The 67,153-nt window shown below is 40.1% G+C and overlaps 2 protein-coding genes, 1 long non-coding RNA gene and 2 pseudogenes across 5 annotated transcripts in view; all 5 read right to left on the bottom strand.

The window, feature by feature from the left end:
* Window positions 1-9,792: 9,792 nt before the first annotated feature.
* LOC112191861 (GABA transporter 1) lies at window positions 9,793-13,638 on the bottom strand. The gene is made up of 7 exons (XM_024331311.2): window positions 13,324-13,638; window positions 12,239-12,469; window positions 12,045-12,142; window positions 11,303-11,489; window positions 10,940-11,070; window positions 10,394-10,630; window positions 9,793-10,222 (listed from the first exon to the last, which is right to left on the bottom strand). The coding sequence occupies exons 1-7, from the start codon at window positions 13,454-13,456 to the stop codon at window positions 9,842-9,844; spliced, it is 1,398 nt and encodes a 465-aa protein (XP_024187079.1). The 5' UTR covers window positions 13,457-13,638; the 3' UTR covers window positions 9,793-9,841.
* A 1,578-nt stretch (window positions 13,639-15,216) lies between these two features.
* On the bottom strand, window positions 15,217-17,474 carry LOC112191862 (GABA transporter 1). Its single transcript, XM_024331327.2, has 7 exons — window positions 17,261-17,474; window positions 16,953-17,183; window positions 16,763-16,860; window positions 16,371-16,560; window positions 16,150-16,280; window positions 15,796-16,029; window positions 15,217-15,681 (listed from the first exon to the last, which is right to left on the bottom strand). The coding sequence occupies exons 1-7, from the start codon at window positions 17,349-17,351 to the stop codon at window positions 15,301-15,303; spliced, it is 1,356 nt and encodes a 451-aa protein (XP_024187095.1). The 5' UTR covers window positions 17,352-17,474; the 3' UTR covers window positions 15,217-15,300.
* A 10,175-nt stretch (window positions 17,475-27,649) lies between these two features.
* On the bottom strand, window positions 27,650-30,182 carry LOC112163986 (annotated as a pseudogene).
* A 32,731-nt stretch (window positions 30,183-62,913) lies between these two features.
* The window catches only part of LOC112191924, a 10,106-nt pseudogene continuing 5,866 nt past the window's right edge, over window positions 62,914-67,153 (bottom strand).
* LOC112191914 overlaps window positions 66,014-67,153 on the bottom strand; it is a 2,896-nt gene continuing 1,756 nt past the window's right edge. For all 3 annotated transcript variants that reach the window (XR_002933236.2, XR_002933233.2, XR_002933235.2), the window contains exons 6-8: window positions 66,922-67,048; window positions 66,535-66,846; window positions 66,014-66,262 (exon numbers count right to left, since the gene is read on the bottom strand). This is a non-coding gene — a long non-coding RNA (uncharacterized LOC112191914). The remainder of the gene's footprint in view (window positions 66,263-66,534; window positions 66,847-66,921; window positions 67,049-67,153) is intronic.

The raw sequence follows: 67,153 nt of genomic DNA, 5'->3' as shown, positions 1-67,153 counted from the left end.
GAAAAACGAGTGATGTGCCTTTGAAATAGTCAATGAGGCATAATGGGAGGTAGTGCTTCTGGTACTTCAGAAAGCAATGACTGCATTTGAGCAGTACTAGGACCGACACCCTGCAGTGTGACGGATTTTTCTCCCACTTTATTTTTCACTCGAAAGAAGGGATGTCCATATGAGTTCTTTAAAACACGGATCATCATGTCACGACCTCGGTGCCATAGGCGGTCATGCCAAAGCCTGTATGAGTCAGTGTCCCACATTTCATTGTTGGTGACAGTATAGGATTCAATGATCCGAACCGTAGTGAGGTACAGTCCACTAGATTAACTCATGAGTTTATCTAAAATGCGCTTCCTTCCACATTCAGTAGAGGTAATATAAAAGTATTCAGTTCCATTCTCACAGTGTGTGTTTTTACATGATAACCGTTGGCAAGAATATCTTTGATACTTAACAAGGTTCGATTAGCTCTTGGTGCATACAGAGCGTATCTCTTATTCTTTAGAGTATTTGTATTTATGTAGAATGATAATCTTTTCTCCAAATAATTTTTTCTTTTTCTAGATGTATTGCTTTACATCTTTATAGTGCAATTTCGAACTATGTAAATATGTGTAGTAAATAAATTTGAATAAATTCAGTGCTTCAGAATAAAATTCAAAAATTTATTAATAAGCCAACGATAATCAAATCAAGGTCTTTGTGCATAAATCTAATTCATCAAACCATTATTGAAATAAACTTTAAGACCAAGTAATAGTCTAATTAAAAATGAGGCATTATGCCTTCACATCTGTCTTTGGAAAATAAATAGATAAAGCAGGTCAGTCAAAATTTAGTGCATCCATTGACTGGGCAAGTTCCTTATTGCCATTGAGGTCTGCAATTGTGAGGTTGACATCTGGGTCATGGCCTCCTTCTTCCATATAGTGAGTTTCTGGTTCTTTAGACTCCCTATATCTCTTGTAAGTGGCTGCAACTATGTTGCTTGCTTGACAGTTCTTGTACCAATGCCCAATGATTCCACACCTATAACATGGTTCATTGCCAACTCTATCCTGTTTGACTGAAGGGTTCTTAGGTGCCTTTTGCACCTTGTTTCCATCACCTCCACGTCCCTTTCCACATGGTGCATTGTTGCCACGTGGGTAGGGATCAGCACGTCTAAACCCCCTTGCATTGGAATTATTTCCACCTTTCATTTTTCCATAATTAGCCTAGGGAATTTTCTTTGTCCCAGTGGGCCTGGCATTGTTGTTCAAGAGAACCTCATTATGTCTTTCAGCCACTTGCAGTAGGCTTATTAACTTATTGAAAGTTGTGATTCTTTTGTTATCATACTCCAACTTATACTGGTTCGCTAGTATAAATGCTGAAGTAGGAAAGATGGAAAGAGTCATCTGGATCATATCATTTTCTGTGAGTTTCCTTCCACAGAAATTGAGACGTGCCTTGAGGCGCAACATGTCTTTGTTGAAGTCATTTACCCTTTTTTAGTCAAGTAAGCGGATTTCATTCCACTGAACGGTCAGTTCTGGGAGTAAAGTTTCATGAATATTCCCAAAACATCCCTTCAGGGTATTCCACAGTTCTTTGGGTGTCTTCAGCTGTAGGAATTCCCAGCGTAGGCTAGTATCAATATGCCACCTCAGAAATATTAAGGCATTTGCATGCTTTCACCTTATTAGATGGTTCATCATCTTTGTGGTCGGTAATGGTAGCAGTGTAGTCTTTTGCCACAAAGGCAGTTTCTACATCGGAAACCCAACGGTGGTACTCAAGTCCGTCTGAGTCCAAAATGTCAAATTCAGGTCGAGTTGGATCAGCCATCTACATAAACAAGAGAGAAGAAATAAATTACGCAGTCATAAAGACATCCACGTGAATTATTTTCCAAACGTATGAATTGGATTTCAAGACCAAGATTCATAATGGTCACACATTTTTTTCTTTCGATGCTATGTGAAAATGCTTAATCACAGTAAGTGTGTATGTATAATGCGCATGAATTTTCATTATCATGGCAAAACGCAATTTTTGTATATTGCATTCTAAAAATAGCCATAGCATATTTAATAATAAATCATAGTAAATAAAGGCATGCATAGGAAAATTATATAAGCGTAAATATAATAAAACATGCTAAAAATTGCATAAATAACAAAATATATATGGCATGCTAAAAAATATATAATCATGCTTAAAGATAATCATATAAAACATAAATGACAAAGCATGCTTAAAATGATTAATATAATCTAACTAAACATGCTCGAAAATTTTATAATAAAAGCATAAACAATAAAATATAAAGCATGCTCAAGAAAATAAATAATTAAATATACCATAGTATGAATAAAGGCAAACCAAGCTATGTGAATAAGAACCAATATCCTCCTTCAGAAAATAAGCAACAATATATTTGTTGTTATGTTTGTGGCAAAAGTGGGCATATTGTTCGAAATTGCAATTATCGAAAACGTGAGGCTATTCCTCAAGCTCACGTCACTGAAGAACCGTATGTGGCAATGATAACTGATGTAAATATGGTTCAAAGTGTTGAAGGATGGTGGGCAAATTGAGGTGCTAATAGGTACATCTGTTATGATAAAGATTGGTTCAAGAAATACACTCCTTATAAGGAGCCCAAAACAGTTATGCTTGGAGATTCACATACTACTCATGTACTTGGAACTGGTAAGGTAGAACTCAAATTTACTTCTGGTAGGGTGCTAACTTTGAATGATGTTTTGCATACACCTCCATGAGGAAAAATTTGATGTCTAGTTATCTTCTTAATAAGGCTGGTTTTAAACAAACTATGGAATCTGACCAATATGTGATCACCAAAAAATGTGTATTTGTGGGTAAAGGTTATGCTTGTGATGGCATGTTCAAATTGAATGTTGAGAATAATAATAAAGCATCTACTTCAGTTTATATGCTCTCTTCTTTGAATTTTTGGCATGCACGTTTATGCCATATAAATAGTAGATATGTGGGAATCATGAGTAGCTTGGGTTTAATTCCTTTAGTGCAAAAAGATTTTGAAAAATGTGAGGCTTGCAGTAAAGCAAAAAATTACTAGAAGGTCTCACAAAAATGTTGGAAGACAAACCGAGCTATTGGAATTAATTCATACAGACTTGTGTGAATTTGAGGGAATTTTAACTCGTGGAGGTAACATGTATTTTATCACTTTTATTGATGACTGTTCTAAATATACTTATGTCTATTTGTTGAAAAATAAAAGTGATGCTTTTGCTAAATTCAAAGAGTTCGTCCTTGAGGTTGAAAATCAATTTGGTAGAAAAATTAAAAGGCTCCGAAGTGATAGAGGGAGAGAATATGATTCTTCTGAATTCAATTCTTTTGTTCAATCTTTAGGAATGATTCATGAAGTTACTCCACCTTATTCACCTGCATCTAATGGTGTGGCAGAAAGAAAAAATAGAACTTTGATTGAGTTAACAAATGCCATGTTGATTGATTCAGGTGCTTCCTCTAATCTTTGGGGTGAAGTAGTTTTAACTGCTTGTTATGTGTTGAATAGAGTGCCACATAAAAATACAAAAATTACACCTTTTGAGGTGTGGAAGGGCCATAAACCAAATTTGGGTTATCTTAGAGTTTGGGGTTGTCTAGCCTTTGTGAGGTTAACTGACCCTAAAAGACCAAAATTGGGTGCTAGAGCTACTACTTGTGTTTTCGTTGGATATGCTTTAAAATGTACAGCCTATAGATTTCTTGATGTTGAAAATCATGTTGTGATTGAATCTGGTGATGCAATTTTTCATGAAGAAAAGTTTCCTTTTAAATCGAAAAATAGTGGGGGTCAAGAATCTAGAGAAAATATTTTTACCCAACCTAGTTCTTCTTCTTCTAATTTACATATGCAAGAAACTTATGAAAATGAACCTAGAAGAAGTAAGAGAGCTAGAGTTGAAAAAAGATTTTGACCCTGACTATTATGTTTAAAATGTTGAGAAAAATCATATTTCTTTACATGAAGCTTTATCATCACCAGATGTAAATTTCTAGAAAGAAGCTTTGAATGATGAAATGGAGTCTCTATTTCCAATAATACTTGAAAATTAGTAGATTTACCAACAGGTTTTAAAACCATTGGGTGTGAATGGGTCCTTAGAAAAAAGCTCAAACCGGATGGAAGTATAGACAAATATAAAGCTAGACTTGTTGCTAAAGGCTTTAAGCAAAAAGTTGATTTAGACTTTTTTGATACTTTTTCTCCGGTTACAAGGATTTCATCTATTAGATTATTGATTGCTATTGCTACAATTCATGATTTGATTATTCATAAAATGGATGTGAAAACATCTTTTCTAAATGGTGATTTAGATGAAGAGATCTATATGGACCAACCGGAAGGTTTTATAGAACCTGGTCAAGAGCACAAGGTATGTAAGTTATCTAAATCCCTTTATGGTTTAAAGCAGGCTCCTAAACAGTGGCATGCAAAATTTGATTCCTGCATGATTGAAAATGGTTATAAATCAAATGAATGTGACAAGTGCATATATTATAAATCTTGGAAAAATTCACATGTTATTATTAGCCTCTATGTGGATGATCTGTTAATTTTTAGCTCAAATTTGCATGTAATTGATGAGACAAAAGCTATGCTTAAGAGCAATTTTGATATGAAAGATCTTGGTGAGGCTAATGTTATTTTAGGCATGAAAATAACAAAAACATGTGATGGTATTTTTCTTGATCAGTCACATTATATTGAGAAAATTTTGAAGAAATATGATTATGTTGGCCACAAGCATGTGTCTACTCCTTTTGATTCTAGTGTTCACTTATTTCCTGTTGAAAGTGAAAATGATGTGAGTAATTAAAAGAAATATGCTAGCATAATTGGCCGTTTGCGCTATGCAACTGATTGCACTAGACCTGACATTGCATATGCAGTTGGGGTACTTAGCAGATTTACAAGTAAACCGGGTAAAAAACATTGGCATGCAATTGAACGTGTTATGAAATATTTGCTTGGTACTAAAAATTATGGATTATTTTATAAAAAAATATCCTGCTATACTTGAAGGCTTTTGTGATGCCGATTGGAATACTCTATCAGGTGATTCTCTCTTTACCACTGGTTATATTTTTACATTAGGTGGATGTGCTATTTGTTGGAAATTAAAGAAGCAAACAATAATCTCTAATTCAACCATGGAAGCTGAACTTATTGCTCTAGTTTCAGCAAGTGAAGAAGCAAATTGGTTGAGAGATTTATTGCATGAAATTCTCTTGTGGGAAAAACCTATACCACCTATATTGATTCATTGTGATAGCACTGCAGCTATTGGTAGAGTAAACAACCATTATTAGGTAGAGTAAACAACCGTTATTATAACGTAAATTCAGACCTATAAGAAGAAAGCACAGTACTGTGAGATCATATTTGAGTGATGGAATTATTAATGTGAATTATGTTAAATCATGTGATAATCTTGCAAATCCTTTAACTAAGGGCTTGGCAAGAGAAAGGTCTGGAGAACATCGAGGGGGATGGGATTGAAGCCCTATCGTCATGAGCCATATATGAGGACACCCAATGCGGTGATTACAGATCCTAAAAACTGGGTTCAATGGGAAAAATGGATCATAAGGTGGCTGTAAGAAAAATATACTATATTTTCTTACTCATCCCTATGATGTAGATGCATTAATCTTGTAACGTATATGAAGGTTAAGTTCACTTAAAATTCTTAATAAAATTTGTAGCTCATATGAGTGGGACCTGGGGCTGAGCCCGGGCGGAGCAGTTGTCGGTGCAGATCTTGGTGGTAGTAGCAAATATTCAAATGAGAACTTTGAAGGCCCAAGAGGGGAAAGGTTCCATGTGAATGGCACTTGCACATGGGTTAGTTGATCCTAAGAGACTGGCTAACCCTGTCTGATAGCGCGTCTCACGCGAACTTCGACAGGGAATCGGGTTAAAATTCCTAAACCAGGACATGGTTTAGGAATTTTATTCCTGAACTGGGATGTCATAGTTACAAGAGCATTCTTGACGGATTTTACCTATATGAGTATGAGAGTGGGGCCGCTCTCTATGAGAATTGAGCTTATTCTTGAAATGCACTCATGAAAACCGGGATAAGCACAAGGCACGTGCTGGCTAATAAAGCTCATATTAACACCTGAATTATTATGTGTGAGCAGTAATTCTTATTTTCTCTTAAGCAGTTGTAGTTCACGTCTGAGACCACTATCAACTCTGGAGTAGGGATTGCTGTTTCACTAAGTGAAGGTTCAATGCAGAGCACACCTTCATGACGCATAATGGTTTGTCTTTGACCGGCAACTTTGGTTTATATTTGTTTTTAAAATATTAAAATGAGTGGGGGAATGTTGGAACATTTTAATATTTTATTTATTATTGAAATTAAATTTGGGTGAATTTATTTCGTGTTTAAATTCAGAATTTATTTTGAATTTTATTTTGTAACTCATGGTGTTTTATTTTGATTTATTTTGAGTTTTAATTCTTGTAACCTATGGCTTTTGGTTACTACCCTATTAATTGTAGGGAATGTCCTAAGAGCCTATAAATAGCATCATTTGTTGCATGCTAAAATATGTCCTTACTATTCACCCATCAACTTTCTTTCCAAAATCTCCCAAAGTGTCTTGTGTGTTTTTTGGCCAAAGAAATGTGCTCTTTTGGTGGAGCTTTGGATTCCTCCAATTTGTGCAGATTGGTGTGAGCCGTACAACTTGTTGTTGGGCTGTTGTATCCTAGAGGAGACAAGTCAAGAGATTTCTGGTGCACCAGCATTGTACGCAGAGGGCTTGAATCTCCTTAAAGAGAGCGAGATACCAGCTCCTCAGCCTATTGTCAACGAGTTTCTCAAGAGAAATTAAATTATTATTGTAATTTCACCAACAGTATATATGTCCAGAGGAGTTCACGGCTGAAAATAAAGGTCGTAGATGGGAGTAGCTTAGCTGTGGCTGTCATCCTTAACAGCATTCCGAAAGGGACAACCCAGGTTCTCCTTACAGGCAACCTCACAAAGGTTACTTAAAGCAACTCCACCGGTTGCTTCTTGACCGGTCACCAGCTAGGAAAAGCTGAGGTGGTGACCATGGAGGAGAAAAACGCAGCTCCACCGGTAGCTTCTTGACCGGGCAAAATCCTCACTTTCTTGACCGAAGCCAAGAAAAAAGCCAAGGGCTTGACATATTTCTTGACTCTTCTTCCCCAGTTGCCAGCTCGGCCCAGTCCCTGTTATGGGTGATGTCAGCAGGCTGGGTGAAGAGAGACGTGCATGCAGCTAAAAGAGTGAGTTGTTGGGGAGCACGTGGCTCATTGCTACTGGCTTCTTCTTTGAAATCAATGTTGGGCCGTTGGTTTTAATTAAAGTCTTCATCCAATGGCATTCACTTAAGAACAATTCTTAGGTTCACCCCTAGGGTGAATGAGCATATTCACCCCTATTGTCGATTAATATACTTTTATTTAATAAATTTATAATCCAACGGTCTATATCTTAAATTAGCCTTTAAAGATCATCTCTATAAAAAATCAATCGAATCAGAAATCGTTTAATTATCTAATTGAATCAAACAAATGGATGGTTCTAACAACACTTACTACTATTATGATGAACCGTCCATGTATTTCATAGAAATGAATAACTGAAAGGTCTTCAATTTAATTGATTTTTTACAAAGCTAATCTTTGTATTACATTATACAACATGAATGGTTGGATTAGAAAACTATAAAGTTATTATGCTTTAATTGACAATGGGGTGAATATGCTCATTCACCCTAGGGGTAAACCTAAGAATTTTTCTTCACTTAATATGTTTGCATATGTAATTAAAACAAATGGGCTTTTTTTCTTAGGAGAAAACCTAGCTATAAATGGTAAGAAAAGTTAATTTAAAAAAATCTAAAAATTGTAATAAATTCTCTGTTTTATTTTTAATTCAAATATATTTCAAAAAATTCTTTAATTCTAAATCTTTTTAATAAGTTCTTAATTCAAATATATTTCAATTTTACAATATAAAAAAAATCAATGAACAGTAACTGACCAGTCAAGAAACAGAATGGGTGGAAACCCATATCCAGTGACAGTGAACAGTTTCTTCACTGGTCGACTCCTTGACTTTTCGTCCTTGACATTTCTTGACTACGGGTGGAGTTGCCTTTTCTTTGTGCCAGAGGGATATTCTGGTATATGTCAATTACTTATTCATATATGACTTCATATTTCTATTCCTGTATGTTTTCTGACCTGATGAGATCGATATTGGATAAATTTGTTCCAGGTGGTTACGTTACAGCATGCTGAGTATTGGAAGCTCACCAAATCATTAAATGCTACAGGGGGTAAGGGCCGTAAGGTGGTTCATGACAGAAGCTAATCAAGCTATATATGGTCAAAAGGTAAGGAAAGCTTTGCTTTCTAAAGAAAAAACTGTTCTCTACGTAGGAAACAAATTGTTCTCTTCAAATTACATTTTTTGATACTTAATTTGTAGTGGAATTGCAATTAGTATACCATATTAATTTTTAATGCAGATTTGGTTGGTGGGAGATGGATTGAGTAAAAAAGAGTTGCGCAGAGACTGCTTCTACCGAGCAATGAAGATCCCCAAGTCTCTTGAGAATGTTTACTCTTGTGAGGTGGGTAATTGGTAACCTGGTAATGGTAATCAGTAACCAAAAATGAATTTTATATAATGTTTCTTCATCCGTTATTAGTTTGTCATTTAATTAGTAGGTAATTGGTTAACTAAAGCTTATACATTGTGACCAGTGGCGGATCCAAGATTTGAGACTTGTCTAGGCTAATTAGAACAACCACTATTTTTTTTTTTTTGTATAAACCCAGACACTATCACCAAAACTCTAAAAAAATTCTCTAATCTGCAACACAAAATGCACATCTTTAAATAAAAAATAACCACAACATAATCAAGAGAACAGAGATGTATCAAAAATTCAAAACAGGAGAGATCGATAGAGTTTCATACCTTGTTTACGAGAAGGCGAAAGAAAGATTGTTGCTTTGGAGATTCCTTGGTCTGCGTCGCAGACTGAGGCTACTGGACAACAAGGGGTGAGATTTTCCACAAGAAGAGAATTTGGGTGTGGATTGCTTGAGGCATTTCGCTTTCGAAGATAAGTAGTGTAAGGCTGTTGTTGCTTTGGAAATTCCTCGGTCTGCGTCGCAGACTGAGGCTACTGGACAACAAGGGGTGAGATTTTCCACAAGAAGGGAATTTGAGTGTGGATTGTTTTAGGCATTTCGCTTTAGAAGATAAGTAGTGTGAGGCTCTTGTTGCTTTGGAAATTCCTCGGTCTGCGTCGCAGACTGAGGCTACTGGACAACAAGGGGTGAGATTTTCCACAAGAAGGGAATTTGGGTGTGGATTGCTTTAGGCATTTCGCTTTCGAAGATAAGTAGTGTGAGGCTCCATCGAAACGCTCAAATCTGACCTACTGAGTAGTGTGCGGCTGTGAGCTGTTGTGGGAGACTGGGAATACACGCAACTTTTACAGATATTTTTTTTTCTTTGAGCTAGTATGGGCTAATGATGGATATATATACTTAAGGGTTTTTGGCCTAAAATATTGTCTAGGCTTGAGCCCATATAGCCTTCTACTTCCTTCCGCCCCTGATTGTGACAATCAGAACTGGTTGCCGAGGGGGATGAGAGTGCGTTGCGTGTAGCAGGAACAATGCATTTTTTGTCTACAATACGTATAATTGTGTACTTGTCTAGTGTACGTAATAGAGTAACAGCATATTGGCAAACATATTCTTTCAATAATATGGAGATATTTGAGTGTTCTTTCACATGTTAGCAAATAGGTGATATGTTTTAGCATCAAGAATAATCTGTCTAACAGATGCTACAGCCCCTACCCCAACCAACAAGAACGATACTCCTGCTATCAATGTGTTAACCCAAAATATGAGGCTTTGCTTTGAGGGCTTGAAAGCCACATTGTAGAATATCATTGGCAAAATGAAATCTAGAGGAATGCATCCAAATGCCCCAAACAATGCCATGATATCTCCGAAGAAAGGTAACAGCGCAGCAAAAAATGTAGCTACCACGACGGTGATCGACCGGAGAATCAATCGCGGCACAACATTACGGATGGAAAATTGATCCATTTTTGGGTCTGCAAATTTCTTCTCAAACACTTCATTTGTTGGTTGCAAGTAAACCTGTGAATACTCACGTATGCGAATTAGTTAGTCCGGTAAAATAAGTTGCATTTGAAGTTCACCTCACCAAGGTAAAAAAGTTTTGAACTTTCAAAATTTACACGTGAATTAACAAATTAAATAGTTAAAATGCAAAGAAATTAGGCACTAATTAAGCTAGGTTTGGCTTACCACTGTGACAGCCAAGACTTGCACAAGAGTGAAGACATTGGTCATGAGTAAAAACCAGGTAGGGAGTAAAAGCTTCCCATCAACACCCATAAAATTGGAAAGAACTGTTCCCATAGCTTGGTTGCCAAACGCCCAATACCCAGACATTGCGACAGTGAAATAGGTTGTCACTATCACACTATAGCACACACATAGCCCTTTGAACATCTTGCCTTTTATTGGAGGTGCCAAAGTTGCCTGCAAGTACTCATATATTGATATTTATAAATGTTATGATTTTAATTTATAGTCTCGGTGAACAGGCAAAAATGTGATGTTTTAACACTGACAACAAACATAACATATAAAAACTTTGACGAGAGAAATTAAGCTACTTCTATATTAAAGAATGCTCATGTCTTCCTCATTTCATAGATCGAAACTTAAAAGATACAATTTTTGACCCAAAAACAACATACTATCCGCAGTGAATTTGTAGAATTCTACTAGATCAGTAAAACTCAAATCCATAGCCATGTTATATAAGAACGTACTTAACTGCAATACCTGTATCTCCGGAATTATTCCACTTGCGTATGTGGTAGCGATGATTGAGATGCCATTAAAGATACCAAAATACCGAGCTTTTGTACTTCCTTTTATGGAATAGTCCTTTACAGGAGCATTGTTCGTATGCCCTGGGAAACAAAGGTGGTCTATATGAGTACTGTTCTAGACTTCTAGTCGAAAAAATATATGTGCGGTTACCTATATATAAGTTTTATATCAAAGGTTGACATCACACCAATTAAGAGTCATTTAACCTTAACATTTGATATCAAAACTATGAATATGAGTGATGGTAATTTCTTCTTCACCATGTGATCATATATATACATGCCAATAAGTATGCTAGTCAATGATAATTACCAACGTATATGCAGCCAGCAGTGACGCAGGCGCTATATGCAAGACAAAGGATTAGAGAAACGAGGTTAATATGCCTTAAGGAGTGGAAGGATGGCATTTGAGCCAAAAAGAGTGTGACGCCTCCGAACATAATAATAAACTGGTACAGCTTCATTGTTCCATCTGGATTAGAGAGCAAGTAAATAAACTGCCAACAAACATAAGATGATAAGAAGATCTAATATATAAGAGGCTTCATGTACCTATATAAGTCTACTCTTCAAGCTAGTTTTTGACTACTATTGGAGCATAGGCCATAAGAATATGAGTGCATTTGGGGTGTAGGGGATCTAGGGTTGTTAATTATCAATATGCATGATAAGAATAAGTAATATACATATTTTTAGACAACCTTTAACACTTCACTTTCACGTATTCCATTATCAATTACTGAAACTAGAATGCAAGTCCTGACTTTAATGTTGATCGAAAGATATTTCTACGACACATTAACAATAGATGTACATACATGTGCCGTCTACGGCAATAAATTGACTTTATATAGTTGTAAACTAGCTTCATAACCAGCCGAGTTAGTGTATATGCATGACTGCATATAATCAATCTACCACCATACTAGCTAGTATCCTTGATATATGAACAGTCGAATGAACCCTAAAAATGTGTTTTAGTATTATTTGGTGATTGGATATAGAATACTTTCATGATCAATTTGTGATAATAAACAGGTTCTTGCAAAGACCTTAAGGCTCTGCCCTCCAAGTAATGTGCAAGCGATGACTGCACCATAGCATATCCCAAATTGCAAAGGACCCACAAAATATTTGCCCCATGCAGGACCTATAAACAAACACATGCAATCACTAACATATGTAAAAGAGAACAAGAGTGTATGTAGAATAACAAACCAAGAGTAAGAATAACATATATACGAACCTAAAATGTCTTTGGCCATGTCTCGAAAGCGAAGTTGACGATGCCCAAGCTTTTCTTGGTGCTCAAGAACTAAAGAGAGAAGATTGTAGGAGTAGAAGGTGACCAAACCTGCCAAGGCCACACAAATGACTCCCCCAACCCAGCCGAGCAAGGCCATCGCAAACGGAAGACTTAGAAGCACCGGAGCCACTATAGATGTGGTCAAGTGGTACCCAACATGTAACCACGACCCTACGTACGTACCACGCCAAAATTCATTTACGCAAAAATTAAACAGAGGTTAAAAAGTAATTAACCATCTAAGGTTTAGAATACCAAAAGTTGCCACTAGCTAGCTGGTACCTAGATTTTTTTTATTTTTTTATTTTGGTCAAGTGGTGATTAACTGGTAAAATTGATTTTTTTTGTTGTTTTTAAAATCTTTTTCCGGTCAATTATCACTTTAGTGTAGAAAAATTTAATTTATGCGTTTTTTTTTTTATAGAATTTTACGTGTTTATTTTCAACGAAAATATCTGAATAGAATGATCGGATGATCCATAGCATTCTTTACAGATGCTCTTTTAAAATTAAAAGAATAAATGAAATAAGACAATTATTGCAGAGAAAAAATTATGGGAGAGAAAAGTGGGAGTTGTGAGATAATTTCTTTTTAACTTTTTAATAAAAATATATTTTGTAGTTGTCATATTCATCCTTATGATTTAATTCATTAAGTTTTTTAATTTGTCGGGTTAAATCTGTTAAAATTTAACTAACAAAAAATTTTCTATTATTTAACAAAATTTTTTCTCTTAATAATAATATAGATTAACACGATAAATAATAAAGTTCATAGTATACTGACACGGAAGAAGTAACTGCAGTGTTGGGAGCAGATCGAGGACGAACATAGCTAATAACAGTTTCCCTTTGTATTATTATAGGTATGAGATGTATAAACGATGCTAATTCATTGATTAAATGTCTATCTAAAGCTTCATACAGTCGTGAAGAAATAAATGGTATTGTCGGTCATGCATGATGAATTAATTAAACATCATATACATAGCTAGCCAGTGATCGAGTTCCGGCAGGCCACTAACCTTGCGATTTGAGAACGAAGAGAGCTCCGGCGTCAAGCTCTTTCGGAGGGCCGCCGGGCGCCTCGGCACCATTTTGCTTCTGATCACCCTCAGATGCTAATTCCATCATGTATGGAGCAGCAACAGTTCCCATCTCTCTCTCTCTCTCTCTCTCTCTCTCTCTCTCTAGTTGTGTTCTTGGAAGATCAACAATAGAGTGCAGAAAGTGCAACACTGTCGACAGATTTATAAGGACAAGGTAGTAAGAAAGAGATCGATCGATAGCTGCTATCAAGTCAACAACACTATACTTTGGACCGACTAGCTTCTGCTGCTAAATACGTTTAACATGCAAACAAAATTTTTTGAAAAGCTCAGAGAATGGTTACATACTTAATTAGTTAATTTGGTTGAATACTGTTTTGGACTACTCACAGAAAGAGGTCCAGTGGTCCACCCCCATTTATTGCCACATATATACGCCTGAATTATATATACCACGCCAGAGTCCAGACTTCACACTCAAATCACTCATGTATTATAGATGAAAGGTTCATGCACATTTCACATGCGAACAGAAAAATGGGTCTCTAGAAGCAGTCGAGTCTGACCGAGTCATAGTTCTACTGCGCCGGCCCTTTACTTAATTAGAGGCCAAGGCTGTCATGCATGATGCATCACTTCAATTTCCCCACTATTTTTCTGCTTCCATCACTTCATGCCCAGTCATTTCAACTAATACGGTGAATCAAATTTTTCTTCAACATATTTAGTGAGAATGTGGAGTGTTGTCGAGCTTTTTTTTTCTTCCTCTTTTTTTTTTTTTTTTCGAAGTTCAAAATTCTCTGATTATGTTTCCAATAATCTGTCATTTGTACGTTAGTCCCAGATGGTGGGAGGCTTGCGTGTGCGTGAGGAGTATGAACAAGTACTGAACAGATAGTGATAGGACCACAAATTAATCTTCCAAAGAAGTGAAAGAAGATTTGTTTCATCAGCGGCTAGCTGACTGTTTAGGTTGCTGCAGCCTGCAGGCATGCTTTGTTTTTGAATCATCCATTCATTAATTTCAAGTCTATCGACCTACACATTAAACAACGACTTTACTAACAACTAGCTAGTTTGCTATTTGAAATTCAAATGTATGCAGTCTCTTCAATTCAACGATGTCGTTTTGTCCTAAAGTCCTTTAGCAAAGCTAGCTAAAGGTTAAAATATTTCCAAATACATATATTAAGGGCAAATTTCATTTTACCTCCCTGATGTTTAGACCTTAAATCATATGTGCCCCTGAGCTTTTAATTTCATCACGGGTACCCTTGTACTTACCAATTTCAATCAATCTTGTCTAACCCTTGACTTTCTTGCCAACTATTATGTGATGTATTTTGAAATTATAGTCACATACAAAATAATTTTGCGTGCCCCATTAGTGAATTTTCATCATACATGGGAGCCCATTAAACCCACATTTTCAATTTATAAAATACTTAACAAAAAAATTAATGATTTGACATGAATGATTAAATTGGAGAGCACATGGGTATATGTGATGAAATTTAAAGTGCAGCACCATAACTGATTTAACGTTTAAAGGTTAGGGAGGTAAAATCAAACTAATTAGCCTTTTTCAATTTTAACTCATTAAGTGTCCCTAAATCTGCCTCATATAACACAGAAATAGACATGTTTATAGAGAGTCTAAGCGTCCAACCTGCAGATGCCCTGCCCTGATCATGGAGCCACCTATTTTGAGCATTCTCATGCTCTGAGGTCCTCTTAGACGATATGTGCAGGGTTTCAATATTTATAACCATTCTAATAGCCTTTATATATGAGTTAATTTCTTGCTTTCTTTTGCTTTTGGCCCCCAGTTATCCAACAAAATTATATAAACATAAACAGTTCTAATGATTTAGGAATGTTCAACAACAGTTTGCAGTTGGTGTCCCCTATATCAGAAAAGCACGAGTCTCACGCCCTTGCTGGTGTCTTACATTATACGTTAGCAAACAAACTGTACGTGTTGGCATCAAGAATTATTTGACGGATTGAAGATATTGCCCCCAACACTCCTAATGCTGAAAAGGTGGAAGCAATTATTGTGTTTCCCCAGAAAAGAAGGCTGTACTTGGATGGCTTGAATACAACATTGTAGAACACCATTGGCAAAATGAAGTCGAGAGGAATGCAACCAAAAGCTCCGATTAGAGCATTGATGTCTCCAAAGAAAGGAAACATAGCTGCAACTGTTGTGGCTATCACGACAGACAATGATCGATAAACCAACCTTGGCACTACATTTCGAACAGAGAACTGATCAATCTTGGCATTGACAAACTTGCGTTCGAGCACTTCATTTGTTGGTTGTAAGTAAACCTGTGTAGATCGACTATAAAGTTTAGTGATACATAAACATGTGGTTTTATGCTATTAATGTCCTTAAGTTGCAGTTACCTCAAATCAAAATATACGTTCAGTTAGCCTACATACCACACTAACAGCTGCTACTTGCAAGAAGGTGAAGACATTAGTCATCAAGAGAATCCAAGTCGGCAACAGAGGCTTCTCATCAACTAGAAAGTTGAGTAAAATTGTACCTTTGGCCTGATTACCAAATGCCCAATATCCCGATATAGCAACGCTGAAAAATGTTGAAAGTACAACAGCATAACATACACATAATCCCTTGAACATTTTTCCTTTGACGGGCGGTGCTATAGTAGCCTGCAAACATAAATGGAAATATGCATTTAGTTTGTAATATCCAAGTTGAATCCAGTAATCCACCAAGCAAACATAACATTTTTCGTCTCCAATTTCCATCTAGTAAGGAATTTCAAAAACCTGTATTTCAGGAATAATGCCATTTCCGTACGTGGTAGCAATGATTGAAATAGCATTGAAGGATCCAAAAATGCGATTCTGTTTGCTTCCATTTAAGGAATAGTCCTTCCTAGGAGCATTCATGGAATTTCCTGCAATCATATATAGATAGTAATTCGATCCGGAGTTCCGGACTAGTGGTGACAATATGGATATGCCTAAACTGTTCTTCTATATCCTACCAATGTATATGGAACCGGCTGTGGCACAGGCGCTATAGGCAAGAGAAAGGACCAGAGAGACAAGGTTGAGATGCCTTAAGGAGTGGAATGATGGAATTTGTGCCAACACTAGCATTAGGACACCAAATATAATAACAAATTGGTAGAGTTTCATGGTCTCCGGCCTTGAACTAGAGAGCAGAAATATGTACTTTCACAAGAGGAATCAGGACGGACAGAAAACAAAAGAAAACAGTTAGGAAACTTCAGATTCTGACATAACATTTGAGGGATCTTTTCTTTTTTTGGAGACATAATTTTAACATATATAGTCTCCAAGTTTGCACTGCTTCACAATCCAAAGCTAGAGAAGCGCAGGTTACAGAAAAGCTTAATGGAAATAGTAAACTGACCTTAAGGCTCTGTCCTCCTAAAAGAATGCAAGCTATAACTACACCATAGCATAGGCCAAATTGAATTGGACCTACAAAATATCTTCCCCATCTTGGTCCTGTAAAATTGACCATAAATCATCTTATATATCTGCCTTAATCTATGAAATCAACAGGGAAGTCTCAAGCAATCACAAGTGAAAATACTCACCCAAAATATCCCTGGCCATGTCACGGAAGCGAAGCTGGCGCTGACCAAGGTGAGCATGGTGCTCTAAAACCAAGGACAGAAGGTTGTAGGAATAGAAAGTTACCAGAGCTGAAACAGTCAGGCATATAACGCCGGCAAACCAACCCATCAGGGAAAGTGCATAGGGAAGACTCAAGAGTGCAGGAGCTACAATTGAAGTTGTCAAGTGATATCCACAGTGAAACCATGACCCTACACCGCCATATCAGTGTTAATCAAATCTTCTCATAAACATATTGATCGATGGATGCCACAAATTTAAATCCTACCTCTGGATTTGAGCACAAATAGAGCTCCAGCATCAAGTTTCTTTGGAATGTTGGCTTCATCTTCCTCTGTTGCCACTACTACTGGCTCCATAATTCTATATGGATAGTTTTGCTTAATTGCCTAGGCAATTTTGATCGACAGTTCTGTTATGACTAGCAACACGTTGACAACCACAGATTCCTACCCAGCAACAAGGAGAGTTTCTTAATGTCAAAAGTATTTATGTTCTTTTGTGAAGATATAGACAAAGCAAGAAACATTTACATCGACTGGTTATAAGTGAGGAAAGCAACATGAGATGCACACGAATTAATTACTTTTTTTTATTGCATCGCTCAGTTAGTCAATTATATAAAGTAAAAGTTGTTTTTGACATTAAGAAACTCTCCTTCCTGAAAGTTGCTCCAGTGAGGACTGAGAAGGGATTGAGAATTGATATAGAATTAGGTTAAATCTGTTGAAGGAATATCGATTTAGTGTGCCTTATCAAACTAGGAGTAGCAATAGGAGAGAAGGTTCTAGATTTCCCAATCCTACACGGATTGGTATTCCTTGTAACATTAGAACTAGCACTTTGTAATCCCTATATATAGGGCTCCTATTCTCAATAATAAGAACACATCTCTCTTATCAATCTCTCTCAAATACATTATACTTAAACACGTTATCAGCACGACTCTAACCACAAAACAGAAAACCAAAACTCATTCACAAATCAGCCCCTAGCCCGAGCTAGCCGAGCCTTCGCTGCAGCCCGAGCGCCCGTGCGCTTGCAACCTTGCACAGCAGCCCCTGCTGCCCCCTCCCTGCAGCCCTGCGTTCCAGCCTGCTGCCACCGAAGCATCCCTGCTGCGCAAACAAGCCAACGCACACCCACTGCATCTTTTTCCCGTTCCTGTGCACATCCGTCTTCTTGCAAGCCTTGAAACGTCTAGTTCGGAAGCTCAGATCGAAAAACTTTCTTCATCAAAGTTGTTCGTCTCTGTCTCTTCCATCTAACCTCCGAATTTCAACCTTATCGGAGTCATATTGAGATCTGTACACCAATCGAGGTACAAGCTGTTCAGAACAGAATCTACTCGGATTGCTTCGCTCCATCACGCCTGCATCGACACGCGCGTGATCCAAATACAAGTAAGTATTCAAAAGAGTAAGTTTTGAAGTTCCTATAATTTCAGAATTTATATTTCTTCTTCTTTTCTCGGGGACTTGAAAACCTCCCTTCTTCTACATCCCACCTTTCTTATAACGTGGGTTCGATTTTTGAGAAAAGCGGAATCGTGGGGATTCACGCAATTAACGAACTAAGAGCGTTCGTAAGACTTCGGACTAAGAGCGTCCGTAAGCATCGATTTAACGAACTAAGAGCGTTCGTAAGCTACGGACTAAGAGCGTTCGTGAGCATAGATTTTGACCATTTAAACATCATTGTTTCGGTCTAATCCAATTATTCTTGGAAATCGATTTCTTGGTAGCATAGCTCGGAAATCTTATTTAGTTTTCGTGGAAGCATTGACTCCGAAACTAACTTGTTTTTGTTTCATCTTTCAGGATGTCAAACACAAACAAACTCGATTTTGTTCCATTGGATTATGCAGGCAAAAGGTACTTAATTTGGGTCACTGATGTCGAGATCCACCTCATTGCCCATGATTTATTGCATACAATCCAAGAGCTTTGTCTTATAGAAACAGCTCCAGACCCTCAAACTGAGAAAGATAATTCCAAGGCACTTGCCTTTATGAAACGTCACATGGATAGTGACCTCCAGTTTGAGTTCATAAATGAGGATAGCGCCATAAAGCTTTGGCATGCGCTTCGCGAACGATATGGCAATGTTCGTGACTCCATTCTTCCGAATACAGAAGCAGAATGGAACGATCTTCGCTTCTATGAATTTGACACTGTCATGCAATTTTATTTGGAAGCTCTCAGCATCAAAGCAATGATGCGTCTCTGTGGAAAAACAATCACAGAAGACCAATTGATTGAGAAAACCCTCAATACCTTCCCCGTCTATGCTATGAGGTCCTCTGACTTATTCCGGACTCATGTAAATGCAAGGCGAATCACAAGTTTTCAACAGCTTATTGAAGCTATGGTCACTACTGAAAGACATGGCAATGAACTTGTGAAAAGAAGATTTGATAGGCTTCAAGATAGCTATCAAGAGCATCGTCCTATGGCTAGAGAAAGTCGCCATCGACGTCATGATCCATACGATCGAAATGCTCAAGAAGGTAATCGCTCAAGGCGACAATCCCACGACCGTAGGAGGCGTGATTTTGAGGGAAATAGGGTTGGAAACCATGGAGCCAACGTTGGCCATGGGCACCACTTTCCAACGCCACCAGTCCTAGGGACTATGCATATTGCGCCAATGCGCCTCAATCAAGGGAGAATCCTCTTTATGGTGTCTATTTCTGATATGGAACGTCTGATCAATGGACCTGAATTTGCAATGTACCTACGAAGGTAGTCGCATCATGGTGATCAAGACTTCGAGTTCACAAAGACTTTAAATCTGGCGATGAAGACAAAATACCGCAGATTTTTATTTATAGTCTTTTATTTTTCCAAGAATTATGTCATGGCAATTATGCCTTATATCAATAAAATGACTTATTGTATTAACTCTTTCCCTCTAAGCGTACTCAAGAGTACTTGTGATGTCTAGGTAAGGTTTGATCTGAGAGAACGGTTTTAAAAGTGAGCAACGCTCCACCAAAATCTCGCCTTACCTTACCTGGTCACAACTAAATTGAAATTGCCGAACGGATAGAGTGACTACGATTTGTCTACGATTTGATTTTTATATTGGATTAGATTATGGTCACGAAACTTTGGTGTCATCATTGGATATTATTAATAAAGTATCGATTTATTTTATCTCATGTCGTAGACATGTTTTTTGAACTTTATTATTTCAAAGATATAAGAGCCAATGGTTTTCATGTGGAAATACATTGTGAGAATGGACAAGAGTTCCTTTGCATCACCTCTAATGACTACGGACATAAACGAGTATTAGAGAAACTTATGTGTCGCTCTAGTGGGTTGTATGCAACCACTATTCGAGTAATTGAATCCAACCATGTCATGAGAGATGATTTATGGGATTCCGACACGTATAGGCTTTGGCACGACCGTTTGGGACACCCAGGTCGTGACATGATGATCCGTATATTAAAGACTTCACACGGACATCCTTTTTTCAGAACGAAAGGAAGTAAAACTCGAAATTTGGATCAAGGAGGAGCACCTGCGCCTCACGGCGCCTTCCCCCCCTCAAGTCCGGCCATCCCCGGTCGGCGCCGCCATCCCCCTGCGGCCCAAGGGTGGCTTTGACGCCACCCCTGCTTCCTTGACTCCCATTTTTACTTCTAAGGTCCATTGTGACTTCATGGCTCAACCAAAATCCTCATTGGTTGTTTCCAAAGCCCATCATTCGTTCTGCAAAGCCTGCTCTTTAGCAAAGTTAGGATCGAGACCATCCTATGCAAAGGACACCAAAGAAAATATACCATTCTTGCAAAGAATCCAAGGTGATATTTGTGGACCCATTCAACCACCATGCGGACCATTTAGATATTTTATGGTGTTGGTTGATGCATCGACACGCTGGTCACATGTCATGCTATTGTCCACAAGGAACGCTGCATTTGCTAAACTCCTAGCACAAATAATTAAGTTACGGGCTCACCACCCTGATCATCCCATTAAGTCTATAAGATTAGACAATGCTGGGGAGTTTACATCAAAGACTTTTGATGATTATTGCATGTCCATTGGGATTGATGTTGAACATCCTGTTCCTCATGTTCATACCCAAAATGGTCTCGCAGAAGCCACCATTAAACGACTACAAATGGTTGCTCGAGCATTGGTGATGCGCACCAATCTCCCTATTTCTGCTTGGGGCTATGCAATATTGCATGCAGCTGTGCTTATTCGTCTGAGGCCCACTGCCACTCAACCCTTCTCTGCGTCCCAGATGGTTACTGGGTATGAGCCTGATGTCTCACACTTACGCATATTTGGGTGTGCAGTCTATGTGCCTATTGCGCCGCCACAGCGCACCAAAATGGGTCCTCAAAGACGATTAGGCCTTTATGTTGGATATGATTCTCCAACGATTATCCGCTACATAGAACCCTTGACAGGCGATCTCTTTACCGCTAGATTTGCGGATTGTCACTTCAATGAGACAGTCTTCCCGTTGTTAGGGGGAGATAAGAACATCAATGTTCAACAGGAACGACAGGAATTGTCGTGGTCTGTCCCCACTCTGTCTCATCTTGATCCCCGAACCGCACAGTCAGAAATTGAAGTGCGGAGAATTCTCGATCTTCAGAACGTAGCAGATTCGATGCCTGATGCGTTTTCTGATATCGCTAAAGTGACGAGATCACACATACCTGCTGCAAACGTGCCTGCAAGGATTGATGTCCCTAAAAGTAGAGGACATGACGCCAACTCAAGAATGCATGAGCATGGCGCCAACGTCCCATCTCTCAATGATGGTGACGTTGTGGCTAGGCCCACGGCTCCCGCCAAGAAGCGCGGGAGGCCCATAGGTTCGATGGATTCTCGCCCAAGAAAGAAAGCGAGTTCGGCACAAAATAATCCATTAATCATCGATGTAAATAATCCATCTCATGAGAATATTCCGGATTATGGTTATGTCCAAGAGACATCATTGGGGGACGCTCCAATGTCAGAACCAACTCCAGAGAATAGAGAGATCTCCATAAATTACACTAGTGTACATGAGATGATGGATAGAAATTCTATGGCGATTGATGATGCATTTGCATATCATATTGCAAAAGGAATTATAGAATATGATGATATCGAACCTCGCTCTGTTGAAGAATGTCAACAAAGAGCGGATTGGCCTAAATGGAAAGATGCAATCCAGGTTGAATTGGATTCACTAACAAAGAGACAGGTATTTGGGCCTGTAACGCAGACACCCCCAAGTGTAAAGCCTGTTGGCCATAAATGGGTCTTTGTTAGAAAGCGTAATGAGAAAAACGAGGTTGTTAGATACAAAGCCCGCCTTGTGGCGCAAGGTTTCTCACAACGCCCTGGAATTGACTACGAGGAGACATATTCTCTCGTAATGGACGTCATAACGTTCCGCTACCTTGTCAGTTTGGTAGTTTCCGAAAAACTTGACATGCAGCTTATGGATGTGGTTACAGCATATCTCTATGGGGATCTAGATTCAGAGATATATATGAAGGTTCCAGATGGACTTCAATTACCCAAATCAAGTGGCTCTAAACCACGGAGCGCGTTTTCAATAAGATTAAAACGCTCACTATATGGATTAAAACAATCCGGACGGATGTGGTATAACCGTCTAAGTGACTACTTGATTGGGAAGGGATATATTAACAATGAAATATGCCCATGCGTGTTCATTAAAAGAACAAGTTCCGGATTTGCAATCGTAGCAGTTTATGTCGATGACATGAACCTAATTGGAACTCTAGATGAGTTGAAGGTAACTGCTAAATACTTGAAATCCGAATTTGAGATGAAAGATCTTGGGAAAACACGGTTTTGTCTCGGTTGAGAACTCGAGCACCGTAGTGATGGAATCTTGATCCATCAGTCTGCATATACTCAGAAAATCCTAAGGCGCTTTAATGAAGATAAAGCAAAGCCTACGAGTACTCCCATGATCGGCCGTAGTCTTGAGCCCGGAAAAGATCCGTTTCGTCCAAGGGATGAGGACGAAGAACCATTAGAGGCCGAGGTGCCCTATTTGAGTGCAATAGGCGCATTATTGTACTTAGCTCAATGCACAAGACCGGATATCTCATTCGCAGTGAACTTGTTAGCTCGACATAGCTCTGCGCCAACACGCCGCCATTGGATTGGTATAAAGACAATCTTTCGATACCTAAGAGGTACGATTGATATGGGCCTATTCTATCCCTACAGAGAGAAAAGGAATGACGGAAAATTGGGATTGGACCCCAAGAGGCAAAACGCCCCCGTCCATGGAATGGCCGCCGGCCATGTTGCCGTCGCCGGCGCCGCCACCGCTCATGGTGGCCGGCATTCTCCTATCTCCCTCCATCAAAACGACAATGATGTCTTGATGGGTTTTGCTGATGCAGGGTACCTCTCTGACCCTCACAAAGGTCGCTCCCAAACTGGTTATGTCTTTACCATGGGAAGCACTGCGATATCTTGGAGGTCTACAAAACAGACCCTTGTTGCTACTTCCTCAAATCATGCAGAGATTATTGCTCTACATGAAGCTGTACGTGAATGTATATGGCTAAGGTCCGTAATTCGACACATTCAAGGAAGTTGTGGTTTGAAGTCTACCACAAATGAACCTACATGCATTTATGAGGATAATGCAGCTTGTATTGAACAAATGAAGTTAGGTTTCATCAAGGGCGACAACACCAAGCATATATCGCCTAAGTTCTTTTATAATCAGCAACAACAATCACTCCTAAAGATTGAAGTGAATCAAATCCGATCAGAGGATAATGTAGCGGACTTATTCACTAAGTCGTTACCTAAATCCACCTTCGAGAAACATGTGAAGAGCATCGGATTGAGAAAGTTATCCGAACTCCCACGATTATAGCAATCAGGGGGAGATATCGACATCAGGGGGAGTTATGATGTCTACATGTTCGATCTCGAAGAGTGAAGGACGTGTTGTGCTCTTTTTGTCCTTCGACCAGGGTTATTTTTATCCCACAGGGTTTTTGTTACCTGGCAAGGTTTTTAACGAGGCAACGGATGAAGCGTCACCACCAAGTTTGAAGCGGCACAAGGGGGAGTGTTGAAGGAATATCGATTTAGTGTGCCTTATCAAACTAGGAGTAGCAATAGGAGAGAAGGTTCTAGATTTCCTAATCCTACACGGATTGGTATTCCTTGTAACATTAGAACTAGCACTTTGTAATCCCTATATATAGGGCTCCTATTCTCAATAATAAGAACACATCTCTCTCATCAATCTCTCTCAAATACATTATACTTAAACAAAATCAGAGGTTGGATTCCCCTCTAATGATCTAAGTCAATAGGTATCAACTGAAAGTCCGAAACTCGACCGGATCATAGGAGTAGTTTATTTAATCCATATGATTTTTTTTTTTTTTTTTTTTGAGAAAATAGATAATTTCATTGTTTATCCATTGCCAGAAGGCACGTATATCAGATGCTGTCTCATACCAAAAAATCTAAATGATACAAGCCACCAAGCAAAAGACAAGGGACCCTCACTGTTAACACATACACTCACTTATTGAGCCTAAACAACAAGAAATCAAGTCCTCACTACTAACCTCTCTTTGAAAAGTAAACATGGTCACCTAGAGACCTCAATTAGTGTACATCTAGAGAAAACTAAGAAGAAAGTAATAGAAGACCCAATTTCAAGTAGTAGGCAAGAGACCAGGAAAGCCTAAAGCTTTCCTTTGCCCTTATCTCTAGGGCTAGAAACCTAAGCTCCAATTGCAGGATCACCATTCTTCTTACTGGGACATTGGCTTTTGTTCTTACTTCCAAGCGGTCTACCCGTCTTCTTCTTCAGAGTGACAAGAAGCACATCATTGTCATCTTCGATCAAAGGTTTGCCAAGCAGAAAACATTGGGAGGACCTGCGCACAAGACCACCGCCAATCTTTCTTAGATCCGAGGCGCTACCACCCGCTGCAAGAGCAAGAGAAGCAGCAAAGCTTGCTGTTGTTTGGCTCCAAAACCAGTATGGGTGGGGTGAAAACTGTCTCTTTTGAGCGTGTGAGCAGGCGTGCCAGCACCGTGGGGTGCAGTCGTCAGAGAATCCCTTGACCTGACTTCTTGATCAAACGATGTGGACGAGGAGAGCACCAACCTCGTCACAAGGTTCTTTTCTCTGCTTTCCGGAAAATGACTTCTTGCCTTACGGATAAAGGCTTTGGTTGTGACCTCTTGCATTCATCCAATCGATACTTAGTGTTGTAGACTAAGCAGAGCAATCACTAGGAAGTTGGGAGAAAGCACAGGGTTTGCTAAAGTGTGACCTTGGCTTAGCTGGGTTGTGAGGGCGTTACCCTTGTTTTGCTGGTTTGCAACTAGGTTGCAGGTAAGTTTGCTCCGGAAAAGCTTTGATAATCGTTGAGATTAATTGATTGAAGAGTTGTCCCTGTTGTATCGCTTTAGCCTCTATATATAGGCTACTACAGATTCACTTTCCAAATAGGAATGCAATACTATATTTTAGGCCATAGTTATTGGCCTTTGAATCAAATCAAAACACTTAATAGTTTTGATAACTATCGTAGGCAATAAAAGATTAACTCTGTCGTAGCAATCTTCTAGAGAATGTTAATTACCTTTTAGAGTCCTGGATGTAATCTTCTTGGATGCACGGCTTCGCGGGGACTCATATGCATTGCATGCATATACACACACACACACACACACACACACACACACACACACACACACACACACACACATATATATATATATATATATATATATGTAGCCCACGTACCCTTGATTCATGCAGCTTGTATGTATATCTTCCTTAGTTGGCCCACCACTTAGCAATCATATATACTCTTTGATTATTGCAATTAAGGTGATTGATTCCTTCCCCAACTGTTCACGTCCATTGCATGAGAATCTTGTGCATTGTTTGCATATATAGGACAATTGAATCCTTCCTGAATTGGTTCATGTCCACCATACTAATTGCCACATGAGTGCAGCTTGCACGTCTCTCTTCTTGCACAATCTTTAAGCAAACAATTATCCAATATTTGATAATAAATCAAGGAATATCACGATATGCTCTAAGATTGATTGGCCTCTAAAGAATATTTTCCGAACTTGTCGAAAATATATAACTTGGGCCATGGATATTGGCCTGATTTCTTCGAGTCCCCCTTGTCGGGAAAAAAATGTTAATTTTGGGTTCAAACATTGCCCCCCAGACCTCGAAGTCAAAGTTCCCCGTCTTGACTGAAGAGGTCTTGAGTCAGCATTCGTTCTTGTGATAACGTCGCTCTAAAGCCACTTGCATTGACTTCATTGATATCACTGGACTGATCCTAGATAGGCCCCTAATTAGGCCATGAAGTATGAATGTCACCAAGTTACCTTGGCATGCAATGACATAGCTAATAATCAAAGTGGCGCATTAACTAATTGATAATTATGTGATGAACATAAATACTTGATACTTTGATCGCAGATGATAAAAATGTTGCTTGGCCGTAATAAATGGCCGCATATATTGGCTTTGGAACATTGATGCCCAACCCATTGTTTTTTGGATAAGTCAGCTTGATCATAATGAGTCAAAACCACATTTGGTTCTGACAGTTCTTAGCTAGCCTATTTGTCATGAAGTGACGCCTTCTTTGATAATTTTGTTGCCGCCCCCCCCCCCCCCCCCCCAAAGCATGAACCAGGAAAAACAAGAGGTCCTAGCAACTTATGGCAACAGAATTTGGCCAAGAAAAGACGGTAGTAGTTGGTGTTCTTTTCATGTAGCATATGATCTCATGATTATGCTCTTAAGCTCACCCTATGCATGCGAAAGATATAAATTCTAGCAGATTTTCCTTCTTCTACGCATACCACAGTTTGGCAATAATAGTTTTCAGTCAAGCATACACCTCTCTTTGCTCCCCCTGCAATATTTTGTTTAATTACATTGTTTAATAACAAAGAGCATGATAATCTGGATTGGAGCTTTTAGCCACTAGCTTGGCTAGCTAACCCCTAACCACCAGGTGTGCCACATATTGAGCATATAAAGCGAAAAATCACTTCTTCACCACCTCATCACCTGCACATTCTTTTAAGGACTAAATATTGTTTAGTTCTTAAACTTTTGACCATAAAACACTTCAGTCCCTGACCTTCTAATTTCACACGTTTAGTCCCTGTACTTCAAAATTTCAGACCAATAGGTCCTTGCAATCTAAAAGTCGATTTCAGACCAATAGGTCCTTGCAATCTAAAAGTCGCAGCGAAATATCTATTATGCCCTCAGTTCTTTTTTTTTTTTAATTAATTTATTTCTTTCTCTTTTTTTTATTTATTCTTTTTTTTTCAAACAGAAAGAAAGAAAGGGAAAAAATAAAAAAAATAAACAGAAAGAAAGAAAGGAAAAAAAAAATCCTTTTCCAAAAAAAATAAAATAAAATAATTAATTAATTAAAAAAACTGAGGGCATAATAGACATTTCGCCGCGACTTTTAGATGGCAATGACCTATTGGTCTGAAATTTTGAAGTACATGGACTAAACGTGTGAAATTAGAAGGTCAGGGACTGAAGTGTTTTATGGTCAAAAACTCAAGGACTAAACACTGTTTAGTCCTTCTTTTAACAAAGAAGAAATAACAATCAATCAAGAATGCTTTCCTCCCCTGCAACTTGTTTCCTCCAAGGTACTGTAGTAATTGGCAAAAAAACCACCATTTTGTATAAACCTTGCTATTGAAAATGCCAAATCCTGTCCAGATTTCGTAGGAACTGCCCCACCAATTTCTGTATACCAGCCAGTCCAGATTTCCGTCCAAATTTTGGGCTTATAGTTCTTGTTGGGAGTGAAGTTTTCATAGTAGAAGCCATTGCGAGTATTGATGATTGGATCAGGGACATCTTCTTGCTTGCACATAATCCATGGAACCCCAGTGTTGAGAGCCACAGCCATTTTCGCTACCTACTGAGTATAAGATTTACCAAGTGCACTAATTTCCCACTCTTCTGGTCCAAATTCATTTTCAATTTGAGACAGAAGTATAGGACCTCCCTGAGTTTGGAACAACCTTCCTGCCTTCATCATAGACAAAATCTTCTGTGTAAATTTTTCCATTGCTGCCATGAAAGGACGATTGTCCGTTCTGAAAGTAATTCCGGGAACATATTTCAGCAAAACAGGGAATCCTCCAAAGTTTCATTCAGCACAAATATAAGGACCAATCCGAAGATGAACATATAGGCCATGTTGTTGAGCCAGCTTGATGAAGTTGACCAAATCATATCTATCCTAAAAATAATATTTTCCTGGGCTAGGTTCATGCCCATTCCAGAACACATAAGTCTGTATCACATCCAAGCCTCCATCTTAGGCCTTCTGAATAAAATCCGGCCACATCTCAAGTATGCTTTTGGGGTAGTGAATAAACCCTGAAATGAGAATCCTTCTCTTTCCATCGACTATAATAGCTCCAATGCATTTCCAGCTAGGCACTGCACCACATACCCAGCAACAATAGAAGCCCATGAAACTAAATTTCTCTCAGGCATTCCATCAAACACCCTGTGTGTATATTTCATATTCTCATATTTTTTATGAAAGCTCAACAGAATAGCCCACAGAAGACCAATTTATCAACAAACAGGGTACCGTCAATAGCTATTCCCTGGGGATTGGGCTCAATTCTTCGCGGCAGCAGTGGGAGATGACTATGTAGCCTCCAGCAATTCGATTTTTCCTCTTCCGACGGAAGAACTTGTTCCCTAATCCGCTATGGGCATGTGGCAGCGAAAAACCTCCGTCTTGGCTCTGCCTCGACGTCAGCCACTGTGGTTAGCATACTCTCCATTAAAGACCACTCAATGGCCCTTAGATTTACTTCGCCTCAGTTGAATCTTGTTGGCGAGGTTTAGGCAAAGTATATCCCTGAACTCCGCTTACCTGTATTTCTTTGGAAGACCTTGGCAAAGTATATTAAGCGAACATTCGCTTCACGCAATCATCTCTTGCCAGAAGCCTTGGCGAAGGGTCCCTGGTGAACATTCACTAATATCCTGCCTCCTTCGTGAATACTCGCTTGGCGGCCAGTCGCTTTGGGTAGGTCGCTGGGCTTCGCGACCAAACAGAAGTCTCCAAAAGGAGCTCATTCTTCCTCAAAAAACCTAGTTCGTTTTCTTTTACTTCGCGGGCGCCAAACTACCTCGCATGTGCACATGCCTTGACACGAACATATATATATGAACAGTGAACATACATATGCTAATCACCCGTTTTCCTTCGCGAACCGTTTCTTCGCGCGACCATGTAATTAAAGCCATTTCACTAGCTAACAATTCGCAGCCCTCCATTTTCACCACAAATTACTGGCAAAAGTATTGTTGATACCATAGAAGGCATATTAAATGCCTCTAATATATGTGCCCAAGCCAACACTAATGGCCTCTAAGTATATCAGAAAGTTCAAGCCACTATTAGGCAAGAACACAATTTTTTGCATCCTCCGCGATGCACAAACTTGAAACTCGTTTTGTATTTTTTTTTTTAATAACGAAAAGAAAGATGCAATCTAAACAATTGACAGAAAATTAGAAGCAAAGAAAGAAACTAGCAGCATCATGTTTGGCTAACCTCTAAAAGGACACGGGGGAGGCCATCTATGCTTCACTCCAAGCTCTGATGTATCAAAATTTATAGCATAAAAATCCCGCTTATGAGATCTTGTACGAAAACAACAAAGATACTTCGCGTTGAAAACTTGGAAGAAATTTGGCTCGTATGAGGAGTAATATTGCCCCCCAAGTATCTTTGTTGGTTGGCAAAGCATGATCTTCAATTGCAATTTTGGAGATGACGATGTCCCAAGATCGGCTTTGTCACCAACTACCATGTCATAGAACATGGCGTCTTCAGAATAAGCCACAGATTGGCTATTATAGACGACCACTTGCTGGTCAAAGTTCTCCATATCAAGAGCTTTAAAGGACTTGAACTCCTGCATATGACTTTTGGAACCAATAAGCAAATTGTAATTATCATCATATTCATCATAGATTGGCTCCGCATCGAGATCAAACTTAGAGTCACCAAAGAGTGGTGAATTGATCTCTTCTTCAAAGATAGGCATATCAGATATTTGTTTGCCTCTATATTTTTTCCAGGTATCATATTGAGACGCCTCCATGGACTGTATAGTATCATAGACAAATTCCTTTTGCAAGAAATTTAAATAACTGTAAACAAGAGTTAACTTGTATTGATGATACTCAAATTTAAAGTCGCGAAGGACAAACTGGCCACTAAAATTGTTCTGGCCATTCTTACAATGTGGGTTGCAGATGTATCCTCCACATATATCTAGACCTGTAAATGGACCAGATTTTGATCCGGACCCGCTCCAGATCCGTAGCTATTAAACGGGTTTGGATTGAACATTTTGATCCGTTGATCCGTTAATGATCCGAATCTGTTAACCCGTTTAATAAATGGATCTGATTTGGATTTAGGTCGATCCGATCCGTTAATGATCCGACCCGTTTTAGTTAATAAAAAATATTATTTTTTATTAATATATTATTATTTTTTAAAAATATAAAATATAAAATATTAAAGATTTCTAATATTATTTTTTGCAGAAATCTAAGAGGCAGTCTTCGTAATTTTATTTTTGATAATGTAATTTTATTTTTGGTGATACTCTTCATGTAGATCATGTTATTTTAATATTTTATTAATATCTTATGAGATATTATGATATAAATTTAATATTATTATTTAAAATTTAAAAATATTTGAAATTATAAACGGATCGGATTAGCGGATCGGGTATCCGTTAATCCGACGGATACGGATTTGGATCGAGGTATCAATGATCTGCCGGGTTAACGGAGCGGGTTTGGATCGAATTTTTTTTTTTAGTAAACGGATTTAGATTTAGGTCGATCCGATCCGAACCCGGTCCATTTACAGGCCTACATATATCAAACCACCGCTTGGCCGTGAAGCACTGATGAAGAAATTGAAGTAGAATTGATTAATAAAGCCACAGATTGGCTTTTCAAGACCACAACTTCATTGATAATTAAGTTGGCCATGATTTGATCACCTTCACCATGACGTCCAGTAGCATGGCCAAGGTTAAATTGATGACAATAAGGTGGGCCATGCCTTTGACCATGCTTTTGATTATGATGAAACCCAGTAGGCAGATAGCATCTTAATTGACAATTAAGTTGATCATGGTTTTGATTACCTCCTTAGTCATGACTTCGTCCAGTAGCAAGGCCACATCTTTCTTGACAAGTTTCTTCTGGAGGCTTTTCTTCCTGGTAAACGACAATTTGGTCGCCTAGATCATATTTAATCACCGCTTGGCTATTAGAATCCTTAAGAACTTGCCTTTGGTGATCACCAGCATGAACATGGGCTACGTCTTGCCCCCTAGGCATCTGATCAGTAGCCACATTTGGCTTGATCATTGGAGAAGTCATGTACATGTTCAGAGACAACTTTCTTGTCAGAAGAACACTCTTGTTGACTATCTTCTCCATGCACAGCCTCTGTGCTGTGATTCGCCAATGAGACCCTTGGATTGATTGCCACCTTTAGGCAATTCAGTCTCAGAAACAACCTCTTCGCTAGCGGCTTCTTGATGTTCCAATTCGCCTTGATGCGAACTGACTTGAGTAGCCAAGCCGGAGCCTTCCTCGCACCAGGTCACGAACTCCGATGAGGTCTGCTTATGCTGGGTCGCAACCACATTCACAATCTGCTGATGGTTTTCTAGGATTTGTTGCACATCGTGCCACCTCTGCTCATGCTCTTGCCGTATCTCATGCTCGAGCTTCCAGATCGTGCTAAAAATGTCCTCCTGCTTCAGTCGCGCTTCCGCATTGTCTTTCTTCATCTTCACGTAGAATGCGTCATTGTTCTTTTGGAAGATGGCGAGTCGCTCCTCTACGCTCGCATTCTCTGGGACAGGAAGAGGAATTAAGACTGGCATGATTTCAGGAATTTCTTTTGGAAAAGATTTTCCTCTGGCATCTCAATGATGGCGAACACAAAATGACTCTAGTGCGGTCCCGCTGGGAGTGCCAAAATGTTTTCATTTTCTTTTTTCGCTTTTACCTCTACTCTTTTCCCCTAACTCAAATTTTAATGTAGCAGGGACGTATTCTGCCTTCCGGCAGTCGTGCAGTGGATGCTTCTTCTGCCACTGGTCAGGCTGCTAAACAAAAAGCTGTAGCAACGGAGCCCGAAGTTGAAGACTCTTCTTCTAATGACGATGACCCACAAACTGTAAGGAATCTCTCTTAGAATCTAATATTTCGATGTTTTCCTTCAAAGTCTAACCTGACTCTCTTTCGATCCTGACAGATTGCCGCTGCTTTGGCCCTCAAACGCAATCGCGCTGACCCCTGGACTGACCCATGGGCAGAAGATGAATCACTTGCTTCTCGACTGGTACTTCATACTTAATGCGAGCACTGAAATTTTCATTCCATCATTATGTCTGAGCCTATGACGCTCCTCACTTGCAGGTCCGTCGTAGGTCCTTAAGGCCAACTGGTGAAGGATCAAATACTGCTGGTGAAGGAGCACCCTCTTCTCAAACCCAAGCGCGGCCACTTTCGATCAATTCTCTTGAGATTGCCCAAGAACAAGTGGGAACCGATGCTCCCTGCTAGTCACTTGTTGAAGAGGTATGTTTCCTTGTGAACATTTCCACTCTGACTCCAGCCTTACTCTTTTTTACATTCTAACACTTCTTTCTAGGATCAGGATGTCGCTCCTAGAGAGGGAATGGTTGTCGCTGCCGAGGAAATGGCTATCGAGAACCCCGCTGAACCGAATGGTGGAAACGTGGCTGACCAAGAACCTGCCCCCCAAGTGCTTGAAGCAGGGGGAGAAGTACCTCATGAACCAGTGCTGGAGGTAGTCCCTGTCGCGTAGCCTCATGAGGCTCCCATCGTTGTGGATCCCAACCTACCACTTGTGCCTCCTTCAAGACTAGAGAGGCTGGCTCGCGTGCTTGAAGTGGTCCCACCTAAGGTTGTGGATGATGCTAGAGAAGGCCTTCGTCGCCTCCTGGGCCCTGATATTCTGACCCCTGGCACGCCCACTAGAGTTTTGGAGTACTTGAGGGTACTTTTCCACGAAGGAGCCATCACTGAAGCTCAGTTTACTGATATTGACCAGCTGCTGCAGGATCTTCCCCAATGGCTCAATGAGAAGGCGGCCGCAACCGCGCAGGCTAGGCAGACCGAAGCACACTATCAGGCCCTTACTCATCAAATGGACAATTCACATGACTCTTTGGGTGATCGGGCCAATCTCATCAGGGATCTGACGCTTGCGAGAAACCATCTCCAGTCCCAGATTCAGGATCTTTAGGCCCAATTAACCACTGTGATGGCCAGGCTTGCCCATGAGGAACCCCTACTAGAACAACCCCTAGCCTCTTTCGAGGCGCTATCACAAGACCTGGCCCAAGCCCGCATGGCAGCCCAACAGGCCGCCCAAGCTACTGCTGATGCTAGCTTTCGACTGGACGAACATTTTCTCCGCCTAACTTATGCAGGTCGGGGAATTTAGGCCTCTAGTATTAGGCCCATTATTTTGTATGAACAATATTAATATTATTACCAATTATCTATTTAGCCCACTTTGCTAGCCCAAATTGCTGTTTTATCCTCGTAGATAACAATGCGGTATCAATTTCGCCTTAACTACTCATTAAAACAGTTTTGAAAGGGATAACCTCTAAATGGGGCCGTTACCTCCTTGGAGACTGCTCTGTTGGCCACGCGTATTCAATTTCATTCATTTCCGAGATCATAGCATTGAATTCCCTTGATGACCCCATTGATGGCGTTGAATCTACTTCAACAGTCCAGATCAAAAGGCTGAGGCCACTAAAGTTGGCCCCTATAAATACCTATACTTGTAAGAGTTCAAATACACGCAATCATGATTTATCCAGAAAATGTCTTGCAATCCCTACTTCTCTTCCTTCTATTCCTGAAATCATCTCCTCTTACTATCTCGCTTTTAGCCTCTATCTTAGGTTTTATGGCTTAATCTCACTTCCTGGGTAGGCCTTATGTCCTAATATCAGGTCCAGCCGCATATCTTTGGCCTCAAAAAGTCTGGATGGGATTCACCTGTTCCAGTTAGGTTGAAGAACACGCGGCGTTCCTAATGCAGGGTACCACATTCTAGGGAGTCTTTCTCCTTAGGTTCCCTCGCGTGGAGCAAAAAGAAGAAGGGTGGAAGGCCACTCGAGGCCCTACGCTCTTCTTCGGCGCCCTACCTCAGGGGTTTGAAGGACTAACTTCTGTTTTTTCTCCTAAGGGAGTTGAGGCAACTGGGTTGCGCTATGCTTTGATGACCATCTCCATCCTGGAGGATAACTCACTGAAATGGTTGCGATGGATTATGTGATGACCTGGTTTTCTGTTATTTAATTTTGGTAATTAATAATGGACCAGTTGTATGAATAATTGTTATTGTGCTTTATTCGTAGGTTGTAAGTGAAGTGTAATGGTTTTTGTACGTGTAATTATTCGAATTTCACAGTTTAGGGGGTCGTGTGAAGTTTGACTTTTTATACGTTGGGTTTCTCAGAAAACGTCCTTCACGAAAGTTATAGAGCGCGTTGATACAAGTTCGTAGACATGCGAAATGCGTCAATAGGAGTTCGTATGAGGAAGTTATGGCTTTCGGAAAAAGTTTCCGTTTTAGTATAAATAGAGAAAATCAGAAAATATATTCATAATTTTCATTTCCTTTTCCGGAAAGCATTTCTTTTCTCTCTCTCTTCTCTCTCGGCTGCACGTTCAGTGTCTGAATTTTACGTCTGACCCGACCCTGCTTTTCCGGCCAACTCCGGCCGTCTCCGGCGGTGAAACGCTCCAAATCAGATTGCCTCCTTGCTCTGGTCGTCCCTCTGGCATCCTTTAGCAGTGATTCTCCCCCACGGCGGTCCTTGAAGGCGGCGAACTTTAAGGTATTCGGAGCCTTCCGGAAAACGTGGCTCCAGCGACGGTACAACTTCAAGTTTCCTCCTTTGGCTTCGTGGGAGCCTTCTGGATCGATCTATGGTGTTTGTTTGGATCGATTTACGTGGAAATCGGTTCAACTCGGATTGATCGAAAAATCCAAAGCTTGTGAGGTAGTTTTCGACCATTTATGCTTGTTTTCTGACTTTGAGCTAGTTATGAAAATTCACAAGCATGCTTAGATGAACAGCTTTGATGTTGGGAGTTTTATCAAATATTGAGTTTTGGCCGGCGACGGTGTGCCACAGCCTGTGGCGGCGTTCTAATATCTTTCCGGGCATGTAGGGAACTGTTTTTGGTAATATATATGTTCTACTCGTTGATACGAGCGTTTCGATATATAATATGCTAATTTTGGAGTTTGTATGGATTTGTTATGATTTTTACGGTTTCATACCGGTCGATTTATTCGATCCGTGAGGATTCGAACTTCTGATCGACTTGTGGGTTGGTCATATTGATCGTGGAAGTATTCTGGAGACTTTGGGAGGTCTCAGATGTGGTTTTACCTCGATTGGCGTCACTTTGGGGATTTTAGTTCAAAACAGGGGTTTCGAACTTAAATCAAATGTAAATCGTTAGTAAGTTGGAACCGTATGTGTTAGGTACTTGACGAAGCATTTTGGACAGTTATTTTGTGGATTGGCTGCTTTGTGCTATATTGAAGACGCAGCGGGAGTTTCGAAGTGAGTAATCTCACAAGGTTCATTATGAACGGAATTACCATTATTGTTTTGGCGTTAATTATTTAACTGCAAACTATAGTTGGTATTAGTAGGCATTCCTGAGCGAATGACTACGTATATATATATTTACGTGAAATATATATATTCTTGTGAGTGATGTGTGATGAATAATATGCATGATGATGTTCATATTATTGTAGAATGCGACTTTTTAGGAAACAATATTGTGGAAAAAAATGTTTTCTATTGTTTGAAAAGTAGTGAATTTGATGTTACATGTTTGAGTCAAGCGTGACTCATTTTAGATGTATTGGTCCTTGTATCAAGAGCCACAGATGGTGAGCAGGGATGGGGAAAGCTGAAACTAGATGTTTGTAACGTTTTTAGGTTAGGTGTGACTTACTTAACGTTTGACTTTGAGAACAGACGGGGTCTAAAGATCATATGTCACAAATTGTGACAAGTCACAGATGGTGATCTTGATGTTTTATTTTATGACCAAACGGGGTCTGAAATCATATGTCAAAGATGGTGACAGGTCGCAGATGGTGACCAAGGCAGGAAATAGGTAATCACGTCCATGGCCAGATGAGTGCTTAGGATTTCAGTAGAGCTCTAGTCTGTCTGCCACTATAGCTTATGGGGGTAACGGTCGAGGTTGCTGGAGACTCATAAGTATGTAGTTTAAAGGATAGTTTCGATAGTGTTCTTCTTTTATTGTCTAGATGAGACTTGAATTGCTTCTTGATGGTTAAGTTAGTAAATAGAACATTGTCACAGCGGTGACTTATGTTGTCCTTTCGATGGAAAGGATATGGAATACTAGAAGGAATCATGGTTGCATGGTTTCCTTAAGCTGATTATGTGAATTGTTGATTGATGTTCATGAGTTACTCATACGAGCTTTCATAAGCTTACCGGGTTTGTTGTGTGGCAACCTGGTGCACCATTCTATGGTGTAGGGGTTAATCCTGCAGGTCAGGGTAATTGTGGCTGAAGCTGAGGTAGCTTGTTAGCAGTTGAACGGGTAGGAAGCAAATTTTGTTGGCTTTGCCATTGTTATGACTTCCGCTATGTAGTAAGCTCTGAGGAGCATTTACGTTTTATTTTGTGATGACAATTTAATTCGTAAGTTGTGTAATATGTGACTCTGTGGAGTGGGTCAATATTTGAAATTGTGGGTTCAGGGCATCAATATGTACTTGCTGTAAAGGGAAGATATTTCCATGTATTTTGTATTGATGGCTGAACGATCGCGCATGTATAATTGTGGAATTATATATCGATTTTTATTTGTGTTAAAAATCAGGGAAGTGACAGATTATTTCCTTCTCTCCCCATGCAGTACCAATGGTAGCAGTGGCGACTTAGATCAGAGGAGGGTGAAGAGAGGAAGAGGAAGAGGAAGAGCTAGCGATCATTTCACTGACCCCTCTGGAGACAAAAACTCAGAAATCCAGAAATTTTTCAGAAGATCTGAAATCCTTATGATTTTCAGCCACTGTTGGCTTTGTAATTTGCAAATGTATTTATATTGCTTTTGGCCGCAAAGCCACTTTATAAATACAAACAAATTTCTTCCTCCATTTTCAATATCTGTCTATATAATATGGCCTCTGGTATAGGCCCTTTTAGATGCTTCTAACACTTATTGTCAAAAGAAAAATGAAATACTTGTAAAAATTACAATGAACAAAAGGGATATATAAGGCCGCTAATACAAGCCTTAATGCGTAGAGTGTTGTCCCCCTAGTCTTAGTAGGTGAAGCGAAGACATGAGAATGAGGCCACAGAAAAGGCCGAAATGGAAGGGAGGACGCAGGAAGACTATGGTTGTCCCCCAGTCCCAGAAACAAGCGGAGCTGGTGGATCTTTGAATTCCCAAACATTAGGGTAATATTTCTTCAAGAACCTGCCATTGATGGGGTTACGGTGGAGGTCGCCGTCCAAATCTTTTAGGTGGAATGCCCCGCTGACAGGACCCACCCCAGATTTCACCCCGAAATCTGAGGTGACCCTGCGGGGCCCACCTTAGAAGAAATTCTGCCAAAAATTTGGCGGAACTTCCCCTAAAATGGACAACCCAAAACCTGTAGAAAACATATTTACACTTCTAAATCACCCATCCTTACTCTCCTGGAGCCACCCTGCTCCCCAAAATCACAACATTCTCCAATTCACTAAACACAAATCTCAACTTAACAACATTAATTCCTCAGGTAATCAGAGCAATTCTAATAGAAAGGTAAATGAGGAAAACCTAATTCAAAGGCAAACGCGGAAGCCATGCTGTTGACTATGCCTCAACTCCATGTACGCCTGACCTCGACTAATTTCACCTGCACACTGGGCATTTGAAACCGAAGGGCCCAGGGGAAAGTACATAAAAACGCGTTAATGTGAGTGGACAAAAATAAACAATTTTAAACAAAAGGGATTTTATACTTTCCCACATTTATTTCTCTAAAACTTCCGATGCATGCAATGTTTAAGGCAAGCAAAATCAAAGAAGTTCTATACAAGAAAAACTAACTAGCCCCACTAGTCACATACGATTTAAAAGAAAAAGTTGGAACTCTGATACTCAAGGAAAAATAAGACCAGCCCCGCTGGTTAAACGAAAATCGAGCTAGCCGCGCTAGCTTAAGTAGTAAAGTGAGTAGGGGAAGGCGATAGCCATACGAGTGAGCCTCCCAAGCTCGGGTGATAGCCTCCCAGGCTAAAATACTCCCATTACTCCCGTAACATACCCTTACGCCACTAAGTGTAGCGATAGGATACCGGGCTACAGAATTACTATCACAGAGACAGTAACCTGTGCCACAAAGTGTAGCGATAGGATACCGGGCTACAGAATTACTGTCACAGAGACAATAACCTGTGCCACAAAGGCGGAGGGCTACGGTGATCCCATCACCACGCCACAAAGGCGGAAGATCAATGCTAGCAATGATAAGTCACCCAAAGTATGGCAAAAGAAACCCGAAAACCAAGTAAATCCATAAGTACATAAAGCTTCCCCATCTCTCGTAAACGAATTTCCAATGACGTGTCCCACACGCCAAGATAATCTCAAGTTCAAAATAAATAGGAGATAAATAAATATAAAGATTAACTCCATCGAAATCTCATTTCGAAAATCTCATAAAAATCTCAAATCGACGAATATAAATATAATATAAATAGTATAAATCCGGAAATCACATCGGAAATAAATAAATCAGAGAGATAAGCATAATCCAATGACGTGACCCCGCACGGCATAAAATCTTCAAATAATCAAATATCCAAAACCATTTCTGAAAATAACCATTTGCTTGGGAAATTAATACGATAAACAAATTATAACCTCGGAACCAATTAAATAAAAGCATGCATCATTCTTTGAAAAATAAAAGTCCACTCACAGTACTACTACGACGATCACGCATTCGTGTTCCTTCATCGAGCAATAACTCGGTATATCGTCCTGTACACAATTATATTCCGTGAATAATTCTTCAATAATTTAATACAATTCCTAAAATCAATTCCTCATAATTTCACCTCCCAATTCTCCTTGGATTTAGCCCAAATTATACCACTAATACCAATTCGTTAATTTAAAGGTTCCAAGGCAGAACCGAGAGATATCCGACGGTCGGATTCTCGTAATTCAATAATCGAAACCCTAAACTTCAAAATTTTGTAATTAATTCCAAGTTTCTCCAAAAATTACCAAACTTCACATACAACCTCTACACAATTTATAGGATTTAATGGGCTAAAAACCGGAATTAAAACATAGCCCTACATGCCTCCACGCGCCACCCACAGTATGGTCACCAAATTTTGACAACAGCTCCTACTCAACAAACTGATAATTTTTCTCAACTACAACACATCCCAATATTACCTCGAAGAGCTCCAATTTAGCCGTTGAACACAAGCCCAGAAAACCCAAGAACCCTAGAATCGGGTTCTCCTTGATTCTCCTTCTACACTGCAAATCGTGGCTCAAGGCTAGGGGCAAAACAATCCTTGGCAAAAACCGCGCCTTCGACAGTGGTTTGGTGGCCTGAAACGGCCGGAATCGCCAGAAATCGACGAAACCTCCGTTTGGCTACAGTGGACTTCTTGGCTCAAATCCGAGCTCCTCTGACCGAGCCACCGCAAAACACCACCCCAGGCATAACAAGGAGGAGGAGGCGAGCTTGCCGATGCCCGGATTTGGTCATGGGGTGGCCGGAAACGGAAGAATTCGCCGGTGGAAGAAAACTACAGAAGGGGAAGGAAAATCGGGGAAGAGGAGAGAGAAAATTTGGTAGATTTACGAAAATGGAAATCTACCACAGTAACTCAGCTATTTATAGAAAGTTACCGTAAACAGTAACCATAAACAGTAACTTTAATCTTTCGCTTATAACTTTCGCGTACGAACTCCGATTTTAGCGTACCACATATGCACGCGCTCGATTTAACGTCCTCTACAACTTTCATGAAGGAAGTTTTCTCAAATTTTGGCCCAAACAAAAATTTAACTTTTTGGGCCACTAAAAGTACTTAAACGACCGTAAAAGTGAAAGTAACGGTCGTTTACCGTCCAAATAGTAAACTGATAATTTAAGATACGGGACGTTACACCCGCGCTCCAAAATTCTGTGAACGACAAAGGGTCCTTCCCAATGCGGAGTCAACTTCTTGCCCAATGGCAAAATCGCCTTCCAAACCAGTTCGCTTTCTTTGTAACTGCGGCCGCACTTCCGCTTATCGTAGGCACGAGCGATGCATTGCTTTTCTATCACTAAGCTGTCCAAAGCCTCTAAGCGCTTGTCACTAAGGTCTTCATACTCCTGCCACATAGCCTGGACATAATCTTCACCAATCAAGTGATGTTGATCTTGGACGCGCAAGGATTGAACATTCACTTCAAAAGGGAGAACCGCATCGTGGCCAAACATCAACGATAAGGGGTGGTCGCAGTAGGGTTCCGCTTGGAAGTACGATAAGCCCATAGTGTCTCATACAATGTTTCGTGGCACTGGCGAGGGTTCTCAACAAACAGCTTTTTCAACAGAGTAATGATGATCTTATTACTGGCCTCCGCTTAACCATTGGATTGAGCACAATAAGGTGTGCTATGGATAAACTGGATGCCAAAGTCATTGACGAGCTTCTCTACATCACCACCCATGAATGCTACCCCCATGTCGGACACCAAAACCTCTGGGATGCCAAACCTGCAGATAATATTGTGAAAGATGAATCGGTGAATGGTGGCACCGGAGGCCTCCTTCAAAGGCTCAGCTTCCACCCACTTAGTGAAGAAATCAGTAGCGACGATGATGAACTTGTGCTGGAGTGAAGAATGCAGGTGAATCATTCCAATCAAGTCCAAAGCCCAGCCTCGTGCAGGCTAAGGGTTTAATAATAGGTTGCATGGGAATATTGGGAATGTGCTGGACTGGTCCATGAGCCTGGCAATCTTGGCATCCTTTCGTGAATGCGATACAATCCTTCAAAATGCTGGGTTAATAATATCCTTGTCTCCTGATGAGCCAGCGCATCTTCGGACCCACTTGATGGAATCCACACACGCCTGTATGTGCCTCTCGCATTAATCGTTTTGCTTCACGGCCATAGACACACCTGAAATCGATGTCATCTTCGCCACGTCGAAGTAGCTCATCGCCTCTGAGGAAGTAATTTAGTGCCAGAAAACGGATCTTCCTGTCTGTGGTGGGATTTGGCTGCCTGAGGTAGTCGATCAACGGGATATGCCAATCCACATCAATAGGATCAACAGCCGCCACTATGGGCTCTTCGGGCGGGTCATGTCGTGGAAGCCATGAAGGCAGCGTGCGTCGTTCAACCTTTAGAATTCACTCGCAAACTCCACATTTCAAGGTAACGCCTGTAGCCAACTGAGCGAGTTCATTAGCCACAAAGTTGCGCTCACGAGGAATATGCTCCAAGCCCACGTCTTCAAATTGGGCCAGAAGTTCAAGGGCACGACTCAAATAAGGTGCAAGCAAGTAGCTTATGCACCTGTATTTCTCGCGAAGCTGATTGATCATGAGTAAAGAATCGCCACTTACCTGGATGTCTCTGACTCCTAGTTCTAGCAACACCTCTAGGCCAATAATGAGGGCCTCATATTCTGCGTGGTTGTTGGTGCACCAGAACTCTAACTGGAAGGAATATGAAAAACGATCGCCAGTTGGATTTTCTAAGACAACCCCTGCTCCTGGCAGTGCCTCCGTTCTCGAGCCATCAAAATATAGCACCCAGGGTTGGAGTGAAACTGTGGTTTGATACAGCATGGCGTACTCAGGCAAGCATGCCAGATCCAGGCAATCTACAGTTTCAGCAGCGGTTTCTAAGTCTCTTACCGCGGGAACGTCCAGCATGGGGTGATGTGCTAGAAAGTCTACGATGCTTGTCCTTTTACTGCTTTCTGAGGGACATATTGTAGCGAAAATTCTAACAAGGCAAGCACCCATTTGCCGATGCCACCCCTTAGGATACTTCGCGACAGCATATATTTAACCAGATCGGTTTGAGCGATGATGCAAGTAGTAAAGGATAACATGTAATGCCGCAGCTTGCATGCAGAGAAGTATAGAGTTAGGCACAACTTTTCCATTGGAGTGTACCTTGTTTCACAATCTGTGAGTGTCCTATTGAGGTAAAAGATAGCATGTTTGACGCCAGCTTCATCATCCTAAGTGAGGAGGCTACCAATGGAAGCCTCCGCTACTGAAATATATAATTTCAACGGAAAACTAGCTCTGGGGGGAACTAGTACTGGCGGACTTGCCAGATAGGCCTTGATGTTTAAGTTCCCATACAAACTCGTTCTGTCCCTGCAACTTCAGCAGTGGAGAAAATGGCTAGATTTTACCTGCAGAGTTAGAGATGAATAGTCGCAGAAAGTTGATCTTACCCAACAGTCACTGTAGCTCCTTCTTCGTTCGCGAGGGAGATGCATTGATAACCGTGTTTGCCTTATCTTCAGGGACCTCGATTCCTCTCTGATGGACTATAAACCCTAGAAAGTCACCTGCCTAAACTCTGAAAATGCATTTGGTGGAATTCATCTTGAACTTGTGTAGCCGCATGCGCTTGAAGGCCTTTCTGAGATCTACGATATGGTCCCCTCACTTCATAGACTTCACGACCACATCATCAATGTAAACCTCTAAAATCTTCCCAAGTATGTTGTGAAAGATTAGGTTCATGGCTCTCTGATATGTGGCCCCAGCATTCTTCAGACCAAAAGGCATGACCACATATTCGAAAACTCCCATGAAGCCTGGGCAGCGAAACGCGGTCTTGTGTCTATCTTCTTCCGCGATCTGACTCTGGTGGTATCCTGCAGTTCCATCCATGATGGATAACAATTCATGTCCCGCTACTGCGTCTACCAACATATCCGAGACCGGCATGGGATAAACATCTTTAGGTGTAGCCACATTAAGGTCTCTGTAATCCATGCAGACTCGCATCTTGCCTTTCTTCTTGCGAACAGGCACTATGTTAGATAGCCACTGATTGTACTTGGCCACCCTGATAATGCTTGATTTATGCATTTTCTCGACTCTTCTTTAACTAGAACTTGGGTCTCTGAATTCATTCTTCGTAGCTCTTGCTTCACATGCCTCTTGTTAGGGAGTGTTGGCAGCTGATGGCATACCAAGTCAGGTGACAGGCCTGGCATGTCTTCGTATTTTTCCGCAAAGCAGTCCTTGAATTCCAGCAATAAGTCGATGAGCCTCTCCTTCTCGCTAGGCTCTAAATACGCACTGATAGCCACTTCCATGGGCTCATCAGTTGTTCCAAGATTGACCTTCTCAGTAGGGTCCCTGACCTTCGGAGGTGTGTCATCCAATGCCGCTGGGGCGAACTGAATGTCTTCTTCTTCCTCTTCATGGTCAGAGAGCTCCTCATTAACTATTTCTAAGGCCGCGACTCAGTCATAGGCCTCTTTTTCCATCAGATACTAGGATAATCTCTCGTACAAAGAGTGGAAGGCCTCTATCCCTTCCTTTGGAAGGTCGTAATCCATTAATTATTTTAAGGGTTTGGGCACAGCGTAACGGCCTTTCCAGGCCTTCCTTCATGAGCGTGAGCCCTCATTGTGCCAATTCAGAGGCCGTCACCCCTGTGGGGCGGCCTTTGTCATCGATGCCACTGACCTGCAATGGAGTGATTGGCTCCAAGTAGTACCTGGCATCTACGTAATTCGCAAAAATAGAGAACGGGCAAGGATCAGCCTTAATCACTTCAGCCTTATTCGTAGCCCTGTTCCACATAATCAATTCCTGATGAAGAGTTGACAGAACACAATAACTCCGGTGGATCCAGCCTCTGCCTAGAATGGCGCTATAAGCTGCATAGCAGTCTGTCACAAAGAAATCATAAACCCCCTCTGCGGGGCCGACCTTGATACGCAGGAATAATAGGCCCAATGTCTTCGTTACAGTCCCCGCGAAGTTCTGAAGCGTGAGGGACGTAGACTGGATCTTCTCTTTCTTAATTCCAAGCAAGTGCATAGTCCTTGTAGTAATGACATTAACTGCAGGTCCAGTATCGACCATGATCTTGCTAACTTTGGTGCCGCCAATTTCCACCGTGATATTTAGAGGTCTCATGTGTTGGACTATAGTAGGTGTTGGCTTTGTAAAGCTCATGAAGAACTCTCTTCTGTTGGCATCCTCTGTTTCCAAGAACACAGCCTCTTCTACAGGTGTCGTGGCTGCTGAGGTAATCTGCAAAGGCTGTTCGTTGCCTCCTTCAGCTTCCACACACTCTTGCACAGCGACTGGTAGTGCATACCTCGCGGGAAGTATATAAACCATGTTGCAAGAGGTGTCAACTACTTCTGTCTTGTCCATCTCCTCCTCAAGATTGAGCTTGGGCTCATTAACTGGTATGTTGTTGAATTGTTTAGCCAACGAAGCCACTAACGACTCTTCTATAAGGCGTTTTACTTGGAAATGCTTGTGTTCCTATGTCGCGGCAACCTGCTTTGGTGAGTCTGACCTCTGTTCCTCTGTTGGGTTCTCCTTTAGGGGCGCGACTACCAGACCTTGAACCTTTTTAGGTCTCCACTGTAAGGCATCTGTAGTGTTGTCCTTGCCCCCCAGTCTCTCAAAAACTGAGGATTTGGTTTCTGGCTCCTCGTGAAACAACTTGCGCCTGATATGTGGCCGCCTAGTGGGCGAGTTTTCCTTCCTGGCAGGCAGAGGTGTTCTTTCTTTCGTGATCCTGCAGAAAACACTAGGACTAGACGCCCCTGACTTCGAGCGTGCTTGCTTTTGAAAATTGCGGTGGGCTACCAATGGCTTAGCGGCTAGCGCCTCCGTCTCCTTCTGATATTGTTCAGGTGATTTGACCAATTGCGAAGGCTTAATCAGGCCCTGATCCAGAGCCTCTAGTGTTCACTTGGCCTCTCCAAACCTTCGCTGCAGCTTCCTTTTCTTGGAAGGGCTAATGTCCACAGCTTTCCCTTTCTCTCTGGTGTACCATTTGCCTTCCCTGATGGAGGACGTTGAAGAAGGTGGAATGTACTGCTTGGTCAAGATATCTTTGTGCTCATTCCTAGCCCTTCCATCTTGTTTCTGTTCGGCTGCAACCGCTTTCAGTTTCTTGAACAAGTTGGAGTCTCTTGGGGATGGCGGTGACCCTATCTTGTCTCTTGCTCTGGGGCTCAAAGGTTGATAGTTTTACGACGATGAGGCCCACTTGATTGGCGGGAAAGAGCCAAAACGAAACATCTGCTTGACTTCTTCATGCGACACTTGGATGCCACATTCTTCTTTGCATCGCGAGCAAAGGACTACTAGTGAGGCTTCGCTGACCGGCTTAGCTCTCTCCTTTGCAGGGGTCTCATCGCCTTCTGTCTTCTCTTCTCACTCCTTTGTAGTCAAATTTAAGGTTGGTTTTCTCTGGTTCTTCTCGGTCCAGTTCACATCAACCATATTGACCTCTGTGTCCGGGAAAAGGTTAAGGTCTACTAGTGCTGCCGCGGTCGCTGGAGCTTCCACCTGCAAACTACCATTATTGTGCCATACCTGAATTTGGTCCTTTAGCTTCACACAGTCAGCCGTGTTATGGTTCCACAAGTTGTGGAATTTGCAGTACTTCTTTCCTTTCAGTTGATCTGGTCGAGGGAAAAATCTGAAATCTGTCTTCACCATCTTCACGGCGATCATTTTATCTAAAATCTCTTGTGCCTTATTGGCATCATATGTATACGTCGCGAACTCAAGTTTGGTGAAGGCTACAGACTTGAGTTTGACAGGTTCCTTAGATATTTTCAATTGCTTGAGGGCTGAGTTCTTCCTTCCTGTCAGCTCAAACGCGGAGATATCATTCTCCTCTTCATCAAATACTCCCCGGTAAACTTCTTCCCCTTGATGATGATAGTAAGGATCATAGGTAGTCGGCTGGTAGTGCAACGCAGCCACTGTACGGTGTTTTCCTGGCACATATGTTCCTTTGGATGCATTTTTCCTGGCATCAGTCTCTCTGAGGAGATGCTTAAAGCTACCTACCTCTGTGATAAGCTCTCCTATTGACTGGATCATGCTACCATGTTGCTTCTTTCGCTGGCGCGGCTCCAATCCTTTGATCGCCAACTTAACTAATTCTTTCTCAGGCAATACCATACTTAGTTTAGCCTTCTGGATTTGGAAGTGTTGAAGATAAGCAACAGCAGACTCGGTGGGCTGTTGGGCCATCTAGGTGAGAGAGGCCAAGTCAACCTCAGGCTCAATAGCACCAAAAGTCTCTCAAAAGAGCTTTTCCATTGCTGGCCAATCCACCACTGACCCTTGCCGTAGTTTAGAAAACCATCTAAAAGCTGCGCCAGATAGAGAAGTGCCAAAAATCCTGCACTTGAGGATGTCATCATTCTGGTATTGGCCGCATTGCACCCTAAACCTGGCTAAATGGGTTGCCGCATTCTCAATATCCTCTCCTGAAAAAGTAGAGAATATGGTATTTTTGTAGCCTCTGGGAAAAGGCGCGAGCATTATATGCGGCGGGAAAGGTCCCTCATAAACCCCATCTAGGTAGGCCCTAGGGTTAGCTAACCTGATCCTCTCCTCAACCTCTTCGCGTTTCACATAGTCCGGACTAGGAAGAGGAGGTGTCGCCACTGTCTGGCGAGCATTCTGCAAAGGTATAGCCTGGCTCGCGGCCACTATTCCTTCCCCAAGGTGAATTGTCTGGGGAATAGTGGATTGCTGCAGGGTCATAGCTGGCGTGGTCACATCCTTTACCAGGGCCGTTATCTTGATCGGAGTGTCAGCCTGGTCAATGCCATAGTAATTCCCTAGAAGTTCTTCATAGACATTCTCCGCCCCATCGCTGTCGTATTGAGTAAACACAATAGGATCAGCAGGACTGCCTTCACCGGTCTTCAGAGTCCTACTCTTGTGCGGGGGCGGTGGAGTGTACGGCTTGTTACCACTAATTACCAGGGCTTCGTCCTTACTTTTTGTTGCTGAGGCAGGGGCGGCTGCAGATGGTGTAACGGTGTTGACGCTAGTCTTCTCCCGAGCATTAGGAGGTTTGTATTTGCCAGTACCTGAAGGTTGTCCATGCGAACCAAGAATAGCGTTAGGATCCCCTAAAGCTTTATTCAGAACCTCTTTAGCCTGGTCTAACTCAACTCTTTGCATGGAAACTTGGATCGCAAGATTAGATCCCTCTTTGCTAAGAATTGCCAATTCTGACGTAGTATGCTTGGCTTGGTTCGCGATGTCAGCAGAGATGTGCTTGCTCTGAGTGGCCTGACCTGTCATCATGTCCACGAGCTCCTTGTGGTTTTCCTGGCTTTTCTTGTACATGTCTTGCCAATGTTCCTGCGTTTGTCGCGAACTCACTTCAAGATTTTGCAGTGAGATCGAAACCTCATCAAGCCTTTGGCACTCTTCTGCGAGGGCTTTTTCCATCCTTTCATTATATGCAGCATTATTCTGTTGAAAGATAGCAAGCCGCTCCTCAATGCTCACATTCGTTGGGGCAATAATGGGCACAAAGCAATCAGTTGTCTCCTCACTCGCGACCACTTGGACTGTGTTGGACGCGTTGCCATCCTCGTTAAGCTAAATAGGAGGATTTTTGTTGCCCTCAGTAGCGAGCTGGGGAGTTCCACCCTGTTCTGTTGACTTGTCTGATGATCGCGGGTTGGGTGAGAACCTTTGAGTCACCTGTTCGTTTGTAAGACCACGACAGTTGGCACGAGAGTGAGGCTTGTAACTGGAGGTCCTGTGGTTTGGCAGTTAACGTAAACCTTTTGGTAAGGGTTTGCGCTTGATTTCCCAATAGTTGCGATCAAGAAGAAACACTATTAAGTCCCACTGGGCGTGCCAAAATGTTTGGCTTCAAAACCAGTATGAGTGCAAACTGTCTCTTTTGAGGGTGTGCGCAGGCGTGCCAGCACCGTAGGGTGCAGTCGTCGGAGAATCCCTTGACCTGACTTCTTGATGAAACAATGTGGACGAGGAGAGCACCAACCTCGTCACAAGGTTATTTTCTCTGCCTTCTGGAAAAGGACTTCTTGCCTTACAGATAAGGGCTTTGGTTGTGACATCTTACGTTCATCGAATCGATACTTAGTGTTATAGACTAAGCAGAGCAATCACTGGGAAGTTGGGAGAAAGCACAGGGTTTGCTAAAGCGTGACCTTAGCTTCACTGGGTTGCGAGGGCGTTACCTTGCTTCGCTGGTTTGCAACTAGGTTGCAGGTAGGTTTGCTACGGAAAGGCTTTGATAATCGTTGAGATTGATTGATTGAAGAGTTGTCCCTGTTGTATCGCTTTAGCCTATATATATAGGCTACTACAGATTCACTTTCCAAATATGAATGCAATACTATATTTTAGGCCACAGTTATTGGCCTTTGAATCAAATCAAAACACTTAATAGTTTTGATAACTATCGTAGGCAATAAAAGATTAACTTTGTTGTAACAATGTTCTAGGCAAGGTTAATTACCTTTTGGAGTCCTTGACGTAATCTTCTTGGATGCGAACTATTTGATATGCACGTCTTCGCGGGGACTCATATGCATTGCATGCATATATATATATATATATATATATATATATATATATATATATATATATATATATATATAGCCCACGTACCCTTGATTCATGCAGCTTGTATGTATATCTTCCTTAGTTGGCCCACCACTTAGCAATCATATATACTCTTTGATTATTGCAATTAAGGTGATTGATTCCTTCCCCAACTGTTCACGTCCATTGCATGAGAATCTTGTGCATTGTTTGCATATATAGGACAATTGAATCCTTCCTGAATTGGTTCATGTCCACCATATTAATTGCCACATGAGTGCAGCTTGCACGGCTCCGTTCTTGCACAATCATTAAGCAAACAATTATCCAATATTTGATAATAAAAGGAATATCACGATATGCTCTACGATTGCTTGGCCTATAAACAATATTTTCCGAACTTGTCGAAAATATATAACTTGGGCCACGGATATTGGCCCGATTTCTTTGAGTCCCTCTTGTCAGGAAAAAATGTTAATTTTGGGTTCAAACAGCTGTGACGGCATCTATAGAGGACATGAAGAGGAGGAAACGATAGCAAGAGGCTAGGGAAGGAGGCTAGGGAGCCGTAGAAGACAAGATTAGAGGAATACTCTCCTAGGGTTTTTTTTATGTGGTGTTTTCTTTTCTTTTGTTTATTCCATATGTTGTTCCTTTACTCTTTAAATAAAAACATCCAAGCCAAAAGGTATAAACCAAAAGTCCGTAACTCGACCGGATCCTACATGTTGGTGCGAAAAAAGTCAGTAGAAGATTTCTTCACCCACTTCTTCTGACTAGAGCGAGAATGAAAGTTTTGCTGTTGAGAAATTGGTCAGCAACCTACAATATTTGATTTCGTGTCTAGCAAGTCGGGTTTGAAAATGGAGGGGGTACCTGCAAAAGGTACTCTGATCACTAAGTCAGTAATGGTTTGAGTAGGACCAGACCTGAAATTTTGAGACATGAGGCGAAAATATAAAAAATGGGCCCACACGTTTTATAGAGAAGAGAAACAAATAGCAAAAAAAAAGTTTGCAAAAAAAAAAAAAAAATAGAAAGGGGATTTGAATTTAGAGTAGGAGTAATGTAAGAAACAGGAATGCTATGTGCTAACTGAACCAATCTTATTCCTTATTGAAAGACTTGTATTTTATGTTATTAATATGGATCCAGATTAAGGGACACCATATTTTACACAATTTTTGACACACCTTGCGAGCCATTAGATTTTAAATTGTTCAATGGTTCAGATTTATTGTTTGAATGATGTCAACACAACACCGAGTGATGTGGAAATTATATGGCATTACATATTACTAATCTAAAATTATAATTTTCTTCACTAAAAGAAAAAAAAATCAAAATTTAGAAGATCAAAATCAACAAAAACTAAGAAGTGAAAAAAGAGGAAGAAGAATAACAGAAAAAGGAGTATTGTTCTTATCTATACTGTACACCATAAATAATAAAAATAAAAATAGCAGAAGAAGTGAAGAACCCAAGGACTCCAAACACCAAAAGAAACATCGTTTTCTCTATCTTCAAGCTCTCATCATCTTTGCCAACTCCAAGCTCTCATCTCCATCCTCAATATTACTTTGCTAATTGGAACTAAACAATGCTTGCAACAAGAACACATGAACCACCATTCAGGCAAGTGCTTTTAGCTTTGCATCAATTTTTCATGAATATCCATTTTTGCATTCTTCACTGCTGATTGTGTTTGAGCCCAAAAGTAATTTTGGCAACATCCTTTAAGAGGGTTGAGCACAGTGGGCCGATACCTGGGGTCTAAAAATAAGTCTACCTGATTTTGGGTTATAGCTTCGCCCATTTTGTAGTCCATGAGGAAAACAAGCTCTTATAGGATTCAGATAGCAGAGACAGATTAGGAATTTTCAATCAATAATCCTTCTATGGCAAGAAACAGCCGAAACCTTAGTATAAATACCAGGTTTCAAGGGCATCAACGATACTTTTCAATCAACTAATCTCTCAGATTATCAAAATCTCTCTGGAGTAACCTATCTTCAACCTAGTTGAAACCAACGAAGTAAGGGTAACGCTCTCGCAACCCAGCGAAGCTAAAGTCATGCTTTTGCAAACCCGTGCTTTCTTCTAGTTCCCAATGATTGCTCTGCTCAACCTACAACGTTGAGTATCGACTCAGTGACGTAAGAAATCACACCACAAGTCCTTATCTGTATGGCGAAAGTTCTTTTCCAAAAGGCATAGAAAAGAACCTTATGGCGAGGTTGGTGCTCTCCTCGTCCACAACGTTTGAGAAGAAGTCAGGTCATGGGACGCCCCGACAAATACACCGCACGGTATTGGCACGCTCGCGCATTCAAAAGAGATTGTTTGCTAGCCAGAGTAATTTTTGAGCCAAATAGATTGCTTTGCTTCAAAATAACACTAGCAAAACAAAATCAAGCCAACCTTGTTAGCATGGAAACAGTATGTATTAGAAACTAAGAGAGGAAAAGCTATGTCATTGCCATCTATGTCCTTAAGTTTAGAATGAGCAAGCATACCGCCATGAAAGAGTGCCACATGAACAAGGGTTGCTGAAAATCTTGCAAATCCTGATCCAATGGATAAAGCGAAAGGAAGGCTAAGATAGAGCTTCCCATAATTATCATAAGCTGCTATGTCAAGCTCTAATTGTGGTGTCATGATCTTGGTAGTGTCATATTTAAGGTCTTTATTGGTGAATAGATGGTTGGAAAATATAAAAAACTTTCGAGCATCAAAATGGGTCATACTTCCAGTAGCACAGAGGGAGAAATATGTAGATGAAGATGACAAAGCCAATGTTGACATTAAGAATGGAAACCCCAAGGTGTGACGAGGGGGTTGCCCTGATAAACTAAAATGCTAGCCCAATTGAGGGTAAAGGCACCAATCCCTGGCGTCCTTGGGTTTTTCTGCTATTTTTTCTTTTTTCTTTTGATTGTGTACAGTATTGATAAGAACATAGATGAAAATAGTACTCCTTATTCTGTTATTCTTCTTCTTCTTTTTTCTCTTTTTAGTTTTTGTTGATTTTGATTTTCTAAATTGTAATTATGTTTTTTTCTTTCAATGAAGAAAAGTTTAATTTTAAATTAGTAATATGTAATGCCATGTAATTTTCACATCATTTAATGTTGTGTTGACATCATTAAAACAATAAATCTAAATCATTGAACATTTTAAAATCTAATGGTTCACAAGATGTGTCAAAAATTATATAAATTATGGTGTCTCTTGATCCGGACTCTATTAATATATATATATATATATATGTTAAATACCCATAAAAAATAAAAATTTGGCCTGATAAGACACGGGGCCTAAGACGGCCGCCTTACTGGCCTCATGTCAGGTCTGGGTTTGGGTTTGAGTCGTAGTGAGCGTAGATGGGGTTGATTGCTTGCCTCAAATGTTCATTCCGCCAAGTATTTATATGCGAGCTCGAGCCAATATCTCGATTATTGCACATAGAGGTGTGCTTGGTCTGCAAGTCATGCGTAAGTGGACCCATGACGCCACTCTTTAGACAACATGGGAAACTGTTTCCGCTGACTGATACAGATGAGCTAATAGATTGCTGACTGATGCCGCCTCATTCTCATTCACTACGAGATGATTCTTCTTCGAAGAAATTATGTCTTGAATAGATTCTAACTCAATTACTCAAAGAGATTGGACCTCACTCGGATATTTCCTTGAGCAAATCTCTCTTCACTCAGATACTACTTGAAGGATTCCATTCTATTGAGATCCTTCTCGACAAGTTATTTCCTCCTCGATTAGATATTCCCGCCTCGATTAGATATTCCCACCACGATCGGATATTTGACCAGATATTATCGCCTTGACTAGATATCTCCACCTTAACAAGATATATCCTCTTAAACAAGAACTCTCCTTAATGAGTTACTAAAATTATTCTCAAAATTTTTTAGCCCACAATTCGTACAGTACTTTGTTTAATCCTTATGTTGTTCCTTTACTCTTCAAAAACGTAAAAACAGGTAGTGTCAAAATCTCACGAGTTGACTCAAGAAAAGTGATCAAGCTATTATTGAAAATATTCCTGTCATGGACAAAACTCACTTAACTAGGACTGATTCGTTGGTTTAAAGAGGCCTGATCCTAGCCACAATCATTTTAGTAATAGTTTTGTCGCCTCTAGTTCTGGGCTCCTGGGATTTGGGGGCTTCAAGGTGTCCGGCGGTGGTTGCTGGGATTTGAGGGCTACGAAATTAGGTTTTCAGGGTTAGGGCTTCGTGTTGATAATGTGTTTAAGAAAAACTGAAATTGGGAGAGAATTAAGTCGTGCTTTCATTGATAATAAAGGCCTCTTTATATAGAGGATTAATCAGAGTTGTATATGGAAAGGTAATCGTACATTGATTGGATATCTACACATATTTTCGCGAATAGCTAACCCTATTACAACTAGAGCAAGTAACTTAGAATTTGGGCCAGACACATATTCTGGATTTACTTGAACAGTTTCCTATTTTTAATGTCTTTTGGAAAGAAATAAATAGCTCTCAATACTTAATTAATAATGAAATTTAATTAATAATGAAATTGTAAATTTAATTTTGGGCTAAATACTGTTTAGTACCCTGTGGTATGGACCCAAAATCGATTCAGTCCCTCGACTTTCAATTTCATCAAAAACACCCCCGCAATTTCTTCTTCTCATCCAATAGGTCCATCCGTACAGATTTCGTTAATTTCAAACGTTAACTCAGTAAAAGTGGGACCCACATGGAAGTCAAATTCCCAAAATGACCCTCTTCTCCTCTCTCCATTCTCCACTTCTGCAAAAACAATTTCTCTCTCTTCTAACATCGACGGAGCTCAGCTCTGTCCATTCTTATTCTAATCTCATAGTAACCAAAGTTGAGAACTTAGAAATCAAAATGACAGTTTGCAATCCCATAATATCTGCATCTCCTAAACATTTTACGGAGAGACAAGCCAAGCTAATGAACATGGATATTTCATACCCCCATAAACTACAGAACTCAAAAGAAGAACAAAAAAATAGAGTATCTGCAGAACCAAATCACCATAAGATTAACAGGGGATTTGCTCAGTGGACCACTCCATGACCTGAATTGGTGCCTTGACCAACTCCAGAGCCAACTCCACCAGCAACTCCTATACCACCACCGTGCTCATTGGCCATCGACGAGTCTAGTCCAGCCCAACCTCCATGAAGTCCGACAATCAGTGATCCAGAGACATCAAAGAACAAGGAACAGACAAAAGCACACAACTTCCGATTGTGCAGGAGCCCTAGCCCTAACTTTGACCCTACGATCTAGTGCGGCGAGGCTTTGAATCCGGCAACGGAAGATGAGAGAGAGGCCGGATTTGGAAGAGATGATCGGAAGGCGAGGGAGGAGAGCGTGGAGTGTTCGGATTCGGATCTGGTGTTGGGATCCACGGACAAGTTGGGACCCGACCTGGAGACGGTGCAGAAGCAGATCAAGGTTGCAGAGTTCAAGGTGATGGATGCGATCTTGATAGGAGCATTTTAATGCGACGTTTTAACTGTTATTTCCCTACATTTCTTGCGTTATTTCCTTATTAAAACTCTGTTTAGGGAAGTTTCCATTTCTTATTTTAGAAAGCTTCTATTTTCAGGTTTTTGGAATAAATAAGCTGAATTGAGTTCATAAATGGAAAGAGAAGCTTCATGAAGATGACATGGCAAGGAGAGATTCAAGGAAGAGTTTTTAAAAAAGGAAAATACATTTTCCTTGGGAATTAAATTTTCCATGAAATACCTAGAGGAAAACAAGGTGACAACGTGGGAATTAAGGTGATTGATTGAGAATTTCACGTGGAATAAATCAAAGGAGATTTTCTTGGGAGATTTTTATGGAAAGAAATATTGTTGGAGGAGTAAATTGGTGTGATTGCCAACGTGAAAATCAGAAATAATCAAGGAGATGACGCAAAGAGAGATTCAAGGGAGATATTTATGGAAGGAAAATATGTGTGCACCAAGGAAAAGCTCAAAAGGCGTCCAGATTCATCCCTAAATTCCCTAAAGGAATGTTGGCCGAAATTCATGAAGAAAATCAGAATAATTTCAAGGAAATTTGGCAATTAAATATTAGGGAGGTATTTTAGAGAATTATGATTGGTTGGAACACATCACAAGGCTTACTTGGCATTCTATGATTGGTTGGACCACATCACAAGCTTACTTGGCGAATTATCATTGGTTGAAGCTATGTGGAAAATTCTGATTGCTTTGTGAACCCTAGCCGTGCTCCTATATATACCCACCTCTTTGACGTTGAGAAGGGGTTCCTCTCCTTTGACGTTTTACACTTTAGAAAAAAATTCAGAAAAGTTCTTAGCATAGCCGTGAGTTCCTCCATCCTCTAGAGCAAGTTACGAGTTCAAGCAAGGCCAAGGGAGAAGAAGAATTGCTGTGAGCATCATCATCCACCACCATTCTTGAAGCTTGCTTTCGAGATTCAAGCGACCACAAAGTTAATCATCCATCTCATCTTCATCCACGGTGTAATCCGATTCTCCTTTGTAACCTTTGCTTTGATTTCGTTGGTTTTATTCTAGTTGACATATGTGTTTGAACAATTGTTAAATTCTGGAATTTTATGATTAATTGAGAATTTTCAGATTCATATATTGTAATTCGAGAGTTGCTTATGTGAGTTTGTTTAATTAAATTTGCGTTATAGATATCCTTTGTGTATTAATCTTATTTGGGTCGACACTTATAGGGTTTATGCATAATTGTTGCTAGGTTTAAGAACATGAAATCGACTTTTCGTTTTGTGTAAACTTGAATCAAAGTAGTAAAGGTTTTGGACAAAGATCGAATTTAATTAAAGAGGATTGCAATTAGGTGGATTTTTCCATAACTAAGTTGTACACTTGAGTTGATAGCCTTTCTTTATGCGTAATGCGTTAAACATGACATGATTGACTAGCTTTCTAGGGTTTGATTGCATGTTTGATAGGATTAATCTAGGTGCTTTCGCTTAGGTTAATTAGCATTGAAAAGTAAAATATAGGAAATCATTTGCTTTCGAATGTTTCACATGATCAACTCTTTTCTCATGACTTAGATAAACAATATTAGGGTTTGAGTCAATTTTAATCATATGTTTCGGTTTTGATCTTTGTTCTCTCATTCCATCTGTATTTTTATGTTTTTTGCATTTTAATTGTTTTGTTAACTTAGTTTTATTTTCGAAAAACCAAAAACAAAATCCCCCTTTTCGTAAATATGTATATATTTTGTTATATCTTTGTAAATATTATACTTTGTTTTAATTTTAATTGTTTAATTGTTTGATAATGATAGGTGTACCCTCAATCCCCGGAATAGAACGATCCCTATTTGCTTATACTACTAACGATATTTTCAGGGTTAAATTATGCGCTTGCTTTTAGCGTATCAGATCTACGCTGGATCGGGGGCTTATTATGCTTCTCCGCCGCCGAGCTCTATTCCGCTGCCGGCTTTTTTGGCTAAGTACGGTGCAGCGACCAGCAATCTGCGCCGGCTGCTGCGTCTCGATTTGGTGTGAACACGTGGCCCTCCGACGATGATCGGAGAGTGACCGGAAGGCTGATCCTGCTTGGTTTTTTGATCGGATGGCGGAGACGGTGGAGGATTGAAATCAGTGGCTGATGATGATGATATGTTCGAGCTCTCCTTGATCCTCCAGCAACGGCATCACCTCAGGCATCCATTTCAGTAGCAATTTCACCTCCATCAATGTTAGAAGAGAGAGAAATTGTTTTTGTAGAAGTGGAGAGTGGAGAGAGGAGAAGAGGGTCATTTTGGGAATTTGACTTCCATGTGGGTCCCACTTTTACTGAGTTAACGTTTGAAATTAACGAAATCTGTACGGATGGACCTATTGGATGAGAAGAAGATATTGCGGGGGTGTTTTTGATGAAATTGAAAGTCGAGAGACTGAATCGATGTTGGGTCCATACCATAGGGTACTAAACAGTATTTAGCCCTTTAATTTTCGTACCACACTACGACTCTTTGAGAGAACCTTTTGAAATATAGTACGAGTCTTTACTAATTTAATGTATTTCAATATGTACTAGTCGGTGTTTTATTGGCTCTCTATTTCTTTTACAATGGCGAAATATAAACCTGAAAGGTAATGCTGACACAAAGTCAATATGCAATTAACACAGTTTTCCTACTATGTTGCCAGCTAGAAATAAGGGGAAATGATCATTTACCTAATTTTAGCTTAAAAATTGCCCACTTACCCAAACACTCTAAGAGATTGCCCACTTTGACAGGACCCGCCCCAGATTTCACCCCGAAATCCGGAGTGGCCCTGCGGGGCCCACCTTAGTGATAACTCTACCGAGAACTGGTCGAGTCACCCCTAAAGTGGACTACCCAAAACAGTAACCCACAATAGATCAGAGCCAAACAAAGAAGTGCGGAAGCTATTCGTCAACTATGCCTCGAACCACGTACGCACGACCTCAACTAATAACGCCTGCAAACTGGGCATTAGAAACCGAAAGGCCCAGGGGAAAGTAGATGAAAAACGTTAGCGTGAGTGGACAAAAATAAACAAATTAACAAGAAAAAGATTTCATACTTTCCTACATTTATTTCTTAAAAAAAATTCCCGATGCATGCAACATTTATAAAACGTATGTCTTTAAAACTCGGAGTCTCGTGAAAACATACCAGTCCCCGCTGGCTAAAAGAATCGGACTAGCCCCGCTAGTCAAGTAACAAATAGTAGAATATGGGGAAGGGACGTCACCATACGGGTAAAGGAGCCCCTTAGGCTCAACCTACCCTCGACTACCACTCACACATAGATTGTGTGAGGAGGAGAACTAATAACCTCGACTGCCACCCACGTGAGGAGGAGAATAAATCACCTCGACTGCCACTCACAAACACAAAGTAAGTGAGGAGGAGAATAAGCTACCTCAACTGCCACTCACAAACGCAAAGTAAGTGAGGAGGAGACCTAATCGAATGACCCGAGTATGGTGAGGAAATCATTCAAAATCCATAAAATCCGAAAGGCTTTCCCAATATCTCACGAGAAAACAAATAAATATTCCAATGACGTGACCCCGCACGCCAAATACTATCAAATTCAGAACCAAACCCGGAAATTAGTACGAGCCCAAATTCCTTCGGAAAAATCTCATTTCCAATAATATTCCAGAATATCTCTAACTTGACTACTAAATATAATATGTAATCCAAAAATCATCTCGGTAAAATAAGTCGTCGAAAAATCTCGTAAATCATATTTCCAAATAATAATCATATATTCCAAAACCAATTCCGAAAGTCATACCGAAATAAATCATAATTAAATTCCAAAAATCAATTCATATGCTCGGAAAGTGATAGGTTAATTAAATAGAATGTACTTTAGTAAATGCATGCATCACTTATTTAAAAAAAACAAAAGTCCACTCACAGTACTATTGGGCGACCACGCAAACGAGTTCCTTCATCGAGCAATAGCTCAGTACGTCGTCCTGTACACAATTATGTTTCCGTAAACGGCAATCCGATAAAATAAATACGAACCTAAACGAAACTCGAAAATCCCTATCTCCATTACTTCTCAAATTCCACCCAAATCTCTTCCACAACACTACTTCCTCAATTTACATATTCCACAATGAAAACGAGGGAAATCCGACGGCCGGATTTCCCACAATTCCATCACAAAACTCCAACTTCGGAAATTCACAAACAATTCCAAACTCCTCCAAAATTCACCAAACTTCACATACAAGCTCTACAACAATATACAATTTAATGGGCTAAAAACTGAAATTAAAACACTGCCATATAAGCCTCCACGCGCCACCAACAGTGGCAGCGCGTGGGCCCCACGCGCCGGCGGCCACCACCTCCGATGGCCACCAAACTCCGGCACTAGCATCAACACAACAAGCCCAACCAACTTCCAAACTACAACATCATCCAATTTTACCTCGAAGTGGCCGAATCAAGCCGGTGAAGGAAAGCCCCGAAGCTCCAAGAACCCTAGAAATGAAAAATTGTCAATTTGACTTCTACAATACAAATTGGAATGAACCACCTTAGGGGAAATGATCACCATCAAAAACCGAACCTTCGATGCTAACCTGGTGGCCGGAGGTGGCCGGAATGGCCGGAAATCGGCGAAACCCCAAAACTGCAACCGGAGCAAACCTTGCTTCGATTCGAGCTTTTCCGGCCAAATCGTCGAAAACTAAGGGCACCAGCGTGACCAGGGGGAGGAGGCGACCCTGTGGTGGCCGGCTTTCTGCCGGGTGATGGCCGGACGGCGGCCAATCGAAGGGAAGAAGAAGAATCCGAAAAGGAAAGAAGAGAGGTCGGGGGAGAGGAGAGAGAAGGTAGATTTCCGGAAATGGAAATCTACCACAGTAACTTTCTATATATATAGAAAGTTACCATGAACAGTAACATTCACATTTTCGCTTATAACTTTCGCATACGAGCTCCGATTTTTACGTACCACATATGCACGCGCTCGGTTTAACGTTCTCTACAACTTTCATGAAGAACATTTTCTCAAATTTTGACCCGAACAAAAAGTCAACTTTTAGGGCCACTAAAAGTATCGAAACAAAGTAAAAAGTGAAAGTAATTATCGTTTACCGTCCATATGACTAGTAAACTGGTAAATTGAGGTACGGGACGTTACACACTTACCAAAACACTCTAAGAGATTATTTCCCTAATACCCAATTAAGTACTTTTTTTATTCCTTTTTCTTTATTTTTGGGACAATTTTGCCCTCTCCTTCTTTGACACTTAGTAAGAGAAGTCATCCTCCACCTTGCTGGGCTCCGGTGACCAGTGGCAGGCCATGGACTCCGGTGACGAACTCTGGTGACCGATGACCTGAATCCCGCGACTGGTCACCGGAATCCTGAAATCCGGCTACCGGACTAGTGACCAGATTCCGGCGTCTGAATTTATTGCCCCCTAATAATACCCAGTAACCATATTATTGTCCCCCAATAATCATATTATTGCCTCCCAATACTCTTTTTATTACCTCCCAATACGCTTTTTATTGCCTTCCAAAAATCATATTATTGCCTCGCAATAATCATATTATTGCCTCCTAATAATGATATTATTGTCCCCAATAGTCATATTATTACCCTCCAATAATCATATTATTGCCCTCAAGTGAATTGTATAAACTCCCCAAACCAAAATGAATACACTACAGACACAATTGATCAATTTATATGTTCAATTGTATACGTTCACTTTTTTTCTCCCTTTTTTTCCTTCCCCATTCTCGGGGCTCACAGTATACCAACTTTTAAACTTTAAACTCCTCCAAGCAAATCTAACTCTCTATAATTCCGTTCTCCAAATCCTCCCCTTTCTAACTTTTCCAAATCCCCAAATTCTTGAGCTCTAATTCTCTGCCATGGGAACCTCCTAGAGCCGCGAGGACTACATCTCTGACTCCGACGACTACAAAGAGGAGGAGGAAGAAGAAGAAAGATCCGACGATACAGAAGAGTACCAAGACGCTCAAGAGAAACAGCCCACCCCAATCGGCGATCTCGACGCCAAGCTTAAAGCCTTGAAGCTCAAGTACAGAACTCCTTCCTCTTCCTCCTCCACCTCCTCGTCCGCCGTCTTCCATAACGCCATCAAGCTATCTCCACATCTGCCGCAACACTCCTAACACCAAGTGGATTGTCTCCAACAAGTTCACCTCCTTCTCCTTCATCGAGACCACCAAAGTCAACGACGACGACTAGGGGGGCTCGTCGGATGGCAAAGGACAGTGGATTCTCAAGGTTGGTGGCAAGGTCCGAGCTAGGGTTTCCACCGACATGCAATTAAAGATGTTCGCCGAACAGCAACGTGTGGATTTCGTGTCTAGAGGTGTCTGGGCTCTGAAATTCTTCACAGACGAGCAGTATCAGAGTCTGGCTGTCCGGCAGGAGAGAGAGAGAGAGAGAGAGAGAGAGAGAGAGAGAGAGAGAGAGTATGAGGGCAATACAGTCAAACACTGGTAAATTGGGTAAATAGGGTAAATAGGGTTTAAAAACTCTTAGTGGAGTAAGTGGGCAATTTTTAGGCTAAAATTGGGTAAGTCGTCACAACCCCATAATAAATCTGACGACCGTTTTTTTTTTTTTTTGTTACGAAGAGATTGAGACCATTGACCAAGCAAAAGATAAACCATGCACTTTGAGTGCATAGATAAAACTCATATTGTTCTATCATATGTTGGTGGCGGTTTATTAACAACATAAATGTGATAAAACGACCAACTACAAAATAAAAATTAAATAAAACATGAAAAGAAAAAAAAAAAGAAAACAGCATACTATTTAAGCTCAAGTATCCAAAAACCACAACAAGAAGATCACACCAGAAAAACCTAATTTATGAATCTAAGTATTAGTTTTCAGGTTTGAGTAGGATTTCAATTATTAGAAAAGGATTCAAATTTCGGTTTCGGTTTCGATTTCGGCAATTTAAATTAAAGGACATTTCGGAGAAAGTTTCAATTTCGGTTAAAAATAAAGAAATCACATTAATTGCATTTATAAAATGATAATTTTAAATGAAACTTTTACATAGACTAAACTAACCTATAATAAACCTATTTACAATGTAACATCTCTAAAATTATACATTTATAATAGAATTGTGATATTTAATACGGATAAGTAATTAACTAGTACTGTAGTAGGTTGCTAAACTAGTGTTCTTATCTATGTGTAATTATAAATGTACTGTATATTGATAACCTTTTTTTTATTTTTTATGACTAGAACTCAGTGAGAGGCTTGGCCATCACCCCTTTTTCACTAGTAATCAGAAAATTACAATTGAACGGTGCCCCATTTTGTGTGTGTGTGTGTGTGTTGGGGGGAAGGGGGGAGGACGTAATACCAAAACTCGTGAATGAAAATGAACAAGTACAACAAAAGGAATATAAAAACTACTACGATGTGGTTCGATCTAGTTGGTTGAGCTACTTCCATTTAGTATCATACAATATGGCTCCCAAGTACATGTTGAAGCATACAGCATTTGAGACGAAGCAAAAAGAGAATCATGTTGTGGTTGGAGCACTCAACTTTGTAGCAAATAAAAGCAAAAAGGTTTTTTTTTTTGGTATTTAACTTGACTACAAAAAAAAATCATATTTTTTCTATGAAAGTATGAAGTAAAAAATTCATTGTCGGTGACATACAAATTTCACAGAATTTCGTTGTGAATTTTTAAATATATTTTGTGTGTAGATATTTTAGAAATTAGGAATTTCATGGAAATGTACGGAAAATTTCGAGAAACTCTTGACTGAATTGATATAGCATATTAATTTTGTTTCGGTACTTTAAAATTATGAAAATTTCGAAGGAAATTTCAGCAGTTTTGAAGAAATTTGAAACCTTGGACTTAGAATGGATACGCACCATTTTAATTAGTTAAGTGATGTTGTTTTATTGATAGGGTGCTACGCACTGTTCCAGGAATATATTAGGTAGGTTCACATCTCGCATTGTGACACGTGTTTTGCCACTACTATATATCTATTTGTAATCTTGGTGAGAAGCTTATGAATGAAAATCTGCATTTTATTTTCTTAGCTTTATCTCTTAGATTTCTTCTAGTTTCTCTCGGCTAAAGTTACTACCCTAACACCTAACTCAACCCCTGCATATCCACCATCGTCGCACCACCAACCCAGCTCTATAGCCACTGCCACCATCGCTCTACCAACCCCGGCCTCAAGGCTAGCTGGTACGATCTCTGTGGCAGCATCACATAGATATGTTTCAATAGATTAATATTTTGACAAATTTTTATTGTGAGGTACTTTGATTTGGTAACTCCAAATTTTTTTTAAGACATTTAATCATTTTCCATTTTCAATATTTTTTTATTAAACTTTTAAAAAAAAAAAAAAAACGTTAGCTTCATTCAAATGCAGCGAAATTTCACATACCATTCGAGAATTCAGTAATTATGTATTTGTCTAGTGTACGTAATAGTGTAACAGCATATTGGCAAACATATTCTTTCAATAATATGGAGATATTTGAGTGTTCTTTCACATGTTAGCAAATAGGCGATATGTTTTAGCATCAAGAACTATCTGTCTAACAGATGCTACAGCCCCTACCCCAACCAACAAGAACGATACTCCTGCTATCAATGTGTTAACCCAAAATATGAGGCTTTGCTTTGAGGGCTTGAAAGCCGCATTGTAGAATATCATTGGCAAAATGAAATCTAGAGGAATGCATCCAAATGCCCCAAACAATGCCATGATATTTCAGAAGAAAGGTAACATCGCAACAAAAAATGTAGCTACCACAATGGTGACCGACCGGAGAATCAATAGCGACACAACATTACGGATGGAAAATTGATCCATTTTTGGGCCTGCAAATTTCTTCTCAAACACTTCAGTTGTTGGTTGCAAGTAAACCTGTGAATACTCACGCATACGAATTAGTTAGTCCGGTAATTAAAATAAGTTGCATTTGAAGTTCACCTCAACAAGGTAAAAAAGTTTTGAACTTTCAAAATTTACACATGAATTAACAAATTAAATAGTTAAATGCAAAGAAATTAGGCACTAAGCTAGGATTTGCTTACCACTGTGACAGCCAAGACTTGTACAAGAGTGAAGACGTTGGTCATGAGCAAAACCCAGGTAGGGAGTAAAGGCTTCCTATCAACACCCATAAAATTGGAAAGAACTGTTCCCATAGCTTGGTTGCCAAACGCCCAATACCCAGACATTACGACACTGAAATAGGTTGTCACTATAACACTAGCACACACATAGCCCTTTGAACATCTTGCCTTTTACTGGAGGTGCCAAAGTTGCCTGCAAGTACTCATATATTGATATTTATACACGATATGACTTTAATTTATAGTCTTGGTGTACAGGCAAAAATGTGATGTTTTAACACACTGTCAACAACATAACATATAAGACTTTGATGAGAGAAATTAAGCTACTTCTATGTTAAAGAAAGCTCATATCTTCCTCATTTCATAAATCAAAACTTAAAAGATACAATTTTTTACCCAAAAACAACATACTATCTGCAGTGAATTTGTAGAATTCTACTAGATCAACAAAGTTCAAATCCGTAGCCATGTTATATAACAACGTACTTAACTATCTCCGGAATTATTCCACTTGCGTATGTGGTAGCGATGATTGAGATGCCATTAAAGATACCAAAATACCGATCTTTTGTACTGCCTTTTACGGAATAGTCCTTTACAGGAGCATTGTTCGTATGCCCTGGGAAACAAAGTTGGTCTATATGAGTACTGTTCTAGACTTCTAGTCGAAAAAAATATGTGCGGTTACCTATACATATGTTTTATATCATAAGGTTGATATCACACCAAGAGTCATTTAACCTTAACATTTGACATCAAAACTATGAATATGAGTTATGGAAATTTCTTCTTTACCATATGATCATATATATACATGCCAATAAGTATGCTAGTCAATGATAATTACCAATGTATATGCAGCCAGCAGTGACGCAGGCGCTATATGCAAGACAAAGGATTAGAGAAACGAGGTTAATATGCCTTAAGGAGTGGAAGGATGGCATTTGAGCCAAAATGAGTGTGACGCTTCCGAACATAATAATAAACTGGTACAGCTTCATTGTTCCATCGGGAATTCTGGATTAGAGAGCAAGTAAAAAAACTGCCAACAAACATAGGATGATAAGAAGATCTAATAAGAGGCTTTTTGTACCTATATAAGTCTACTCTTCAAGCTAGTTTTTGACTACTATTGGGGCATAGGCCATAAGAATATGAGTGCATTTGGGTGTAGGGGATCTAGGGCTGTTAATTATCAATATGCATGATAAGAATAAGTAATATACATATTTTTAGACCATCTTTAACGCTTCATTTTTACGTATTCCATTATCAATTACTGAAACTAGAATACAAGTCCTGACTCTAATGTTGATCGAAAAATATTTCTACGACACATTAAAAATAGATGTACATATGTGGCAATAAATTGACTTTATGTAGTTGTAAACTAGCTTCATATCCAGCCGAGTTAGTGTATATGACTGCATATAATCAATCTACTACCACACTAGCTAGTATACTTGATGAACAGTCTAATGAACCCTAAAAATGTGTTTTAGTATTATTTGATGATTGGATATAGAATACTTTTCAATGATCAATTTGTGATAAGCAGGTTCATGCACTGACCTTAAGGCTCTGCCCTCCAAGTAATGTGCAAGCGATGACTGCACCATAGCATATCCAAAATTGCAGAGGACCGACAAAATATTTGCCCCATGAAGGACCTATAAACAAACACATGCAATCACTAACGTATGTAAAAGAGAACAAGACTCACTATGCCAAAAAGGCCTTCAGACGACATAACTGTTCTGTCGTCTGAACGAACAAAAATGTGTCGTCTAGTACGGTGTCGTCTCTTGGGGGCATCAGACGACAGAAGTGTTCTGTCGTCTGAAAAAAAGTCTTGTGTTGTCTGATGAGTTTTGCATTTTGGGAACATTGTGATCTGTATCTTTAAAAGCATTCAAACAACAGTTTTGTATTGTCTGATAAACAAAACAACCACAGTATTTTTTAAATGCTATTGTGTGAAGCATATTTGCAAGACTTATTTGTGTGGTCTGAATGCCCTTAAATAAGAAATATGAACACTCATATGTAGTGTCTTCTCTCATACAACAACAATTAAAGGTTGTGCTAATTTACTTTAAACGACAATTATATGTGGTCGTAAAGAGCATAAGAGGACAATTAAGTGTCATTCTAGGGTCCATACATACGACACTTAAGTGTTGTGTGAAAGGTCTTTTATTAGGTCTTTTATATTGTCTGTGATTGATTCCAACCACACTTATTTGTTGTTATTATACACTTTAGTCAATACTTTCGTCTAACTTATGTTGTTGTTTTGCCCTTTAGACTACAATTTTCTGTCGTCCCAATGTCAAAAAGACAATAGATTTCTAATTGGTTTTTGTGTTGTTTTTGTTCAACTGCAACCACACATTTTGGTGTGCTTTTGTTTTAGCTTGCTATTTGAGATAACACATTAGTAGTCTCCTGTTACAATTGGTATGCATGCATCTGGAAATTAAAATTGCATATTCATGAAACCACAAAATCACTCATTGCAATTTCCACTAATCCACCATTGTCTCATGTACACAAACCTAATCATGAGCATCAATTCAAAATGGCCCATATCTACTAATCTAAATCTGCAGACAAGTCCAAATGCTTAATGAAGAAAGAATTTCTACTAGACACAAGTTAAATATAGGATCTAGCTAGCTGTACTACTGTATTACACCTGATGGCTTCCCTTGGGGATCACGTAATCTCCATAATTGTCCCTTGACAGCTTCCTACGCAGAAACATGCATGATTATCACCAAAATAGGGGAGAAACAAAAATAACATGTTAAAAGGAAATCTCAATTAAAATGCCAGTCTTGTAGAAATGAACTAATATAACATGACCAAGCATCTTGGGGTACTCATGTGCTTAGACGAGAAGATATTTTGATGTAATAGTTGCCTATTTTACTTTCTTATATAGAAATAAACAGGTTCTGCATCATTTTATTTTGTGAATGTAGGCAGAGGTTGAAAATAGAGACTTAAGTAGGTGTCAAACCTTCTGCATCATTTTATGTTGCACATATTCCTTGGTGGGTCCTTGGCAGGAGAATGCAACCACAAGCTCAGAAAGTGCACCTTTTTCTACGAAGTTGTTCAGCTCATCTTCGTAATTGTAGTCCTACAATAATATCAGTAAATCAATTTAGCATTTGAGAATTAGGCAGACAAACCAGCAAGCGCCCAATACTTGTCCACCGCAACCATATGGATCTTTCTAGAGAAACTTGACTATTTCTGCATCCAAAGAATAATACGGAGGGTCCAAGTTCTGCTCCATCTTCTGTAAGAGCTAATCTTTCCTGGAAGTCTAAATCCATTATTTATTAGTGTGCTAGAAATTGGGATTTATGAAGGTGATGAACATTAGGCAGCCAATAAATACCTGCAAGAAATCCCTGAAAGGAGCAAATCCAGTTCCAGGACCAATCATGATAATGGGTACTTTAGTATCAACGGGAAGTCTGAAGTTTGATTGCCGAACAAAAATGGGTGCCCAACTACAACCATCACTTTTTGTCGAAGGCAAAGAATTATGCAGAATGATTAAAAAGAAATTATTACTTTCAAACTTGTACAAAAAGTAAAAATCATACATAGCAGTTACACAGCTAAGT

This window comes from Rosa chinensis, chromosome 1 (genome assembly GCF_002994745.2).
Source record: "Rosa chinensis cultivar Old Blush chromosome 1, RchiOBHm-V2, whole genome shotgun sequence".
Lineage (NCBI taxonomy): Eukaryota > Viridiplantae > Streptophyta > Magnoliopsida > Rosales > Rosaceae > Rosa > Rosa chinensis.
The sequence above is the reverse complement of the archived record's forward strand: the minus strand, read 5'-3'. Positions and strand labels throughout refer to the sequence as shown.

Excerpts from the sequence above, each read along its gene's own strand:
- LOC112191861 (XM_024331311.2), bottom strand. The coding sequence starts at position 13,456 with ATGGGAACTGTTGCTGCTCCATACATGATGGAATTAGCATCTGAGGGT. Across the intron at positions 12,470-13,323 it reads CTTCGTTCTCAAATCGCAAG|GGTCGTGGTTACATGTTGGG; the intron begins GTTAGTGGCCTG and ends GTACGTACGTAG. Across the intron at positions 10,223-10,393 it reads AAGTCTTGGCTGTCACAGTG|GTTTACTTGCAACCAACAAA; the intron begins GTAAGCCAAACC and ends GAGTATTCACAG.
- LOC112191862 (XM_024331327.2), bottom strand. The coding sequence starts at position 17,351 with ATGGAGCCAGTAGTAGTGGCAACAGAGGAAGATGAAGCCAACATTCCA. Across the intron at positions 16,861-16,952 it reads CATGGCCAGGGATATTTTGG|GACCAAGATGGGGAAGATAT; the intron begins GTGAGTATTTTC and ends TCAATTTTACAG. Across the intron at positions 16,281-16,370 it reads AGCCGGTTCCATATACATTG|GAAATTCCATGAATGCTCCT; the intron begins GTAGGATATAGA and ends ATATGATTGCAG.